The sequence below is a fragment of the Bidens hawaiensis genome, unplaced genomic scaffold (genome assembly GCF_021521415.1).
Source record: "Bidens hawaiensis isolate Kalapana, Puna unplaced genomic scaffold, B.hawaiensis_p1.1 tig00032806_1, whole genome shotgun sequence".
Lineage (NCBI taxonomy): Eukaryota > Viridiplantae > Streptophyta > Magnoliopsida > Asterales > Asteraceae > Bidens > Bidens hawaiensis.
The window spans coordinates 50595-122683 of NW_027495605.1; the positions used below are offsets into that span (position 1 = coordinate 50595).

Here is a 72089-nt window from a genome sequence, read left to right on the forward strand (position 1 = left end):
GCTGTTAGACCTGCTGTTAGGTTAAGTTGTAAACGTTATATCTCATGAACCACGAGGCCAATTGGGTTGATTCCACTTCTGGAAGTTGACTCATTGAGTTAGAAACCAAACCCAAGTGGTCTTGCATTTATTGGATTTTTCGTTTAACGGGAATTGCAAATAACATTCTGTTGCGCATGAATCTGACTGATATGAGTTTGCTGTAATGTTTTGGTCATTATAAGAAAAATATGTGGAATAAAAATAAGATAAAATATGTTCTGGAAACCTAAGATATGTATGCTTCTGTGGTGATTTTTGGTGAATTAATTGAGACGTTATGATCGGTGAACTAGTGCAATCTTTCAAGTAAAAATTCTGTCATAATGAAACTAGCTGCTGAGTTGTGTAAAAATGCATGAAATATGATAGTTTTTATATAATTGTTGTGTTTTGACCAAAATACCCTTGCGGGGAATAGTTGTAAATTGATTGCCATGAATTGACCAAATTGCCCTTATGGGGAATAATGGTTAGTTAATCTTTGTTTGTTGACCAAAATGCCCTTACGGGGATAATTGCTAGTAAAGTATGTTATTAGTACGTGACACGAAAGTAATTGCTCACTCATGTATCGTATCACAATTGTACTTGTTTAAGTCACACACGATTCACAAACGAAACACGAAATCTGTTACGTGCATAGGTATTATGTGCCGAGTCTAGAGACTCGTTAAACGTACCGATACTTAGAAAATCTCTTTGTTATTTAGAACGCTAGAGAGTTTCTACGACGCGCATCACTTGGTGATCTATATCGGGATATTCTTCGCAAACAGTGAGTTTCACTTACCCCGCTCTTTGAACTGTTTTCAAACGTTTTTCACTTGGGGGAGATAACATACTCCGATAAACGTACTTTCTGAGATAAACGCATATTTAAGATTTTGTTATAAATTATATATCACTTGTAAAGGCTAAGCGGCAAACGTAACATTTGAAGTCCCACACATCGGACCGGTTAATATTTGGAATAGCGAGTCACTGTTGAGTAGTACTACTGGGTTTGACAAACCCCACCCGACGCTAAGCTCAACTGGAGGTTGAGTGGGTGTAATTTTGGCTAACACTTACCATGGTCTGGATTGACCTGGTGACGGGCACTTGATAAACAGTCAGCTTCGGTCGCGAACCACTTAGCGATACTTGTTGTATAGATTAGCTACCTATCGATATATAATTTGACATAACACTATCTGGTAATGCAACACTTAAACGTCGTAACGGGGTTACGCAACACTTAAACGTCGTAACGGGGTTACGCAACACTTAAACGTCGTAACGGGGTTACGCAACACTGAAACGCCGTAACGAGGTTACGCAAAACGCTAAACGATTTATCTTATTTAACTTGTGAACTCACCAACCTTGTGTTGACACTTTTAGTATGTTATTCTCAGGTAGCCGAGGCGGGCGCGCGGTTTAGGAGCATGCATTAATTGAAAACATCTTTATTCTGCAAACTTAATTTTAACAGTTACATTTGGTTTTAAGTCGTCCTGCGTGACGCAACTTTTGAATTAAGGTTTTACGCTTCCGCACTTATTTACATTTAAACGTTTTTCTTTGGTTTGATTATAACTAATGATTCCTATCCTGCCAGTTCACACCCTCTGACGGTAAAACTCCGTTAGTGGATTTTGAGGGTGTGACAGATTGGTATCAGAGCCATTGGTTATAGCGAACTAGAAGCTGCATGCATACTAGACTATAACCGCGACGACCCATTAGTTATAATGATACGCACTGCATGGGTTTGTGTAGTCTTGAAATCTTATTTCTTTACCTCTTTCACTCATACGCGCGCATATTCACGGCTTACCTGTAGGAATGTCGACGCCACCCTCATCATCATCCGATTCGATGACGCATGCTCACGGGAAGGAACCTCAGTTACCTACCGCCTCGCCACCCCGCGTAGTCCCGGAACTCGAAGCTCCCGCACCGAAGAGGTACCGCCTATCCGGAGGCCTTTACGAAAACGACGTTAGCTGGGATTGGTACCCTAACATGATCAGACGTATGGTCTATCGCGAACAAGTTCCCCCGTTGCCTCACCCGAACCACCCTGCTTATCCCAACACTCTACCACCCATAACCGAACCTGTGGAGCGAGTTCTCGCAGCTGTCGTTTCTTGTTTGGAGCGTGATGTGGGTTACATGCGCTACACGAGAGAAAATGTTTCCAGACTGTTTAAAGACGGAACCGAGACTCAGGAGGAGATTGCCCGCATGGCAGCGGCAATGAAAGAAATGCAAGAGACTAGTGAGCAACAAACGAAGGTTATGATGAAGATGCAAGCCGAGATGATAGACTTGCAAGAGCAACTCCAAGAAGCAAGGACCCGAACCGAGATAGCACTCGAGCGTTGCGATGACCTACAAATGCAACTTGCTCAGAACGCAGCAGAACCTGAGGCAGAGCCTGAGGCCGAGCCCGAGGCAGAGCCTGAAGTAGAACCTGAAGAAGATCCCGAAGAGGAGCCTGAGGAGGATCCCGAGGAAGATCCCGAGGAGGAACCCGAAGAAGAACCGGAGGAAGAACCGGCTGAGGAGGAGGCACACTCGGAGGTGTCCTCAGATGACGACATCTAGTGATGATGACACTTAGATGGAGGGGTTGTCTCCATCCGAACTATTATTTTCTATGATTTTAAGGATTGATTGGAAATACTTTGTAGCGAATACAATGGTTTTAATCATGAATTTTTATTTAGACTAATATGTGGTTGTGATGTGATGTTGTTTCTTATTTTTCTTTCTTACCTATTATTTTTTTTACATGTATGGTGTGTTGTATATGAAGGAAAAATTCATGTTTAACATTTTATACTGTGATTCTAGGAAATGGCCGGAAGAAACGCTGGACGAGGACGTGGTAACATCAGCATGACTGCAGCTGAACTCCAAACTCTGCTGAATGACCATGTGGCGGCCGCTTTAGCCGCACACGTTCAGAATCAAACTGGAGGTCTGAGTGAAACGTGTACCTTCAAGAACTACCTAGACTGCAAGCCCAGTACGTTTAAGGGCACTGAGGGAGCTATAGGCTTCCTGCGTTGGGCTGAGAAGGCCGAGTCGGCCTTTGAAATGTGTAACTGTCCCCCTGCCAGTAGGGTCAAATTCGCTGCTGGGACACTTGAGGATTCCGCCCTCACTTGGTGGAATTCAAACGTCCAGATCCTTGGGTTGGAACTGGCTAACGCGATGAACTGGGAGGAGTTCAAAAACATGATGCGAGAGGAGTACTGTCCGAGGGAGGAAATTTCGAAGTTAGAGTCGGAGTTTTGGTCGTTGAAGATGGTGGGTTCGGAGATTGAAGCATACACTACTCGTTCGCACGAGTTGGCTGTGATGTGTCCGCGGATGGTGGATCCGCCGAGCAAGAGGATAGAGATGTACATTGATGGGTTAGCACCACAGATTCAGGGTATGGTGACGTCTTCCAGACCAGCCACGATCCAGCAAGCGATCCGTTTGGCTCACAAACTGACGGATCAGGCTGTGACCCAGGGTGCGTTACCACCGAGGGGTTCGACTGTTAAAGCCCGTGACAACCCGAGTAATGACCACGTCAGCAACAGTAACAACAACAGCAACCCGAACAGCGGGAAGAGAAAGTTTGACAACACCAGATCTTCATCCTCAAACCTCCCACCGCAACACCACTACCGTAAGCCCGAATTTACTCGGAGTTTCAACACTCAGAATCACAACAACAACAACAACGGTAGCGGGCAGGTTTCGAGCGGATATGCTGGGAAATATCCAAAGTGCAACAGGTGCAACTTTCATCATGTTGGTCAGTGTGACCGTGTCAAGTGTCAAAGATGCGGAAAGATAGGTCACCAAGCGAAGGAATGTAGAGTTGACCTTGCGGCGAAGGGTGCTCCTAAGCCACCGATGACGACTAAGGGATGTTTTGAATGTGGACAGGAAGGTCATTTCCGGAAGGATTGCCCCAAGCTGAAACAGAATGACAATAATGGGGGTAATGGAAGTGGCAGTAATGGTGGAGGAAATGGCAAAGGAAGAGCGTTTGTGATTGGATCGGGTCAAGCCCGCAATGATCCGCATGTGGTGTCTGGTAAGTTCCCTGTAAACGATTGTTTTGCTTCTGTTTTGTTTGACACTGGAGCTGATAGGAGTTTTGTGTCAAAAACTTTTAGCCAACTTTTAGACCTTACTCCAACCCCGTTAGACGCTAAGTTTCCTGTTGAATTAGCTAACGGTAAAACTGTAGTAACAACTCATATACTTGCGGGATGTAAGTTGAAACTGTCAGGTCATGTCTTTGACATCGACCTTATTCCTTTTACGCTTAGTAGTTTCGATGTCGTTGTCGGCATGGACTGGTTATCCGAGAACCGAGCGGAGATTATATGCTATGATAAGATAGTCCATATTACCACCCTATCCGGCGAGATCATTTCGGTCCGAGGCGAGAGAAGCGGCATGACCACCAGCGTCATTACCCTTTTGAAGGCACAGAAGTATCTACGAAAGGGTCATCCGGCAATTTTGGCGCAGATTGTTGAGAAACCCGCGGAGGAGAAACGAATTGAAGACATACCGGTTGTGCGAGACTTTCCGGAAGTTTTCCCGGAGGATTTGCCCGGACTCCCTCCTATTCGTCAAGTCGAATTCCAAATCGAGTTGACACCCGGTGCAGCACCCATAGCACGAGCCCCGTATCGGCTCGCACCGGCGGAACTTCAGGAGTTGTCCACTCAGTTGCAAGATTTGTTGGATAAGGGTTTTATCCGACCTAGCTCATCGCCATAGGGAGCCCCTGTCTTGTTTGTCCGAAAGAAAGACGGGACTTTCCGAATGTGCATCGACTACCGGGAGTTGAACAAGGTGACGGTCAAGAACCGTTATCCTTTACCCCGAATTGATGATTTGTTTGACCAGCTTCAGGGATCGAGTTACTACTCGAAGATTGATCTACGATCCGGTTACCACCAGCTGAGAGTGCGCGAAGAAGATATCTCAAAGACGGCTTTCAGAACACGGTATGGTCACTACGAGTTTTCGGTTATGCCTTTTGGCCTAACCAACGCGCCAGCCGTATTTATGGATCTCATGAATCGAGTATGCAAGGCGTACCTCGACAAGTTCGTGATTGTTTTCATCGATGATATTCTCGTCTACTCCAAGAACGAGACTGACCACGAAGAGCACCTAAGGGTAATTCTGGAACTATTGAAGAAGGAACAACTGTATGCTAAACTCTCGAAATGTGAATTTTGGCTTCGCGAGGTTCACTTTTTAGGACATGTGATCAACGAGAATGGTATACATGTCGATCCCGGTAAGGTAGAGGCCATCAAAAACTGGGAAGCACCTAAGACTCCGACTGAGGTGCGACAATTCCTAGGACTGGCCGGCTACTACCGGCGTTTCATCGAGGGATTTTCAAAAATTGCTCAACCCCTCACCGCTTTGACCCACAAGGGCACTAAGTACAACTGGGGTGACGCGCAAGAATCCGCTTTTCAACTGTTGAAAACCAAACTTTGTAGCGCCCCTATTTTAGCTCTCCCCGAGGGAACGGAAAATTTTGAGGTACACTGTGATGCATCTATACAAGGTCTCGGTTGTGTGTTGATGCAACTCGAGAAGGTTATAGCCTACGCCTCTCGACAACTACGGGTTCACGAGAAGAACTACGCGACCCACGATTTGGAACTCGGAGCTGTAGTGTTTGCTCTTAAGATATGGAGGCATTACTTGTACGGTACCAAGTTTACCATTTACACCGACCACAAGAGTCTCCAACATATCTACGATCAGAAGGAGCTGAACATGCGACAGCGTCGTTGGGTCGAGCTGCTTAAAGATTATGATTGTGCCATCAAGTACCACCCTGGCAAGGCCAATGTGGTGGCCGACGCCCTCAGCAGAAAAGAAACAGATAAACCCAGACGGGTGAGAGCATTGCAACTCACGATTCATGCCAGCTTACCCGATCAGATTCGCGATGCGCAGCTGGAAGCTTTGAAAGATGATAATCTTCCGTCGGAACTCATGCGGGGCATGAACAAGCAACTTGAAACCAGATCGGACGGGGTCCGATATTTTGAGAACCGGATTTGGGTTCCACGATACGGAGAGTTGAGAACTCTAGTGATGGACGAAGCTCACAAGTCCCGATATTCTATCCACCCTGGCTCAGATAAAATGTATCATGATTTAAAGGCACTTTACTGGTGGCCGAACATGAAAGCCGACATTGCCACCTACGTGAGCAAATGTTTGACTTGTGCCAGAGTCAAGATAGAATACCAGAAACCATCTGGTCTACTGCAACAACCGGAGCTCCCAATGTGGAAATGGGAACACATCTCAATGGATTTTATTACGGGTTTGCCTAAGACACCGACGGGATGCGATACCATCTGGGTGATCGTTGACCGGTTGACTAAATCGGCACACTTCCTAGCAATTAAGGAAACGGACAAAATGGAAAGACTGACTCGCGTATACATGAAAGAAGTGGTGTCTAGACACGGAGTGCCTGTCTCGGTCATTTCCGATCGAGATTCTCGTTTCACCTCGCACTTTTGGAAGTCGCTGCAAAGCGCACTGGGCACCCGTCTCGATATGAGTACAGCATACCATCCTCAGACGGATGGGCAAAGTGAACGGACTATTCAGACCCTGGAGGATATGTTGCGTGCATGCGTTTTAGATTTCGGAAAAAGTTGGGAACCCTACTTACCCTTGGTAGAGTTTTCGTATAATAACAGCTACCACGCAAGTATTAAGGCAGCGCCGTTTGAAGCGCTGTACGGACGGAAGTGTCGATCACCACTCTGCTGGGCAGAGGTGGGTGACAGCCAAATCACTGGTCCGGAACTGGTACTCGAAACCTCGGAAAAGATTGTTCAAATCCGAAATCGCATGGCAGCAGCACGAGATCGCCAAAAGAGTTACGCCGACAAGCGCCGAAAACCTCTCGAATTTCAAGTGAACGATCGGGTGTTACTCAAAGTCTCACCTTGGAAAGGTGTGGTTCGCTTTGGGAAGCGAAACAAACTCAACCCACGGTATGTTGGTCCGTACCGGATAACTAAGCGCATTGGTCCGGTGGCGTACCGACTGGACCTACCAACAGAACTCAGTGGCGTACACGATGTATTCCACGTATCAAATTTGAAGAAATGCCTATCTGATGAAAACCAAGTAGTCCCTTTGGAGGAACTACAAGTTGATGAACAGTTACGGTTCATTGAGGAACCAGTCGAGGTTTTGGATTGGGAAACCAAAACGCTCAAGCACAGCAAAATTTCAATCGTTAAGGTTCGTTGGAACTCGAGACGTGGACCGGAGTTCACGTGGGAACGCGAGGATCACATGATGAAAAAGTATCCTCACCTTTTTGAAGGGCTAACCAAACACCGAAAACCGCGAAACCCGGCAAACCGTCAAACATCACCGGAGGTATGAATTAAATTTCGGGACGAAATTTCTTTCTACTAGGGGATGATATGACAAACTGAAAATTTTTTTTTTTACTCTTTCAGACTCTCATCACGACTTGACTCAAATTTTCGGGACGAAAATTCTTTAACATGGGAATGATGTGACAATCGTCAATTTCAGGTTAACTCCGTTAACTCAACTCCGTCAATTCAAACTTTAAGATCGTTAAATCTATAACGCACACTTCATTACATTTAAACTAGGGTTTAAATGACGCTTAACACTTACTACATGTGTAGTCTTTCGGGATTTGCACCGAAACGCAAACGAGTTGACGCGAACGATTGATAAATAAACGACAAACGTCAAAACACTAATTATGTGATAATTATGTGTTAGGTATATGTGTGTTACTTGATTGTTATGTGGAATGTTAAACAAGAAACAAGAACCAACTAGTTTAGGCTAGAGATGTAACACTTGAAGGATTAGGGACTAGAGTGTAACTTGTTTTATTATAAATATAACCTTAACACTAAACCCTAATCTATTTTCTAAACCAAAAAGCTCCGATCGGCCCTCCTTGCTCCCTCACGGCTGCCGTCCACAAACACCCTCACACAACCCTCAAATCAAGTGATTAATCCAAGAACTAGGTGCTAGGAAGGTATAATTGATCATCCCTTACCTCCTTGTTGTTTAATTTTGATGTTTAATGGGTTAATCAAAAACCCTAGGCAGCCGATTTGTTTGTATATGTATGAGTTAACATGATGGTTGTTGAATTCATGATGATTGATAACTAGTATTGATGTTGATGCATGATTGATTGTTGTTTTTGATTTGAGTTGAAATACAAACCCTAATCTTGTATGCATGGTGTAATTGACATGCATGGATAGTGGTGGTAGTGTCTAGCATGTTATATGATTGATTTATGGTCCATAGATAGTTAAATTGTTGAGTTTTGATGTGAACAGATTCTGGACAGAATGTGTATACGATGTTTAAATGACTGTAACGAAGTGTAAACGTGAAAATTGGTTGAGATTGTGGGTACTGCAGTAAACTAGGTTGAGTCTAGTTTCCATGAAGTATAAGTTTGTAATTTTTGGACAAGTAGAAGTGTACTTTTATTATTTTACAAAAACGTGGTGCAAAGCTGAGCTGTTAGACCTGCTGTTAGGTTAAGTTGTAAACGTTATATCTCATGAACCACGAGGCCAATTGGGTTGGTTCCACTTCTGGAAGTTGACTCATTGAGTTAGGAACCAAACCCAAGTGGTCTTGCATTTATTGGATTTTTCTTTTAACGGGAATTGCAAATAACATTCTGTTGCGCATGAATCTGACTGATATGAGTTTGCTGTAATGTTTTGGTCATTATAAGAAAAATATGTGGAATAAAAATAAGATAAAATATGTTCTGGAAACCTAAGATATGTATGCTTCTGTGGTGATTTTTGGTGAATTAATTGAGACGTTATGATCGGTGAACTAGTGCAATCTTTCAAGTAAAAATTCTGTCATAATGAAACTAGCTGCTGAGTTGTGTAAAAATGCATGAAATATGATAGTTTTTATATAATTGTTGTGTTTTGACCAAAATACCCTTGCGGGGAATAGTTGTAAATTGATTGCCATGAATTGACCAAATTGCCCTTATGGGGAATAATGGTTAGTTAATCTTTGTTTGTTGACCAAAATGCCCTTACGGGGATAATTGCTAGTAAAGTATGTTATTAGTACGTGACACGAAAGTAATTGCTCACTCATGTATCGTATCACAATTGTACTTGTTTAAGTCACACACGATTCACAAACGAAACACGAAATCTGTTACGTGCATAGGTATTATGTGCCGAGTCTAGAGACTCGTTAAACGTACCGATACTTAGAAAATCTCTTTATTATTTAGAACGCTAGAGAGTTTCTACGACGCGCATCACTTGGTGATCTATATCGGGATATTCTTCGCAAACAGTGAGTTTCACTTACCCCGCTCTTTGAACTGTTTTCAAACGTTTTTCACTTGGGGGAGATAACATACTCCGATAAACGTACTTTCTGAGATAAACGCATATTTAAGATTTTGTTATAAATTATATATCACTTGTAAAGGCTAAGCGGCAAACGTAACATTTGAAGTCCCACACATCGGACCGGTTAATATTTGGAATAGCGAGTCACTGTTGAGTAGTACTACTGGGTTTGACAAACCCCACCCGACGCTAAGCTCAACTGGAGGTTGAGTGGGTGTAATTTTGGCTAACACTTACCATGGTCTGGATTGACCTGGTGACGGGCACTTGATAAACAGTCAGCTTCGGTCGCGAACCACTTAGCGATACTTGTTGTATAGATTAGCTACCTATCGATATATAATTTGACATAACACTATCTGGTAATGCAACACTTAAACGTCGTAACGGGGTTACGCAACACTTAAACGTCGTAACGGGGTTACGCAACACTTAAACGTCGTAACGGGGTTACGCAACACTGAAACGCCGTAACGAGGTTACGCAAAACGCTAAACGATTTATCTTATTTAACTTGTGAACTCACCAACCTTGTGTTGACACTTTTAGTATGTTATTCTCAGGTAGCCGAGGCGGGCGTGCGGTTTAGGAGCATGCATTAATTGAAAACATCTTTATTCTGCAAACTTAATTTTAACAGTTACATTTGGTTTTAAGTCGTCCTGCGTGACGCAACTTTTGAATTAAGGTTTTACGCTTCCGCACTTATTTACATTTAAACGTTTTTCTTTGGTTTGATTATAACTAATGATTCCGATCCTGCCAGTTCACACCCTCTGACGGTAAAACTCCGTTAGTGGATTTTGAGGGTGTGACACTTACGTATGACGTGTCCCATGTGGTCCGTTTCTTAATGGTAATGAGATGCGAGCATGGGGACCCCATATGACTAACAGCGTGGATGATCAAGTCAGTAGTGAATTTGTACTTTTAAAGCACTTTTTGTGATCATATTTATTGACTTATGAATTGGCAGATAAACTGCGGGTTTGCTCTTTGAGCTCTTTTAATATACATAAATCCACTTAGGATTTACGCATACCCAGATGATAAACCGCATACTGACCCATGGTCTCCGAACCCTGGAGCATCCCATCAATACAGGATTTAAGGTCATAAAACCATACGCCTATGAAGTGTTAACCACTTAACTAGTAGTATTTTCATTTATGTTTATATCACAAGCCATTTAGCATACTCTAATGTTAAGCCTATCCAACCATTGTACTATAGACTATTCATATTAAAATATATTTTTGGTGATCAAATATAATAAAAAGGCTTGAGTATGGCCTAATCTTTCATTCCAGTCCTTACACAGGCTTAGCTAAACAAACAAAACCCTGAAGGCGTTTCCCACTAAAAATCAAGCATTTAAAGTTCAATTAAGTATACAACCAAACTATCCTTTCATTCTCAAGGCTGAACCTAACGACACATCGCAAATTAAGTGTGTTCCCGTTTTATTATCTCATATATATAATAATTTTGAAAAATAATCACCGATTTCTCTATCATTTTCCATTATTTTGCAACAAATCTTAATTCAAGGAACATGAAAACTTTTAAATTTTTTTCAATTTCTCCCCAATCCCCACACTTGAGGCAAACATTGTCCTCAATGTTTAAAATTATGACACTAAAACAGAGACGTGGTTAAAATTCAATTTGACAATTTTAAAAACTGGGCCTAATGTAATGGTGGTTATTTATTATACATTTATACAATTACACTTTTAACACAAAAACTAATAAAACAAATAAGGTTATGAAAATGAAATCACCTGATAGAAAATAAAACTCTCATGTGCAACTCTCGTGCCCTCGGTGATCTCTTGGTGAACTTACCTCTTCAACTCTCAAAATAAAATCTTCAAACTCTCAAACAAGTAGAAGCACGCTTCTAACAAATGTTAAAAATATAGGTCTTTTAAACTATTTGCAAAACCATTAATTTTAAATTACTAACCGAGCTTAATAAATTCATAACCAAATTTGTTAAACGAGTAAAAATGTTAAAAGACCTAACTCACTTTCGTAGGAATCACGGTTCCATTTAGCGTATGCAACAAACCCTTTAAACCCCCCGGTAGCCCGGGTGGACGAGTATGGTCTCGTGAGGGTTTATAGTGAACTACACCCACAAAGTTCAACTACAACAAAAATATACACGTACCTGAATACAAGGTCGGGTTGCCTCCCGGTTAGCGCTAAGTTTTTATTAAGGTCTTCAGTCGGACCGTTACCTGATTTCTTGGTTAGGGTGGTCTAATGGAGTGCTTACCTTCCTCCACCTCGTTCTTCTTACTCCTCCAACATAGTGGTACACTGTCCATGACACTCCATCTTGGCCCGAAGTATGCCAATCTTCTTTGTTCATTTTCTAACCCTGGTGGCTTCCTCACCTTCTCCTTCTTTGGCGATTTCTCCTTACTTGTCTTACCCGTCTCATCACGAACCACCTTTTTTCTTGCGTGTTTGAAATCATCACCTGACGTTGCCACCTTTGCAACACGTATCTCTACCGCATTTAGCTCCTCTTTTTCTCTCTCCCGTTTCGACCTATCAAACACAAAACTTTCTTCGTTGGTGTCATCCTCACTTATATGAGGAAGACACATGTTAGTAGCACCTGACCTAAAAGATTTATTTTTACAAGAATAATCAAATGAATTTGAAAAGATATGCAAAACTAACTTACAATTACCAATGGCCATGCACACTGTTCCGTCTCGGCAATTGATTTGAGCATTTGATGTTGCCAAAAACGGTCTCCCTAATATCACTCTCGGCTCTTCTTCATTCTCTACCGGTTCATAGTCTAAAACAAGAAAATCTTCAGGATAATAAAACTCACCAACCTTTACTGCAACTCCAACCAACTTCCCTCGGGGCCGTCTTCGAGTGAAATCAGCTAACACCAATGTGGTGTCAACTTCTTGTAAAGGTCCAAACTCAACCCGGTCATAAACACTCCCCGGTAGAACACTTACACTCGCACCATAATCAACTAGCGCCTTGGTGGTCTTAAATTCTCCAATCTGAATGGAATAAGTGGTGCCCCTGTTTCAAATTCTTCAACTGTCTCGTTCACTCCATGATCTTCAATTGTGATTGCACTCACGTGTACGTTTTTACCATTTGATGAACTGCAACTCTAATGGCTCGGATTCTTCACGGTATCACTTGGTAATTTGGATGGATTTCTTTTCAAACTAGCCACTTCTTCTGCAAGCTGGCTCACTTGTTTATCCCTCGCAGCATTGGCTTTCTCTTAGAGCTCTAATATGTGATTCACGCTTTTATTCTGAGCCTCCTGGTCTGTCTTCATCTGCTTCAGAAAATCCATCACGTCCTTAATCGACTCCTCCTTGTTACCCGAAGAACTTCCTTGACCTTGAGCTGCCCCTTGACTTTGCTGACCTTGCTGACAACTCTTGTTGTAACCCCCCGACTCTCTTTGATTATACCCTCTTTGACCGCTACCCCTCTCGTTCCCATATTGACGCTGATTTGACTGATAACCTGCTTTTTGGGAATTACCTTGAAAATTCGGGTTTTGTTGCGTGTTCGGGTTTCCATAACTGAAGTTAGGGTGGCTCCGGAGGCCCGGGTGATAGGTATTTGAATTCATATTATCATTGTTATACCTTTTCTCACCTTGAACAAAGTTCACCTCCTCTTCTTCCTCTTCTTCTTCATCTTCCAACACAACTCCACAAGTAGCCACTACATGGCCTATTCCTCCACAACCCTCACAAACTGGATACGTCTTTCCTGACTTGCCTTTCTCTTTCACTCCCACACCCATCAATTGATCTAACTTTCTCTCGAACCTAGCCATACGATCATCCAACTCACTACTATCCACGACCTTCACAACCGCCTTTTTTACCATGCGATTGGACTGAGCTTGTCTCTTCGAGTTCATTGCATGCCTCTCTAAGTGTTGCCAATCTTCATTCGCATCATTAGTCAAAATCGACCCATTTGTGGTTGACTGAAGATCACGCACATCGTCACTCGATAACCCGTCATGAAACGCTTTGATCAACTCCGACAACGCAATCCCATGATGCGGACAAGTTCTCAACAACCTCTTGAATCTCGTAAACGCTTCATGAAAAGTCTCACCCGACCCTTGCTGAAAATTTCTGATGGAGGTTCGGGCCTTGGATGTTCTTTGTGGGGTGTAGTATTCATCCAAAAACTGCTGAGCCAGATCTTGCCACATGTAGATACTTGCTGACGGTAGAGATAAGAACCACTGCTTCGCTAGATCTTTAAGGCTGAACTGAAACACAACTCGCTTGACTTCATCAGCAGTGAACCCTTAACTCGAGATGGTGGCGCAAATCGCATTAAACTCGCTCAAGTGTAGGTATGGCTCTTCATATGCTTTCCCATGAAAGGTAGGCATCCCGGTCAGGTTGCTTTATCTTATTGAAAATGTTCTTCCTTCTCTAACCGGGATCACAATGGGAAGCGGGTTCGTGGCCACTTGTGGAATGAAGTGGCTTTGAACTCCCCGAACAGGCAGTGGAACGAATGCCCTTGGGACCCCATCGTCGAATTCATACTCTGGAAATTGCGGCTCAGGAATCTCTTGTCTTCTTTGGGCTTGACGGTTTCTCGGTGGTTGAACGGGTTCGGGTGTTCGGTTTCGAGGGGGTTGTTGTTGTCGTCTATAATACCGACCCCCTTAAGCATCCTCCATCTCTTCCTCATCCTCAAAATCATCAAACTCATCGAATGGCCTCCGCCGATTATCTACCCTTTCAAATTCAAAATCTACCCGATTGTTTAGCGGTTCGGACCGTATAGAGCGATCATCTCTCATATTGTACCGTCTCTGAGCTCTTCAGTTTTTGTTCTGGTTAACATGTTGATGTCGTGGTGGGTTTGGTGGGTATAATGGTGGTAAGTCATGGAATGAAGGGTTTTGTGGAATGTTTTGTGGAATGGGTTGTTCTTGGTGTGGTGGTGGGTTAATATTGTCGGGTTGAAACATCGGTGGCATTGGGTATGGGTTTTCTTCCTGATGGTTCATGTCTTCTTCTTTCGGCCTCGAAGTTTCACCCCTTTTCTGTTTTGCTCGGTTTCTTCTCGCGGCTTTCTCAATCTCAGGATCAAACTGCAACACCTCCTTGTCTCGAGCAAATCTCGTATGCATCAACCTAAAAGATTAACTGCACACACCAAACAAGCACACCCCGCGTAAAATCAACAAAGAAAAGGAATTAAACTAAAATTAAACTAAATTATGCTAATTATGCTAATTTAAACTAAACTAGAAACTAGCACTAAGCGCGTTGAGTCCCCGGCAACGGCGCCATTTTGACGTAGGTTGTCGCGGTCTACTCAAAAACAATTAATTAAAGACTTAAATAATCGCAAACACAAACTTTAATTAACCAAATAATTAACTAAGCAAGACAAATTCATATAAAATCAATCAAGCTATATTCATTAAGCATTAGAATCTGATCAATACAGTACTTCACACAAAACCTTAGCCTAGAACGAACACACGCGACTAGCTGGACATCGACATAATCGTTAAAGCACTTATCTGGATGAACATGCGATCAATGATGGAACCGGAAGCTTCGGGATGGCTGAAAGTCGCCATAAAACACCTCTTCTGCCTCTGGAAGTCGTAATAATCCGAATGGGGAGGTTAAGGGGTTTGTATAAGGCAAACCCTAATTTTTGCCGACTTTGAGCATCTTCGCGTATCGCGAAGATGATAGGCATGCTCCTTCACGTATAGCGAAGGACAAAATAGTCGGGGTCTGGATCGTGAAGTTGTTCCCCCTGCATCTTCGCGTATCACAAAGATGCAATTTTTCAGAATTTATTATTTTCTTTTCTTGACTGCCTCGTGATGCGTGCACTTCCAATCTCTTACTTCTAGATCTTCATTCCAAACCCGTAAATATCCTCGATAAGCACCATAGCTTCCAAGTTCCTGAAAACACATAACAGTGCTTGAAGTACCATAGTTCGTTTGATTATTTCACTAAAACTAACTAATTAATATATAAAATAAACTAACTTTTACCCAACCATCATGCGCGCGCGCGTGTGCGTTATATACATTTCATGAATTGTAAACGTCAGTTAATATAACATTATTATTATTATTATTATAATGTATCACATTGTTTCTAAAACATAACTATAAGTTATGTCACATATATTTCTAACTTATACCATGAAACAAAAATACATATTAAATAAAACTTCATCATCTACTGAATTCATATATTGTAAACTATGAAGCGTAAACATGTAGATGTTTTAACATAAGTTGTGTGTCATAAAATTATTTTTATTGAAATTATAAAACATTTAAGTACATAACATATAAAATGCTAAAAATATGAATATGACAATAAGATATAATTATAATTTTTATTAAACTGCGCGTTTAATAAAGCAACAATATAATCAAAACCTTGTGACTTAAACCACCATTTCATTCCAAGCATCCATGCATCCGGTTCAAACGTTTATAAATAATTTCTCAAAATCCAAAAAATAAAAAAATAACAAAGTCTCAAAATTTAAAAACATAATAATGAAACAATTAATTGCATGTATCAATTAATAAATGATGATTATAACAATTAATTTTGAAACTTTCTTCAACTTATGAGTTAATGTATAAAATTAATGCTTAAATTAACATGTGAAAAATATATAAATGAAAAATTGATGAGTTGGAGCCTATGTGGACATGCTAGTTGAATGCCATGTGGAAACCTTGTATTGCTTTAATAGTATAGTTAGATTAGATAGTTAGATTAGATTAGATTAGATTAGATAAGGTATCACATTGTTATTTTAATTAAAAGAACCCAACATTAAATAGACAAATAGAAAAAAATGACAATTTAAAACATAACTATAAGTTATGCCATATATTTCTAAATTCTACCATGAAACAAAAAAATGCATATTAATTAAGACTTCATCATCTACTGAATTCATATATTGTAAACTATGAAGCGTAAACATGTAGATGTTGTAACATAAGTTGTGTGTTAAAAAACTATTTTTATTGAAATTATAAAACATTTAAATACACAACATATAAAATGCTAAAAATATGAATATAACAATAAGATATAATTATAATTTTTATTTAGCTGCGCGTTTAATAAAGCAGCAATATAATCCAAATCTCGTGACAAAAACCACCATTTCATTCCAAACATCAATGCATCCGGTTCAAACGTTCATAAATAATTTCCCAAAATCCAAAAATAAAAAAACAACAAAATCTCAAAATCTAAAAGCATAACAATGAAACAATTAATTGTCTTTATCACTCAATAAATGATGATTATAACAATTAATTTTGAAACTTTCTTCAACTTAACTTAAGAGTTAATGTATAAAATTAATGCTCAAATTAACATGTGAAATATATATAAATGAAAAATTGATGAGTTGGAAGCCTATGTAAACATGCTAGTTGAATGCCATGTGAAAACCTTGTATTGCTTTAAATCCTTTAATAGAATAGTAAGATAGGTAGATAGTTTGGAACTCTCTTTTTGAGCACCTGAACTTTCATTTACGTTGCAATCAGATCCAACCTCATTAACATGGTTAGATTTTTTTGTTAATGAATGGCATTTTGATCTTTTTGCATAAGGTAAAAGATACTAAAGCACCATGTGTAACCAATCGCTTACCATCCCCAAGTCCCCAACTACTCCCCTGCAATACCCTTTTCCAGTGAGCTCTTTCCTATGAACCACCCCTACCTCTCGCTCCTTTACTCCATCTCTCTCAATCTATCTACCTTGGCATCTCTGGAAAGTGGGTTTCTAATTGCTCGGACAGTTTTAAATTTCATAATTTCACATATCACAAATGACCATTGTTTTAGCGATCCCAGCCGTGTGGTTTACAAAATAATTATAGGAGGTGATATAAAAAACTAAGAAGTTTTTTAAAATTTTACTACCGGTGTTTATAGGTCTCATAACTTTTATCATGTGAAATATTTTAAACAATTCTACTCTAGATATTTGTTGATTATTATTATTATAGAGTTATGTGCATAATTTTTTCTTCTTAAGCTTATTTATGATACATCCAAACCATGACCATTCCTCATTATTGTGTATTGGACACTTGACATATGACTGAACCAAATCTTGTAATATGAAACTGTGCATACTGACTTCAAAGTTTGATGTAACAACACAACACATTATTACTTACAACAGCAAACATTCATGAAAGCATTTCCCATTTTTAAGTGGCTCTTGACCTTGACTAGAGACAATACAAGGGTGGGTGTAGTCCTTTTCCCATGTTACTCTTCTGGCATATCGCAACTTGAGAAGTTTGGTTTTCAATTACCACTCACACCTACCAAAAATTGACAAGCATGCTTACATCAAATTTTCATGTACCAACAAGGTGGACCTAGGTAGGTTATATGGTAAAACAAATTACATGTTGTATATGTATCTGGCATTCGAGTTACATGGTGATTCTGATACGGTGTTGGTCCAAAATTTGCCATATTATTACATGGACCAAGAAAACATAAGCAAACAAGGCAAAAGATGAGCTTGTACTAACACTGACTTGGTTGCTGAAAAGTTGACATGATGCTTAGGATACGATTTATGTTTGATTTTTATATATAGTGTCGATTATAATTGGTGTTTTTTTCGATCATCTAACATTGAATTAAACTTTAGGAGTTGCCCATCTGAAATCTATTCTCCGTTTCATTGCTTTCGTTATACGTCACATGTTATACATGTGAAAGATGACACTTAGGGCTATAAACGAACCGAACGTTCAGCGAACAATTCATGAACCGTTCGGTGGGAAGTTGGTTTACATTCGTTCGATTAATAAATGAACGATCACGGACAAGGAATGTTGTTCATTTAGTGAAATGAATGAACATGAAAAGAGGTTGCTATCATTTATTTGTGTTCGTGAACGTTCAGTAATGTGTTCATTTATGTTCGTCTACGCTTGTTTATTTATGCTCGTTAGTTAAAGGTTTGTTTTATATTTTCATAATATTTTATTTATTTTTTATATATGTTCAGTTCGTTCCGTTAATGTTCTGTTTAATAAAGTCTTGCTTTAACTAACAAGTAACAACAAATCTAATTTGTGCTTCACTGGCATTATCATAAGAAAACCGCCTATCGGAGGATGATTATGTTTATGATTATTTCTATCTCAAGTGCTTAACTTTATATAGCTAATAATTCGTTTGCATTCATGAACAAGTTCAGTTCGTTAGCGAACAAACACGAACAAGACTTTTCGTTCGGTTAGCTTTCATGAACCATTCGTGAACAAGTTTAACGCTAAACAAACGAACATGAACAAGGCTTCATTTGGTTTGGTTACAGCCCTAATGACACCTATAAGAAACTAGTCTATCATGATTCAGCACAAGCAATACCTTCCGTCCAATAGTTAGTGACCCATACATGTTACTAGCATGGCGTGCGTTAACGACTTAAAATTCTTGTGCTTTTATCGAATCTGCTCATGGCTAAACCAGTTCACCCGGCCCATTTATTTAGTCTAACAAGTAATATGATGAAGATCAGTATTCTTTTTATAAGTAAACTTTATGAACGAAAAACTTGTAAATATGATTGTGAAAGGTTATATATAATAAATGTATCAAAGCATATGGAATTCGATATAATGAGAAAACACAGATAAATAAGTTGAAAAGCAACTGAAATCCTACATTACACATCAACACTGTCATATATTAGTCATAACTAACAACTCCTTCCAACTGTCAGCTAATGATCAGCTACTATGAATAATCAACTTCTTGGCGACTAAACGGATTCCAACGTTTTGTTGATAATTGTATGGCTCTAAAGAGAAGTATGCGTCCACCAAGTACCCCGGACGAAACAACGAATTAACTTGTACCAGATCAGCATACCGGTTGGAAACAAGTTGTTCGCTGCATAGAACCGATGATGAATTCTTGTAGTAAATCTCAGTAATCCATCTGGTACTATCTTCTGCTGCAGTAGGTAAACTGCACAAATCACATATTAACAAATTAACAAATTAGCATGTTTAAGCAGCAATACTCAAAAGTCGAAAAATTAACTTACTGCAATCTAATGGTAGGCGAGTTAACAAAGCCCGGGTTTCTGGTTACAACGGGTCTCCACTGCGAGTTTCCATCAGAATCCACAAATCTTTTAGAAATATCATCACACACATCGAGTATGCTACAAAGATTTGAAGAACTTGCATCGACTACAAAACTTAGGCGCGGGTTACCAGCATGATCAACAAACTGTGTGCGTAAATCAAACCGAATTTTTAAGCCAGCACAATGTATCTGCATAGGGGTGTCTCCGTGAAGTATTCGTATCTTGTTGGGCCCGTTAATAAACGGAGCAACAGTTACAGCTATTAAAGACAATGAAACCGAGTCAGGGTCTATGAATTCAGTGTGGTTGCTGAAAGCGGTAGATAGAGTGGTGGTAGATGATTCTTGCATCATGGCTTCATTTGACTGAAGGGTTTCAGTCTCCATTTGGTCTGCAGATGGGCCCATGGGAAACGGGCCGGGTTGAGGGTTTGGTAGATTTGGAGGAAGTGTATGGCTTATAGAGGAATTTCTGTTATTACTGTTAATGGTACTAGCATTCAAAGGAGCCAAATTGTTTTCAGTATATTGTTGGCTTGATTCCTGCATGAACAGAGAAAAAAAGTGTTTCGGTCAGCCCGGCCCGTTTTACTGAATGCTAAGATAACAATGCTTAATACTTCAAGAATGAAAAAATGATTCTTTTTATGAAAAATTACCAAGAAAAGAACCGTTGCACAACACTTGACGACTTCAAAATTCATTCGAACGTCATCTAAACTCCTGTAAGTAATTAATTGTTGAAGAAACAGAAGTCAGTCTTAAATCTTTTCAAAAATGGCACAAAATTTTATCTTAAAAAACTAAAAATTACCGGTGGCTTTGCTGTCCAAGCCCGAAATGTGCAGCTGTAGTGGCCATCTGAATATATATAATTCATTAGCATAGGAAAAGAAAAACATAACTAAATCAAGCCACTTGACACAATCACATTTTGTTCCTACTCCATCTCCATGTTTATAATTTCTTTTTACATCATAAGGTTTCTACAAAGCCATTAAATGGTGCACATATCCGAAATGTGTACAAAAATCAAATCTTGATCACAAAGTATAAGAGCATTTCCCATGTGATAATTTCTAGGAATGGCAGTCGTGTGGGACCATGACTCATATATTTATTAGTGTCAAAGATATCAACCATATTTTGGGCACATTTAAATATTATGTACTTCTAACACGACCCGTGTAACCCATTTATCTAAACGAGTCAAACAGGGTTGTAAATGAGTTGTAAACAGGTTTAATGGGTCATAAACGGGCTGTAACAAATGAGTTAGACATGTTTACCTAATAAAACATATACTTTAATTAATATTTTGAATGCAGGTCAACCGAAACATGACACATTTATCAAACGGGCTAGAAATGATAAAGAAAACCTGATTATTTACATGTCGTGTTAGCAACTAATATGATATACTGATATTTGATCCTAAACAAATCTATGAACATAACCTTTCATGCATAAACATCATATATCAAGATTCCCATCATTTATTGTAAAATAAAACTAATACCTTCATGTTACCGGCTCTCCTCCCAAACCTCTGGGTCAATAAAATCAATGTATCAATGGTTCCCTTCGGTACCGGAGGTGGCCTGTTTATCTGCTCATACGCCTCCTTTAACCTCACACAATCAAACCTTAGTATATTATGACCGGCCCATATTCTTCCTGCATGTCAAACACCCCATCAAGTATTTAGAAACCAGATTCATTGTCACCAAAAACTAATCATTAGACAACTACAAAAAAACATCAGACATCTAATCCCAAAGCATTTCAAACAGCTGTTTGGACAGGTTAGTTGCTGTTTTGACAAAAAATTTTCGAAGTTTTGACAGTCTGGCCGTCACGTCAATCAGCTGTTTAGACCAAAAATTATCAAAGTTTAACCCTATGTGTTCCGATATTGTCTTGACGGTTCAGAATATGGTAGTTCTGAACAGTGTTGCAAAAATCCCGACTAGGCGCTAGTCCACTTTCCTGATTAATTTTGGGCTAATCAGCCGACTAATCGGTCAATGGTCAAATCCAGCCAAAATCAAGATTAATCGAACTTAATCGGCCTTTTCTAATGAGATTCTAGTCAAAATCGATGGTTTCCGGCCAAACTAAGCAGTTTCAAGCGAGATTCCGGCCAAAATAAACGGTTTCCGGCGATATTCCAGCCAAACTCAGCGGTTTTCAGCGAGATTCCAACCAATTTCTTGCCAAAATGTGTATGAGCATAAAACTGAAAATTAGATAAAAAATGTGTGCGTACATATATAAAATTGAAAATATACATTAAAGTGATTAATCGCTGGTCCCACCCCACCGCCCAACTAGTGGTTTTTACAACACTAGTTCTAAACATAAATTTTCAAAGTTGACATTTTTTTCGAACAAAAATTTTCAAAGTTTGGCCATCTTATTGTAAGAATCGCCATCCGGATAAATGTCAGACAACGGTTTTGATAAAAAAATAAAAAATTCAAAGTTTAAGTTTGAACTTGTATGTTCGAATATTGTCCTGACGGTCCAGAATGGTCGTTCTGGCCATAAATTTTAAAAGTTTACTGATAGCAAAATCACCGGTAATGGGTGTAAAATTGAAATGATAAATAAAATGGATAGTTCAACGATCGATTTCGGTTACAGATACACCACCGAAAACAAACCGCCAGGCTACGATCTTTAACCGAAGATACAGACACAACACTTCGGATAAGAAACCGTGTCTAAGAACACCACTCAAGATGCCAAAATCGAGCTAGCATAGACAAATCAACTTTACTCAAAATAAATTGAGAAAAATAACCAAAAGTTTTTTTTAACATAAATCTTCAGCCATGTTTCATTGCATCCTAAACATTTACATAGAGATTAAAATAACTACCACTAAAAAAAAGTAAACTACCTTTGACCACTACTACATGACTTGAAAGAAAATATGGAATTAAATAAAAGAGATAATAGCAAATGACAAATAAACGTGATTACATGCAGGCTAGAAAATCAAGGCTCATGGATCGGATCATGGTGGCTCTTCAGGTTCGGGTAGGGTTAAGTACGTGACCCAATCGAACAATGTGATGAACCGAACCTCTTTTGTCAAAACACCAATGACCCAAAAACACAAAAAAGAAGATAGCCTCACCATGCAAGATGTCGTAAACCTTATCAGCAAGCAGGAAACGACGTCGTTAGCAGTGATACCATTGGCGTTAACCGACGAGGGTGTAATGAGGGAGAGATCAAGCGGTCTAACAAGCGTACCATAGCTGTCAAGTTCGGTTAGCTTCTTAGGACAAACTAATATGGACCCGAATTCCAAAATGGCATACGGCTGCCCGGCTCGGGTCGGGATGGTGGTTTCTAAGTCGAAGAAAACAATCTGGGATCGGTCTACAAGGGAACCCATATGTGTAACAAGTTAAGAGATAGTTGTAATGAATTTGGTAACTAATTAAGGTGTGTTTTTGTAGTTGAATTATATATAAAGATTTTGTAGTTTATAACGTGAAGGAAAGTATAACGTGCAAAAGAAAAACATCATGCACAGATGAGATTCTTTGCCCCATGTAACTTGGTTACTTTCGTTGTAAGTAAGTTAATGGGAATAATATGAGATGTTAGAGAGACTAGTTAATCACGAAGATGAAGACGAAGACGAATGGATATATTTATAGTCTTGCAAGACATAAAGAAACTGACCCACTGTATATGCCCACGAATGATGATTCAAAGAAACAACCCACTATCACCATAATCAACCTAGTTTATAATGGTTTTACAAATCTAAATATGTTCAAAATTTTTAAACATGCTAATGATATTCAAAACTTAGAAGAAAACAATGATTGATTGATTGATTTCAATATTGAATACCATATTCATTGATATAACTTACCAAATTTAATAACATTTTTCACATTTAATTGTCTTAAAAAATTTGATATGGAATTTCAAAAGTTGAAATTTCCAAATCTCATTGTTATGTATTCAATTCAAATTAGAATATCAGCATACATAACTTTAGAATCGACGACAATGGACAGGATAGAAAACATGTTTTGCGTAGAAATAGTAAGAAAAAATCTTAGTCATCTATCTTTTAATCTAGTGGTTTAAGCCTTTAAGGTGTGTTAACTAATCATTTGTCAGTTATTTGGCTATGTTATTTCTAAAAAGGATAAAATTGTCCAATAAAATTTAGAGACCTTTTAATATTTCGCCCACATTCCTTGTGTTTCTCATCAATTGTCATTTTTCTTCTTTTATAATTCTCTACACTACAACCAAACAAAATGAGCAAGCATATCTAGTCACAAAATTGTGCTCTTTATAAACCTATCTTCATCTTAATTTATGATTTCTTGAGTTTTTTTTTTAAAGATGGGTGTGTGCTGGTGCAAAAATTTGCGGCCATTAGTGATAATGTATTTATATATACTACATCAAATGACTTCGGCTATCTATATTGTTTTAAACTTCTAATCCTTTTCTTTTGTGCTATTTTCTAATATCAATCACTTTTGTGCTGCTATATCAATCATTGTGTGCTGTTATATAATATCAATTTGTGCTATTTTGTATCATTTATCTGTTATTATATTCCTTTCATTTCCTACAACTTATATGTGTTGTTATGAAACATTTTGCTTATGATTTACATATTTATTAATGAAGTTTTGTCATTTATGAAACAATTTTCTTACAAATTAGGTGGTGTTATACAGAATTTGAAGAATTATGAAATGATAATAATAAAAGATGTCGATTATACTGAGTGTTAATTGGTGCATAAAGATAGGAACTAAGATAAAGATAAATTTAACTAAATAGAAACTGATCAACAAATAATTAGGATAATGGATAACAATTATCATAATACCCTTTTTAATTAATTTCTGAATTCTGATTAGTTCCTATTATTTTCACACAAAATATGTTTTTTTATTTGATCCTACCTTCACAACTTAAAACTTCTCAACTAAAACAAAAAAATGTTGTCAAAGATTATTGGCTTAGTTGGCAAATATTAATTGGGTTAAGTGTAGGCAAAGGATGCATTAGGATTCAAAGCACACATGTGACAAGAATTTTGTGAGGATCTCTTGGAGGTCCTGGCTCGATTCCAACAAATGTATGAATCGAGAGTGAGAGCGTGAAATGTGGAGAGAGTGTATAAGGTGTCAGAAGTTAGGGACGACACCCACGACCCACCACCCACCACCCTTAGAATCTTATCTTCAAATTTTAAAAAATTTCTTTTATTTTTCTTCTCGGGTTTTTTTTTCCTGTAATGTATGTCCATATACTTACTATTCTCATATCCAAATTTTAAAGATTATATATCAAGCATTTTCAATTTTTACCTCCAACATTGAAGAAAAAGAATAGAAAATGAAAATCTAATACGGAGATAAAGATAAGCATAGGCTGAGAAAAAGTTAAAGAAAGTCTAAAGAAATGTGATATTTTAGGAATGCTCTAAGCATTATGAAGAACAAAGAAGACAAACCGCCACTCAAATCGGCCAGTCTTTTTAAAATTGGTTTTCCTCAGTCCAAAACGGAGGACATTAGGTTTTGAACCAAATCCAACCAGAGACTGAATAACAAAGTTTATTAAAACCAAACGCATTCCATTTAAACTATATCCAGACTCCAATTAGTCGAGTTTTACTGGTTAGCCGGGTTTGAACTGTCAAATTCAAGCAACTGTCACACTACACGGGCTTGTTTAAATCATAATTGTGCCTTTCATGTTGTTCTTTCTTGAAGCCTCTTGTTTTGGGCTAAATCTAAACCTTAAAACTAAATACCCAAATTTAAAAACCCAAAAAAACATCAAACGTTGTTAGTCACCAATCACTTACAACGTGCCACATTGCCACCGACACCAATAATTAACATTTAACAGTCACCGTCAACCACAAAATTACAACCCACCACAAAACAAACAACAATAAAAAATTAGCCGCAATTAATTCAATTCAATTCAACATTCAATCCACTGATTCTTCAAGAATCACACACTCACACCTTTTACACACATTTCACCAATTCGTAACTGTTTCTATACAAAAAGTCAACACCTTTGACCTGGGGTTGGTTTCTTATGGTAGACATGAGAAGATTGAACAAGAACTCCAATGATCTACCCAAGTTTTCGGATCTTGGTGACCCAGATATAACCCGGGATCAACCCACAAGATTTGGGTTAAACCCATTGACGTTAATGGGGGGTTTTGTTGTTTGCTTGATGGGTTTTTCGGTTTTGTTCTCAATTTCTGTTATTTTTAAAGATTTGAGTGAAAATAATATTTGGACTGTTGCTGATGCTAGGGTTCTTGATGTGGCACATCCCAGAGGTATAATGCTTATTATTGTTTTGCATTACATTATGGTATATGTTATCTTTTAATAGTTAAAACTGAAATGGTCAAATCTAGTGTGGCATGCTGCTTGTAAGTATAGCATATAGAAGATAGATTCAACCATTCCAGATCTGGAATAAAGTTTTAAGTTTTGAGGATTTGAAGTTATGATGTATGCATGTTGCCAGATTAAATAATCACTCACAAAACTGTCATCTTTCTTCATACAATAATCTGAAATACATCATCAGCAGCGATAAATGTACAGGTGTGCATGGTTCGGTTCGGTTATGATTTAGCCTAAACCGAAACTGAAGCCGAGAAAATTGATTAATCTATATTTTTAACCAGCCGGTGTCCGGTTAATCAGTTTGGTTGATTCGGTTAGTTTGTCAGTTTTTGGTTCGGTTCTTAATGACCAAAACCAAACTTGGGCTAAAATGGGTAATGTTCTTAAATACATGAAGTGGAGGTATATATACATTGAATGAAGGTATAAAAGCTAATAGTATATGAAAATATGAATGTTTTGGTTCGGTTAACCAAGGGAACAAAATAAACCTGTAACCGATTTTCAGTTAAGTTCGATTCGGTTTTGTTGGTTTCCGGTTAACGGTTCGGTTATTGCTCACCCCTCATGTATATTAGAAACTCAGTTAGTTGATTGTTTACTTCACTTTTTTGTGTAGTAGATTTAGTACAAGAAGATGAACCGTTGGCGGAATTTGTAAATCACAAGAAGCTACATTCTTCAAATTTTGAGCACGGAGACAAGCTGCTTAACGGTCTTCTTTCTGGTGAATTTGATGAAGATTCTTGCCTCAGTAGACACCAAGTAGCATCATACCGTAAAGAATCACCATACAAACCGTCTTCTTATCTTATTTCCAAGTTAAGAAAATACGAAGCTCTTCACAAACGTTGCGGACCCCACACAGAATCCTACAAGCAACATGTAATAAATTTAAGGAACGGTGAAAAGAACCAAGAAACCTCAGATTGTAACTATTTGGTTTGGGTGTCGTATAGCGGGCTCGGGAACAGAATCTTGACTTTAGGGTCGGCTTTTCTTTACGCCCTGTTAACAGACCGTGTGTTACTTGTTGATCGTGGAGTTGACCTTGATGATCTGTTCTGCGAACCCTTTCCCGAAGCCTCGTGGTTACTTCCTCTCGATTTCCCGATTACTGATCAATTCAAGAGCTTGAATCAGAAATCTCCCGAGTGTTTCGGTAACATGTTAAAGACTTCAAACACTTCATCATCATCATACGTGTATCTTCATCTGGTTCATGATTATAATGATCATGATAAGTTATTCTTTTGTGATCAAGACCAAAGCTTTCTTCAAAACGCGACATGGGTAATCATGAAATCTGATAATTACTTCGTCCCGTCACTTTTCTTGATGCCGTCTTTTGAACAAGAACTTCATAGTCTTTTCCCGGAAAAAGAAACGGTTTTTCACTTCATTGGCAGATATTTATTCTTCCCCACGAATCCCGTTTGGGGACTTATAACACGGTACTATTATTCTTATTTAGCAAACGCAGACGAAAGAATTGGGATCCAAGTCAGGGTGTTTGACACACGCCCCGGCCCGTTTCAGTATGTTCTAGATCAAATACTAGCGTGTTCGTTGGACAACAATGTTCTTCCAAATATCAACCAAAGCGAGTCTTTTATCACCTCACCCGGAAACCAAAAGTCAAAGGCTGTCCTGTTGACTTCTTTAAGCTCCGGGTATTTTGAGAAAATAAGAGATGTATACTGGGAATACCCGACAGAAACAGGTGAAGTTATCGAAGTTTTTCAACCGAGTCACGAAGGCTATCAACAAACCGAGAAGAAGATGCATCACCGAAAAGCATGGGCGGAAATGTACTTGCTAAGTTTGACCGATAAGTTAATCACAAGCTCATGGTCAACTTTTGGGTATGTGGCTCAAAGTCTTGGAGGGTTGAACCCGTGGATATTGTACAAGCCCGAGAATGAAACGACCCCGAATCCTGCTTGTACTCGGGCCATGTCGATCGAGCCGTGTTTCCATGCTCCGCCGTTTTTTGATTGTAAAAAGAGAACCGGGACGGATACTGGTTTGGTAGTTCCGCATGTTCGGCATTGTGAAGATATGAGTTGGGGTTTGAAGCTGGTTAGTCCAGCAGTTGTGACAGAATAGATTAGTGCCACTTTATAAATTTTGTTGAGTTAATCTTTGTTTGATGTATGCTGTAGTGGTTGTGCAAATACATTTGTGGTTTGCTACCTTATTGATATGCAATGTTTTTTGGAATCATTGGTAGAACTGTAAGCGTCTTTTGACTTTTGTAGGGGTGTTTTAGGCACAATATGCAATGAAATTGTACTGTACTTTTGTGAGTTCAGTGGGTTCGTAAGTGAATGAGAATAAAATATACCGTTTGGAAACAAATAGCTTTCATAGCTCAGTTGGTTAGAGCACCCGTTTAGTAAGCGGGAGGTTTTGAGTTCGATTCTCAATGAAAGCATTCATTTAGGTTTTTATATCGGCTTATTATTTTAAATTGAATGCAGGCTCAAGCTTAAATGCATTTTGTAATACTGATGATGTGGAGTCTTGACAAACTCAATTAAAATATTGCTGGCTAATTTTTCTTTTTTTTTTTTGGCACATATTATTTGGGTATCTATTGTATTTTGGTGCATCTTTTTAAAGTTTGGTTTTTCACTTCATGAACTGTTATTTGAATCTCAAGGTAAATAGTTAGATAACATCATGTGACAAACATACAAGTGTGATGTGCTTAACATGTACACTAGCATTATGAATGTTTAGATTTATATCTAGAATCTAGATATAAATGTGAACTTGGTTTGTGCCGATGTTATTGAAATGTGTTGCTTCAATCAAGTGATGCCATCTGGTAAGTATTTTTTTAGGTATTTAGTCTATAAGAAGAATTGTATGGGTTTTACTGCCTAGCCATAAGTGTAGGCTAATTTACATTGCATCAAACACATAATAGCTTTGCATTGGATTATTGTAGAGTTACGGTCCTTGGAATGATTGTTTACTATTCTATAGTGGCTACTAGCCAGACGCCACCTTTTGCTAATTCAGGTAACAATACGATGATTCACACTTCACCGTAAGCCTATAATGATTCAAAGGGGTAATTTAAAGAAAAATCCAGTATCGCATCTTAAAGAAAATCCAGTATCGATAGATTGGTTGAATTGGTGTAATTTTGCTTTCATGTAGTTCTTTTTTGGTTTTTGTTGGTGGCTGCTCCCTAGATTGGGGAGACAGTTTATGGATGACTCCGTTTTTTGTGTTTTTTTGAACCGTGAATTTTATGCACAAACAAAAACCAACAGCTAGACCACCCTAAACAGAGGAGGCCGACCACAAACAAAACCTTACAAAAGATCAAACTTACACAAATTCGATCATTCTATGTACTTGAACTTTAACCTATTTTTAAACTAAAGAAACCCCAATGCCTTAATATCTCCAATGACCTCCCATGCTTTCATCTCTCTCCCTTCGAACACCTTTTCATTTTTCATTTTGAGCCTTCCATAGTCTCCAACAAGTTAAAAACATAACACCATGAAAAATTTCCTTTTTTCATGTCCCCAAACCCACATTAAAGTGCAGCTCCACCAGATCCCTAATCGTATAGGCATAAATCACGCTAAAATGTTGCCACACTACCGTGGCCAAGGTTGCAAAATGCGCTAGGCGTCCCAGGGCGGTTGACTAGGGAGTTGCGAGTACTCGGTCTAGGCGAGGTGTACTCGGGGAGTACTCGGACATAGTGTTTTATAAAGAAATTAAGTTGTCGAGATTATATATATGCCAAATATCAAAAGTTTACTAGATATTCTACAAAATATAAATGAAAAATATAAAAACAATTATTAATGCTTACATATTGGTTCAGAAAATGTCTCAATTGATGAAAGACGTACCTCAATCAAACTTAAGTAAGAGGTTTGCAAGTTTAGAACTTCAAATCGAATGATAACAATGAAGGTTGCGAGTTTAAAACTGAAATCATGTTGTGCCTTAGCATGAAAAGGAAAAAAAACAGTGGTGGGTTCTTAGAAAAATTGTTTTTTTAAATAAAAGTCAAAATTTTGTTAAGACCGAGTTGGACCGCCTAGGCCCGAGTTGGACCGCCTAGAACCGAGTTGGACCGCCTAGGGCCGATTCCAAGTTTTTTGACCTTGGAGAAGAAAAGCGGTGCAGTGAAGTGCCGAGGAGCACCTACGCGCCGAGTACTCGGCCGCCTAGACCGAGTTTTACAACACTAACTGTGGCAATAACACACCCGGTAAAGATATAAAAGTTCCTGGTTGAAAAAAAATGATATTCTTTTATTCTTTCTATTTATTAAAAAACAGCTGACTTTATAAAAGAATTGAAATGATTTTGTTTTTTAACTTTCTCCCGTTTAGTTCAACTGTATAACTTAATTTGGGGGTTAATTTGAGTTATGAACCCTAAATTCCCAAACTAACCTGATGAGTGAATTCCTTCGATCTACATCTACCCAATGTTTTCAGACGACGTTTAAATTTAATCTGGAGATGAATAAAATAAACAAACAGTGTATGTGCTGATGCAGTGCTTCTTTATTTGCCCCTTCCAAAGGTATACGTATATCTATATATTTATACATTGTAACATGAGATTTTTTTGATTGTTAGGTTAGATAATCAATCACACATACATATTACATAAGCTATTGTCATCATGAGTCTTGACAAACAAACATCTGCAACCTCTAGATCATACAACTATTACTTATTTCAGCATAATCACATTTAAGCTGATTTAGATGCCATGTGTCACAATAGTTATTATATAAGTTTATGGATTAGAATATTGTAATAAGACTTATGGATACTTGATTTTCAAGAAGTTGACCAAGTCATGATGCAATCGAAGAATGTTCATCTTTCATCTGTTTATGATTATCATGATAATGAAAAGCTTCTCTTTTGTGATAAAGATCAAAGCTTTCTTCAGTTAATCATGAAATGTGATAATTAATCTGTCCTAGTCGCTTTTCTTGAAGCCGCCGTTCCAATAAGATCAAAATACCATATTTCCTGTAAGAGAAACAGGCTTTCACTTTTTAGGCAGGTTGAGGGCTGTAAAGAACCGGACCGGACGAGACCTTGTCCGTGTTCGTCCGTTAAGCTTTTGTCAGACAAATGGACGGTTCACGAACACTTTACTGAATGAAAATTCGTGCCCGTGTCCGTCCATTAAGGAATTGAGTTTGTCTGTGTCCGTTTGTGTTCGTTCGTTAATATTGTAAACGGACACTAATGGACATACGAAAACACGGACACTAATTGACACTAATGAACAAACAAACACTAACGGACCCTAATGAACATTAATGGACAAACAAACATAAACGATTACATACTAATTCAAAAAGAATAATCATAAATCCACAAAGTTCACCCACAAATCCGGAATTACACCACATGATATCCAAAAAAACTTAACACTTAATATAGTAATCAAAACATAGTGATATCAAATTCGTGTCTTGGAGTATAAAATCCACAAATCTTATAGTGTTTCACGAGAAACAAAACATAGTCATATCAAATAATTTCTTGGAGTTTAAAATCCACAATCTAGTGTTTCACGAGAAACAAACTTCAAATTCTTCATTCTTCAAGGAATTTCAATATGCACAATATCATTTTCCTACAATTATCAAAGAAAATAATTGTTACATAGTAATAAGAAAATGAAAATTAGTTGAAAACAAATAGCATTACCTTGTTTTTCTTTTTCTTTTATTTTTGAAGCCCGTAGTAGCGATACCAACAGCATTACTGAACGGATGCTAATAGACGTTAGAGGACGAATATTACCAGACGTTCACGAACACTATTGAACGAGCGCGGCCTCTGTCTGTGTTCGTCCGTTAAACTTACTAGACGAAACTTTTTTATTCATGTACGGTTCGCTTATTAAACGGACGAACATAAACGAACTTCCCGCAGAACGCACGGCTGGACGTCCGGTTCGCTTACAGCCCTAGGCAGGCATCTGTTCCCCCACAAGCCCATTTTCCCCCCGACTTGTAACAAATCCAAGAATGAGGCAATGCTAAATTTGGCTTGCACTTTTGCCTTCTCAATTGAACTTTGTTTCCTTGCTCCACATGTTTTTTATTGCTACGCCATTGCCTTTGTTGATGAATGTTCTAATACTTAGGATATACCTACATTCACTGTTTGCTCCATTTAATATTTGTAATCTACTTGTAATCTTGTTATGATAGGGTGCATGCAGTGCACCATTGCAACCTGATCCATTTGTTGTGGTGTGAATGGATAGTTAGATAAAATGAAAGTGTATATATTATAGGGTATGTATGTCAACTTGCTTTCATAGCTCAGATGGTTAGAGCACCCGTTTAGTAAGCGGGAGGTCTTGAGTTTAAATCTCAATGAAAGCAACCCTTGTTATCTTCTTTTTTTAATTTAAGGAACTGAATCTGTTAATATCTTGAACATCTCATATAGATAAGTCTTTTGTTTTAATGGAAAGTAGTGTCAAGTTAACGCTTTATAAACCTTTAGTTCAAGTAAGTATATTTTCTTATTGACATATGATGTTATGGCTAGACCTATATGACCATCCACTATGGGCAACATGGGGGCGATTAGGTGGCAATTTGGGGAGTGAACACCATAGAGGGGCGATTTGGGGGGGGGGGGGGGGGGGGGGAAGGGCAATGTGGGGATGGATGTGGGGCGTTTTGAGAGGGGCAACAAACCTATGTGGCGGTGACGTGGCACTGTGGAAGGGCAGCGTTGCCCCCTTCCACAGCGAACCGCCTAAGGCTATAATCATCTTGTAGTGGTGTTTTAGATACCATATGCAACCACATTGTCTGTATTCTGTTGTGCACCCTTATCCATTTTCTGTGGTGAAAAAGGATAATTTGATAAAATATGTATGGTATGTGTAGATGCATATCACATGGCTTTCATAGCTCAGTTGGTTAGACCACCCGTTTAGTAAGCGGGAGGTCTTGAGTTCGACTCTCAATGAAAGCACTTTTTGGTGTTTTCTTTCTTTATTTTTATTTTTTTATTTTAATCTCAGGCACTAAAACTGTTTAGGTAGCTTTTCGGATCTTGGTTTAGTTCTGTCATTTTCAAGATTCTACACCAAGTAGCCTATGTGCTGTTGCTGATACTACGTACTAGTTAGTAGTTACACTGTTAAACATCACTAGTCACTTGCTTTTACATTGCATTCTGCATTATTATATTTTGTTTAAGCTGAAATGACCAATCTGATGTATTATACAACTTGCAAAGAATGAAGTATGAGTGAACATAATATATCAGAGCTAACTTGGTTTGCATACTGCAAACAGGGTTTTTGATGACTTTAATGTCATTGTTAAGTTCAATGATCACACACTAAAAACTATCGTCCTGACCTGGATGATATATTAATAAATCCGTTTTTAGTAGTTTCTTTGTTACTTTTGCTCGGTTCCCATATTATTGATCAGTTCAACATTTTGAGTCAAAAATCTCTCAAGCTATTCCTTCATGACCAAGATGACAAGTTCAAAACTTTCTTCAAAGCGTTTTTATGGGTACTCATGAAACGTCACAGTTGCTTCATCCTGTCACCTTTTTTCCCACCGTTTGAACAAGGACTAAAAACCGTCTTTTTTGCAAAAGAAATCGTGTTTCACTTTTTTGGCAGGAATCTATTCTACCCCATGAATCTGATTTAGGGACATCAAACAAGACCCTATTTATATACCAAACCTATATTAATCCTATCCCAACTCAAACTCAATTAATATGATAAATAAACTCAACTGATAACACTAACAAACAAACTAAACAACTTAAACTCAAACTTTAACCTTATCTCAGTTTTGACCCGTTTCACATGTGAATTCAGGATTAACACCTTCACCGGGAACATCTAACAGTAACCACTGAATTGGTTGAAGTTTATCAGCAACCTAAAAGAAGATGCATAGCAGAAAAGTTTGTGCACTGGGGTTGACAGTTAAATAAATTACTAGTTCATGGTCAACCTCTTGGTACGTAGCTCAAAGTTTTGGATGGTTAAACCCGTGGATCCTGTACAAACCTAAGAATGAAACAACTCCACCATTTTAGTAGTTAAGATATGTAATGTTGGAATGATGGATAGAGTTGTAATCTTCTTATGATAGGGAACATGCAGTGCACCACTGCAACCTGATCCACATGCTGTGGTGGGAAATGATGATAGTTTGATAAAATGAAAGTGCATATCTTATAGGCTATGTAGTACATTAACTTGCTTTCATAGCTCAGATGGTTAGAGCACCCGTTTAGTAAGCGGGAGGTCTTGAGTTCAAATCTCAATGAAAGCAACTCTTTTTATGCTTTTTTTTTTAACCTGCGGGAAATGTTATGGCTAGATATATAATCATCTTGCAGGGCTATATCCATTTCTTGTGGACGGGAACCATTATTTGGTAAAATGGAAAGGGAATTCACATCAGATTGCTTTCATAGCTCTCGTCTAGCAAGCGAGTATTGATTTGTTATGTGATGTCCAGAACTTGTGGAGCTATTTACATGCCATATGCAATGGCATTGTTTGTAGTGCCCCCTTATCCTTGCTTGTGGTGGCTGGTGTGGAACGATGGCTTGATAACATTAAGTGTAGACGTTCGGAAACTGGTCAAATAGCTTTCATGGCTCAGTTGGTTAGAGCACCCGTTTAGTAAGAGGGAGGTCTTGAGTTCGACTGTCAATGAAAGCATATTTATTTTGTTACTAGTTGTTTATGACTTGATGCAGCTTTTGGTATTTGGGAATGGAGTTTTATCATGTAGAATGTAGAAATGGAATTGACTGCTTCTTGACAACATAATGAAATGAAAATACACAAGCCCTTTGAGAAAAAATAGTTGATATTGAATAAATAGAACAAGGAATAGTTAAATTCTCAAATAATCATAGCTCTTAAGAGCACCCTCAATAGAAGATTTTTAAAAAATCTTACATCCTACATGGAGATTCTTACACCATACCATTGGAGTAGGGATAACAATGGGTCGGGTTTAGGTATTCCCAAACCCATACCAGGTTATAAAAGTCCATCTCAAACCCATTGGGTTTTAATCGGGTAATTACCCGTTGGGTTTCGGGTTTTCTCATCGGGTTTCGGGTTTCCTATCGGGTTTTGACAAAATACTAGTCGGGTATACTCAGATCAAAACCCGTCGGGTTTCTACCGGGGGTTTGACAAAATATAACTAATCGATTACAAAGATGGTTACCATAAAGGTAACATATCTCAAATACTTGACATAAATAAGTTTCAACAAATAATATACTCGGAATATAGTATATGTATAATATAATAAGCTATATCGGGTTCATCGAGTATATAATCGGGTAAATGGTTCTCTGTTATCGGGTATATTAGAAGTCCCAAACCCGTCCCAAACTAGCGAAAAATTTTAAAACTATTCCCAAACCCTAACTGGTCGGGTATAACCCGTCTCATTTATATCGGGTTTCGAGTTTTCCCATCAGATTCGGATTTTATTGCCATCCCTGCATTGGAGTGGCAAGGCTTTTGAAAGTTTGTGGATGACATATTCTTTCACAAGAGCATGCTTATATAGAAAAAGGGAATATGGGGTGGGTCTTATATTAAAAAAAACGTATTTTTTTTTTGAAAATATATATACATCATAAATTATGTATTTATATATATGTAAACTTTAGTAATAATACTATAAAATATAAAATACTTTATAAATTATAAACAGTAAATACTATAAGCTAAATAATTAATTATTTTAGATTTTAAAGTAAATAGTTAATTATTTTAGTAAAATTTATTACTTTTTTTGTACCATCAAGCAGACACTTTCTACTCTAAAATCTAGTAAACTTCTGCAAATAATTTATTACTTTTAGTAATTCTCAATATATTAAGTTTATCATAAACGTAAAAAATAAAAAAAGTAAAAAAAATAAAAACTATTCACAACAAGACTTTTTTTTATGTTTTAAGAAGTTATTTTTGGGGCTTAATTTGAAGAATAAAACCTAAAGTACAAGTCAGCAGCGACAGTCTGTGACTCTGATCATGATGAGCTGCTGCCGATGCAATTAGTGATCCACCCAGACAGACCTTTCGGATCTGGGTTTAATCAGACGATACCATATTTGGGTTGTTACTATGTGCCCATCCAAAGGTAAACACGCATAATTTACTATGCTAAATTACCTAAATTTAACTATTCTATAACATTTCATTTAAGGATCTGGATCTGTAGTTTTTGGGTGAATTTGAATTCAACTGTAGTGTAGTGTTGACACCATAGGCTAGGCTAGTACACTATTCTTTCAACCTGATGCATGCAGAATCCAATGGCTCAACAACAGATGATCAACTAACTAAACATTTAATTCCAGCCCTCTGTTTATACTAAATAATCCAAGAGATGAAACAGGTAGCTAAATATCCACCAAATCATAAAAAGATCAACTTGATCTTCAATTCAAATAAATTGTTCCCAGGGTGTAAACAAATCGGCTCTTGAGTTGTTTTTTCAAGCTCGGGCTCGGCTCATTTATTATTTGTTTATTAAGTTATATAGGTTTTTATACTTTAAAATAAAACAAGCCTAAGCTTGGCTCGAGCTCGTGTAGTACCTTAAGCAAGCCAAAGCTCGGCTTGAGCTTGGTTGTGTAGGGTAAAATAAATACATAGAAGTCTAAAAGAATAAAAAACTTAAAACTACATAAGGCCCGACCGATGACTCTAAACGAGCTTTCCACGCAAAGCTCGAGCTCAGGCTCGATAGCTATACGAGCTTTATTTGAGGCTCGGGCTGGGCTTGACTCGTTTTGAGCTTTTTATCGATCCGAGCTCGAGTAGCTCGACTCATTTGCATCCCTAGTTGTGCCCACTCCCATTTTTCCTCCTCATAGGCCATCTACAGGGTCGGGTCAAATTATGGGCCGAATGCTCCTGCATCATAACCTTTGTAGATGAATGTTTGTTTTAGTTATTATGCACATACATTCAAGTTGCTTACGTTGATATGTCATATTTGATAATGGCTAGACTTGTAGTCGTCTTATTTGTGGGGAATGCGCAATGCACCATTGCAACCTGATCCACTTTTTGTGGTGGAAATGATAATTTGATAAAATGAAAAGGGAATGTGGGGATGTATATCAGCTTGCTTTCATAGCTCAGTTGGTTAGAGCACCCGTTTAGTAAGCGGGAGGTTTTGAGTTCAAATCTCAATGAAAGCAACCCTTTTTATCTTCTTTTTCTTCAATATTTGGAGCATCTCATGTAGGATAAATCTTATATTAAAGCTAAAAGTGATGTCAAAATACATTTTATAAACCTTTAGGCCGAGTACTTGCAACCCCCAGTCAACCGACTTGGCACCGCCTAGCAACTTCTGCAACCATGGTTATGGCTAGAACCTAGAAGTACTATAATCATTGCGTATGGCTATTTAGATGCCATATGCAGTGCACCCTTTATAAGACTTAATTTATTAAACAGTATCATACTTATTAAGTTAGTTAAGAAGGGTAAAATAATGCCCTGCTTGGTTACATCCGCCCAACTCCCTATAAATGATCAATTCAACAATTCCTAATCATCATCGCTTATGTTTATCTTTATTTGGATCACGATTATGATGATGCTGTAAAGCTATTATTTTGTGACAAGATCAGAGCTTTATTCAAAGTGCTTTGAGGACAATAATGAAATGTGATAATATTTTATTTATATTCCACTTCCATCCTGTCATACAGTTTGAACAAGAACCAAATACCCTCTTTCCCAGAAAAGGAACGCGTTTTGACTTTGTAGGCAGGTATCTATTCTTCCTCACAAATCCTATCTGGGGTCTGGTAAGAAGGTACCGTTATTCTTATATAGCATGAGCTGTCGTAAGAAAGCCATCCTTTGCTCCCACTGATAATTGATGTTTGAAAATTGGAATTATGGCTAGAATTGTAATATGTCTTTATGGTGTAGTGCACCATTGTAACCTGATCCATTTGTTGTGGTGTGAAAGGATAGTTAGATAAAATGAAGGTGTGTATATTATAGGGTATGTATCTCAACTTGCTTTCATAGCTCAGTTGGTTAGAGCAAGCGGGAGGTCTTGAGTTCAAATCTCAATGAAAGCATCCTTTTGTATTTTCTGTACTTCTGTTTTTAGTTGCCGAGACCGACACTATTTATATTCAGGGCATCTCCTAAGGATAAGCATTTTATTTAATGAATTGTATAGTCAATTTATACATTTTATAAGCCTTCAGTTAATGTGGCTTCCTACAATAATCTTGTAGGGGTGTTTTAGATATGATATGCAATGGCATAACAATGCAGTGTACCTTTATCCGTATTTTTATATTTGTGGTGGGAATGATAGCTATCTTATTATGTTATATTTATGCATGCTTCGATTTATGGACTATATGGTGATGCCTTTACTTGCCATATTTCTATTTTACACCTTTGTTTTGTATTTGTGTTATCTAGTACGGACGTACGGTTAACAAGTCTCTCTCATTGGCTAGATAAGAACTGATGGAGCCTCGCTACAATATGAAAGAGATTTAGATAACAGTAGAGTTAATAAGCAACGTCTCCAAGATGAAGGCAAACAAATACACGTCGCTCATGTTGTATTAGCCAAACAAGAAAAGGAATGAATGTAGCCTATTGTGTGGCAAATTAGCTGTCTTCTTTATCCACTTCAGTGTAGCATTCACCATTGCAATCTGATCCAGTTGCTGTGGTGGGAAATGATAGTTTGATAAAGTTAAAAATGAATATAGGGTATGTTAGTTAAGTTGCTTTCATAGCTCAGTTGGTTAGAGCACCCGTTTAGTAAGCGGGAGGTCTTGAGTTCGACTCTCAATGAAAGCACTTTTATTTTTTTACTTTAGTTTTTTAAAATGTTTTGTTTCAGGGGCTGAAAATGTATAGGTAGCTTTTGCATGTAGAATGAACTTTTACCATATGACAGTTGTAACAATTAACTGGTTGACCTTCGCATGCTTTGATAAAAAATCTGGTTGAAGATAGAAGGAAGAAGAGAGTGTGTATGAACACAAGTAGGGTGTATTTTTTTTAAATCTATTTGTGTATTAATAAGGTGCAACTCGTGAAACCAATTTAGTTGTTTAGACTTTTTGTATTTTAGTTGAATATTTTAGGCACATCTTGTCATCTTGCATTTTGGGTGTTCTTTGAAGATGGTCTTTTAAATATATTCACTTTCACATGCATATTTGATTTGCTTTTATGTTTTAACCCACCTCCTATACTATTGTTGTAAACTTATTTCTTACCGTTTTTATTTTAAAAATATTTATGATATAGCGGTTTGTAATTTGTATGGGTTTGTTGATGTAGACGTAGATGCTTTAAGAATCACCTTCCCTTCAATATCATAATTGTCCTATAAATATAAAAATCCAAATGAGTTATTAGACCTATATGAAATGCAGCAATTATATATTCATCTATGTTAACATATAAAAAAGAAGAAAAATTGGAAATAATCCCACCTTTTCACCTTTTATGTATTGGCTGATAATAATCTCACATTTAAAAATCACTAGCAATGGTCCCACCTTTTAACTATTTTTGTCTTACTGGTCCTCCGTTAAAAAATACTTAACGTCGTTATGTTTTTTCTCTATTTTCTAACCGATGCTTTAGGGCTTTTGATTGGAAAAACGGTATGAGTCGACTGATGTAAAACTTATTTCGAAACGGTGATTTAAATGGCTTGATTTTTGTTAATTGGAAATTCAAGCACCCGAATTGAAACATTGTTTTGTCGTTTGGATTACCATTTCGAGATAAGTTTTACATCGATCGACTTGTATCATTCTTCCGATCAAAAGCCCTAAAACATCCGTTTGAAACTAGGGAAAAAACATAACGACGTTAAGTATTTTTTAATGGAGGACCAGTGAGACAAAAATAGTTAAAAGGTGGGACCATTGCTAGTGATTTTTAAAGGTGAGATTATTATCGGCCAATACACAAAAGATGGGATTATTTATTTCCTATTTTTTAAAAAATAAAAAAAAAAGAAACTGATATCTAACTTTAAAACAAATTTTGTATTTCATCCTCATTCAGGAAATTTGTTGAAGTATTAAAGTAATGGGTTAGGTTCAAATAAGAAGTTTGATTTTTCTAAGAAGGTTAGAAAGGAGGGTATTTTAGTCTAATACTTTAATATCAAAACCCACTTAAATTAATTTCAAAAACCACTTACATAAAACCTAATTACATCTTCACTCATCTCTTACAACCGTCACCCACTGCCACCACCTCGCTGGAAAAGTCCGAAAAAACACAATGAAAAACATTATGAAAAACACAATGAAAAAAACACAATGGAAAAATACATTATGAAAAAAAAACACAATGATAAAAACACAATTGTATTACACAATGTAAATAACACAGTGGAAAAAACACAATGAAAAAAAAACACAATGAAAAATATTATTGTATAACACAATTTTGTAAAACACAATTCGGTAAAACACAATTTGTAAAAAATCCACTAATTTTTTTTTAATTTTTATATTACAATATGGTACTCATATAAAAGATAAAAAGACACTCGTTATTATGGTGAATTTGTTTTTCAATAAAAACGTCGTAAAAAAAGTTATGGACGTTTTAAAATGATGGGGGAATTTGGCATGTGCCTTGCATGTGGAGAGAGAAAGTCAACAAATGTGTTATTCCTTTTTTGCCCTTTACCTTACGGTTCACACTTGATTTCCTCCTAAACTAATCTCAACCCTTCATATTCAAAATCAATTGACAAGATTACTTCTTATCCTTTCTACAAAAAATATATTTCCTATTATAACCTATCCCGTAAAGTAATAGTTTGGTTTCTTAATATTATCTAGTACTTAAAACATTCTTTTTGTCATTTTCACTAGGGGTGTTCAAAACCGGATATCCGAACTTCGGATATCCGGACCTTTCAGATAGTGGATTTCACTATCCGAATCCAAAATTTCGGATATCCGAAGTTCGGATATCCGAAATTTCGGATATTCGAACGGATAGTGATTCGGATATTTGAAAATGGTGAACAAAAACAACCTGTTTCAATAAAATTAAACCTACAGGTCATAAAAATCCAATCTAACAATCTAAACACAATAGGCTATCAAATCTAACAACCTAAAGCAAATTGTTCAAAATCCAAGGTGTAGCCGTGGTGGATTTATGCAGACAAAAGAGTGAGCATGACGGACTGGTGACAGATAGTGCAGGAGGTGGTGACTAGAGTCGTGGAGGTGGTGCAGCAGCGGACGGAAGTGGTGCGGTGGAGACCTCAGACCAGAAGGAAAAGGTTAGGGAATGGCTGAAAGATAAAGAAGAGTGAAATTGAAAGTGGCAGTATGTATGTGTGTTTAGAAATTAGGGTTAGCTAAGATATATATTGAAATTAAAAATATATTAATTTAATATTTCGGATAGTTCGGATATCCGAACTATTTGAAAAATCCTAAAAATGCTATCCGAATCTGAATCCGAATTTTCGGATATCCGGGATTCGGATATCCGAAATTTCAGATAATTCGGATATTGATTCAGATACTTTTAAACGCCCCTAATTTTCACCATTGATTGAAAACATTGACAAAACGAGGGCCTTTACCAAATTATAGATGATTCCAGAAAACAAATAATACGCAGGTAATTTAGAACCACAAAAGTTACGATTAATTTAATAAACCATAATATATGGTCTACTTTGATTTGGTGGATTGCTAAAATTGCACCAAGCATATTGTTGAGGGTATTAATCCTTTTGTATATATTTTCCATTAATTTATGCACAAAAACATATATAATAATAAACTAATCTTGCATATGTCCAACCTTAATTTCAACATTCCTATATTTTTCTAAAAATATTTAATTTAACTATAACACGTAAGTTTTAATACTAAAATAAACTTTTATAGAGCAAATCATACCAACTTGATTTATATATTTATGATTTGATAAACTAGGTGGCATAATTGTTTTAATACGTAATTTCAAGTTGTAGTTTTTTAAAGCAATACTAAAAAGAAGTAGAAAAAAAGCATCAAATTGACCGAATCAATTATAGACATATACATTGTATAGTTTGTACACAGCTTTGGTTTATTTGACCATGTACAATCTTTAACAATAACATAAACTTACGTTTATAAAAATAATACAACTTTATCATATTATACGTTAGTTACTTGTAAAATTTAAGTAAAGATAAAACTAATTTTAACTTGTTACACAACCGGCATTTTAAATGTGTGTTTTAAGTTTTAACAAATGGATATTGATGATAAAAAATCTCAAAACTCAATTTTGATGTCAATATGTAGTTTATTACGTAGAGGATTCTTTGTTTCTATTTATGAAAACTCCATGTGACAATTTCAGAAGGCTCATTCGTCACAACACTTAAAGTAGTGTCCTATCATTGAATGTGTATCATTACTCAAAATTATTTTTATTTTATTTCTGATTAACAATATTCACATATTTAACAAAAAGTTAAACCATATTAGAATGAGTTGGTATATGTTTAATAATTTCATATTACTTTACAAGTATTTGATATACTAGTCCTTTATAAAACTTTACAAACATAAAGGAATTATTAACAACCATTTCTCATTATCTATGTTGATTTATCAATTGAAACATGTTACCTGGGAACTAATACTATGAAACAACATCATAATTATAACAACACTCCTTACCAACCAATTGGATATATCATGTCTCAAGATGCATGAATAATATCATACGATGTTGATGATTATTATAATATGACTACTTACCTCATAATCAATACAAAATTAAGTACTAATCATAATCTTATCTACAATCTCTTAATTTTTTTCCTTTTGTCATATCATATAAGTTTGCCTCAACTCAACCATCATTCATCATTCCCTTTCAAGCTTTCAACATCTTCCAGAACAACTTCTTGTTTCCAATTATTAACTTCAATAACTCCAAAGACAATCCAAATCAATTGGTCCACCTGAAGTTGATGGAGCTTCTTGATCTTCAATTCCACTTGTACCCTTTTCAATATTCACCCCGGTGTCCTCTGACCCTGACCCAGTTAACACCTCTGTCTCCGTCTTCAACCCGTGACCATACCCCTCAATTAACCCCCTCAACATCGCCTGATCGCACATTGGGAACCGTGGACCCGAAGGAAATTGATGCATAAGTGGATCCGATTGGACGCCAAACATTAAATTGGTATTGGATTCAATAGCATTGGAGAAGCAGGGCACGTGAACCGACTCGGGTATGCTTTGATTATTAATCTTGACGCCTAAAGTCGTCGGAGACTCCAATGGCGGTAGAGAAGTAGTAACGCCACCTGAATCCGTCTTAATCAGCTCCGAAATGTTCACTTTCTTTCCCCCTGAAGTCTTGTAAAACACGCGTGAGATCACCCATTCATTCTGCAGTTCAAATCACACATAATTAGAATCATTTACATCTAAAAAAACAGAGTAAAAACAGAGCAAAAACAGAGGAAAACAGAGCAAAAACAGGGGAATCAAGAACAAATTACCTTAGTTGATGTTGGCAAGTTTGACATGGATGATTTACCAGCTAATCTATATTCATGAATCACCCAATTTGTCTTTTCTCCTTTTGGAGCTCTTCCCATGTAGAACACCAATGTTTTCTTCATTCCGATGAGCAACCGCTTTCGAAAGATCTCCTTATCTTTCCCGGTAGCTTTCCAATAACCAGCCGTGGTTGCTCGGTTTGTCCTTAATCCAGTAGGGTACTTTTTGTCCCTAAGACAAAAGAAATACCACTCTTTCCCTCCCAATTTTGCCATCCCTTTTCAAACAAAAGTTTAAATAAATTTATTGTTAAGTTGTACAAACAAATTAAATACAAAGTTACACACAAACTATAAAAGTTACAAAAAGGTTAGAGAACTCACAAGGAAATTCCCATGGCTCAGTTTTGTTCATATCCACCTCACCAATTGCCTTAGCAACAAAGTTGTGATCAACAACTTTTTTCGACAAATAATGAGTGATTAGCTCTTCATCAGTCGGGTGAAACCGGAACCCGGGTGGCATATCCATTTGATCATGACCAGATAGCTTATCCATCATCTAAAGGCTAAATAAATTCTTGAATCTTTAAATCTTGAAACTGAAAAAGATGCAAACTTTAAGCAGAAAATGAGTTTTTAGGCCAAGATTTTATATGGGTTGAGTGAGACATATATAAGGGTGGATTGATCTTGAAAGCTATGTGGAATCATTGAAAAAATGAGCCATGGTGATATAAAGGTGAAGCCAATAGATGTGTATGCTGGAAGATTGAAAGACTTATTAAGGAAAGAAAGAAACAGAATGAACAACTTAAGGGCATGGGACATGGGAGGGTAGAGGTGGCATTTTGATATACTCTTTTTCTTTTTAAGTTTTATTTCAATTAATTTATTTAATTAGGTGAATGTATATATACTAATACCATGACTAATCTTTATTCTTTATGTATTATGTTATGACTTATGGTGAATGAACCTAAAAATTTGTATGTTATGTTATTAGTGTAAAAGATTATATTAAAATATCTGTAATTCTGTTATTTCAATATTATTTTTCATGTGAAAAAGGAAAATGAGAATGAAACCGAAACATTTATATTGCTCATGAGAAAAACAACAAGATTTAGAGGGAAATTTATTCTTCACTTCCCACATGTATGATGTATGATGTATCATGTCCCACATGTATTATATTCAATTATTCATAAGCATTGCTCTAGGTATAAAATAATGTGCATTTTTAACGATAAAAGGAATTTGATTTTCTTTTGAGTTACCTAAATATATACAATAATAATATGCATATAGATATAGATAGGAAATATAATATTATTCTTTGGTAACAGAATTTGGCGTGACACAACAGTGACTTTCATGAATAAGTCCATGCATTATTAAAAGGGATGAAAAGAATGTTGGAAAATTAAATTATAGAAATGTCGTTTTCGTAATAAATATGAAATTGGGTTTATGTTTAATTTTTATGTACTAGATTAAACCTTTTGAGTTAAAATTAGAGATAACTCTTGCATATATATAAGGTACTAGTTTGGGACCCGTGTATTACATGGAAACTTAATGAAAATTACAATATTTAAACTTTAAACAAAATACAATCAATAACACAATTATTATATATTGTTAATACAATTACAACTTTCATTAAAATTACCGGAATTACAAAACAAACCAATATGCATACTATCACTTGACAAAAATGATGAGATAAATTTGCTAGTTGTTTGTTTGCACGCCTAATTCCCAATAGAAGCTGAGTCTCCTGCAAAAAGCCTCTTCCCGCTAACAAACAGACTCCAACCGGTTGTGAGCAGGTGACACTTTGGTTGACCTGAAAGTTGAAGAATGATTTGTTTGTTTTAATAGAAAAAATATTTTTTTTATGTTTTTTACTACCTACTGCGATAAATATGGCGAAATGTCCATGCATTGTCATGTAAATCTCGGGCCACAAGCTCTTGTGCAGGCGGTTGCATGGAAAAATCCTATTAAAAAAATGTTTGTTATCACATAAAACACAATTTCCAACTTTATGATTAGGTTGATTCAGGTTGAGGTTTTTCTCTAACGGGTCAAACTGGTAGAATTAAAAAAATTAGAAGGAAATGGGCCAAAATTCAAAAATCAACCAACGTCTACTGAAAATAAGGTGAACTCACAAGAGGCGAAAAGATTTTTTTGGCTGCTCGACAAGGAACAGAAAAGCCTCCATGAGTGCTAGTATCACTTGCTATCAAAGTTTTGCAAAAAAACTTGGTGTGTGGCTTGTGTGCTTTCATTGAAAAATCTGACCTCAATAGTGCTTTTCTATCAAATTGCTAATGATAAACAAATATGAATTATAGTCAATAACCTAAATTTAAGTCCGGTGAATTACAAAAGTCCATACCATAGGAACAGATTGGAGTGTCATCTTAGCATACATTTCATCTGTTTCTGTATTAGCCTGAAAAAAAAACATTTTTTGTAACAAATTTCTAAAAGTAACTCGTATTTAAAACCAGTGTTGTAAAAATCAGAATTGATCTGTGATTAATCGCTAATCGGTAGGCTATTGATTAATTTTCAGCTAATCGGTGCAACTAATAGAGTAATCGCTAGTTGTCTCAAATGGGACTTTTTTAAAGACAATTGGATCTTGGTTTTAACCCGTTAAGCCAAGTTATCAGTTTTCTCATTGATTTGTTATATTTCCGTTTAATTGTTTATGTGAACACTGAAGTATTTATGTGAACTTTTATGTTAAGTTATCAAAATTATATATATAATTTTGAAAAGTTACATATAAGAATTCCAATCTGATTAATAAGCGAGTTCTACAACACTGTTTAAAACAACAAAAACGATTAATAAGTGGCGCGGCGTTCATGCAACGTGACATTATGAAGGATGCACAACAATTTTGACTGAAGATTTGGATAGCTTGGACCTTGAGCATCCATATCCTTTTTCATAGATGCAACAACCTGAAAACATGCATTAATGTATTATAATCATGTATTATAATAAAAAACAGTACGTTAAATTCAAAACTTGAACATTCTAGAGTAAATTCAAAATAATAATAATAAATAAGGAACAATGTAAAATTGTTCAACCATCATAATAATGTTACTACTCTAATCAAACCTGCAAATTGACGGCGGTGGCGATGACGGTCTCGTAGTTGGAGAAAATACATGGATTTAACAACTGAAAGTAGGAGATGGAGGTGGCGATGGCGGTATCGTAGGTGGCGATGGCGATGTCGATATCGTAGGTGGTGATGACGGAGGTGGCAATGGAAGAGAGGAATGGAGGTTGGGATGAACGGGAAATAGGGTTTGTTATCTCTTTTAGTGTTGAATGAAAAGAAAGAAACAATAATAAAAAAGTATCCGGTTAGTATTATTGGGGCGGGTTGACCCGAAATAGATACCATTTTTTGAAAATGAGTTAAAAATTGTGAGAGTTAATAAGAGGTTGACAAATGGCACATAGGAGTAGTTATTTATTATAATAGTAAGATATAAACATACGAACTGTAATTCTTATAAATATGACTAAGAATATATACGAGAAAATACCAGATAGTTATAATGAAATGAGATGAAATCTTTCTTTCAGAAGTTTCCTTGAACTACAGCGACGATAAGTGGATTTGGGATTTCGATCATGATGATACCTTTTCGATTAAAGGTGTTAGATTGTTCCTGGATTAGCGGGAATTGTTGAAAACTTCTTTTTCTATGAGATGGAACATATATATGCCTAGGAAGGCTAATATTTTTAGTTGGTGGCTGCTTTTGGATTTCTTCCGACTAAACTTCAGTTATAATGGTATAGATATTCCTTCTATTATATGTCCGATTTGTTCGATCTCGGTGGAAGTTCTAGATCATATGTTTGGAGTGTGTTATTTGGGTTCTAACATTTGGAACTCGATAGGTCATTGTTAGGATGTGGAGCTCCGAGTTAATAAGGGGCCTAAATATTTTATTAACTAGTTGAACTCGACTAGATGGGTGAAGAAGAAAAAGAAGGTTGTTGAGACGATAATTCTTACTACATGGTGGATTATCTGGAGAGTTTGGAATGATGTAATTTTTTGGTCACAAATCAACTCCAAAGATACTTTGTTTGATTCGACTGTGTTGGTTTTTTGTTGTGGTCATCGTCTCCTAAGGGCGCGTTCGTTTCACAGAATGTAATGGAATTGGAATTTGTATAGGATTTGAAATTGAAAAGAATTGGATTTGAAATTTGAACATTCCAATAGGAATTGGAATCGGAAGTAATTGTTATCCAATTTCAATCTTGGTGTGTTCGTTTGACAAATGAATTGGAATCGATTTTTTTAACAAGGATAACGGTGAAAACATTTTAGTTTTTTTTTAGATATTTTGTTTTTTATTTATATTTTTGCGTTATGATTTTTTTATTATCTTTTTTGAATCTTTTTAGGTGTTTTCTATTAAGATCAAAAACCCGATAAAAATATTCAAAAATAAAAATAAAAAAATTCATAACTCAAAATATAAATCTAAACAAAAAAAGTAAAAAAACAAAAAAACTAAACTGTTTTATTTATTGTTCTCGTTCAAAAAAAAAATAAAAAAATAAAGAGAAAAGATTCCAATTGAATTACTTGAGTTTCTCCACATTTTGAGAGAATTTGGAATTCCTTTATTTAAAGGAATTTGATGGACTTGAATTCCAATTCCAATTCTTTGACAAACGAGCATACCAAAATTAAATTAAGATTTCGATTCCAACGAAATGAACACGTCATGTCCTGGAATTTTAATTCGAATTCCTTTGAATTCTCACAAATTATGTGAAACGAACGCACCTGCTACTTATCATGTATTTTGCTTTTATTCCCGGTTAATATGTTTCATCCGGGTATGTTTTTTTAATTAAGCTTGCCTTTATTAAATTAGCAATCATATAAGTATATGCTTATAATTTTCTGCTAATAGTTATGCAAAGACCAATTTTAATAGGACAAAAATCGTTCTAAAAGAAAGTTACGTACACTATAACATCTCTTTAGCTTTTAACCCCCACTAATTCACCAAAAGAGATATAATTATTTGATTGCACAACTTTTACTTTAGGTTGTTAGGCACGGTCAAAACACACTCGTGTCAACACTATATTATCTTATCATGCTTTTGATTTTAATTAGATATTTTGATAACCAACTTTCATAGGCATTATCAAAATAGTTGTTTTAGCTTGATTTGTAGCATGTTAAATCGTTATTTTTTGTTTTAACCAAATATTATAGTTTGGTTTCGGTTATACCTTGTTTCAAAACCGAAATGGAATTTGGCAACCGAACTACATAAAAATCTTTTGAATTTTCATAGGATTTATGCTTCAAACTCAAGTATTTTCTCTTAAAAATTTTCAAATCCATTATTTTTGACAAGGTTTTCTTAAACCCAAACATTTCAAATCCAAAATAAAATTGAAAACCGGTACCCATACGTAAAACCTAAATCAAAAACAGGTCGGTTTCCTAAAATAAGAAAAAACAAAATCATGGTTTTAATTTTGTTCCAAGTCCAAAACTCAATCAAACCTAGCCATAGAAACCATATTCAATTCGTTACTGTTGATGTACAGAAACTGAACATGGTTTAAGAATTTAATGACATATATTATGTGCGTGTCATCATTAACAATACTATCAACATATTTAATACGATTTTTTTTTATCGAAAACTATAAGTTGATTTATTACAAAATTATATATCTTTGTAATATTTACGTCTTATCGAGTTGGTGAGATTTATTTTAAAAGATATCATTATTCTATGTATCATCAATATAATAATGGTTGAGTCTAAGAATAAAACCCGTTGAATATATAGTCATGAACTAATGTCGTGTTTGATATGTTTTTACAAACATGGAACAGTGTTTTACACCTAACAAACATTAGTGAAGTCGAACCAAAGTCAAACTTGTCACTTTTAAGTTGAATCTTAATTCATTATCCACTAATGGATAGGCAGGATCGAAACATATATAATGCCTAACTAGTTTTTAGTATATTATTTTTTTAATTTGCACTTGTTTTTCGACTTTTTAGTATTATTCGAACACCAAACATTGAAATAGCTGCAAGGATTTTAGATTTGATCTTATCAATTTTGAATCACTAGAATATATGATTCTATTACACGTTTTAATTACATAAATATATTAAGATTTCATTCGATTATAAGAGAGAAAGGTAAGAAATGCTCGAAACTAAAATTTTGATTTATGTTTTGAATTAAGTTATTTTCTACGACTAATACACACTCACTAATTCTAATGCTGAATCTATAATTTTATTCATTATGAGACTTGAACCTTTTACTAAATGAAGATAGATATCTTTTCTACGTACACTAACATCGTTCAGTCACATGCTCTTTGGTATTTTGAATTAGGTCGAGGTGGGGTCCTAACAATATGTGTAAATTTTAATGTCATTATGGAAAAGACAAATTTTAATAGTATGTAAATATATGTCTCTCTTTGTGAGCAACATATTTTTTTATGTTTTTCTGTAAAAATAATCTTATAGATAACTAAAGTGAAAAAAAAAGTTGATTAATTGGTAATGGTTTTCTTGTATCTTTGTTGTTTCCCCGGGAAGCTTTCTCGTGTTTATATAACGTACGAATAACATTTATCGTATAAACAATACCATGTGAAAAGAAAAATTGTGTGGTAACATTTTCGTGAATACGCTACAATAAAAATACAAGCAAAATAACAATAAGTATGCCATACTTTACAAATAGCATAATTACAACTACTATACTTAAGTATGTTGTAGAGTAATTACTATTATGCACGCTACACCTTTACGTACAAGTAAAACAAGCCCAATCCAAGGGGCGAGGGGGCAGGGTGGGGTAGGGTGGGCTGCGGCTCCGGTCCCGTCCTTCTAAAGGCCCAAATCATTTTTTTTTAAATTATACATGTTTAATATAATATGTTTAGATTACACATCCAGTTAGCAACATCAGAACTTCCTTAGTTCAGTCAAAGGTCATAAGTTCAAGTCTTAAAAACAACACAATATTTTTTTATGCCTTATTCTTCTTTTCTCTCTTTAAAAGATTGTCACACAAAAGCCAATAATTGTTTAACTATTAAATAAAATCTTAAAAAAACACAAGAATCTATTATCTATATCATTTATCCCGCATTTTTATTTCTTGTCCCGTGCCCAAAACGTTTTGAGGATTCTTGGAGCCGGCCCTGAAGTAAAGTAATTATTATTATTGCTCTACATGTATTTTGTTGTAGCGTAGAAAAGCCATCACGTCCTTTGTTTTCTTCAATTCAATTCGTATTGTTAGGATGGAAAACAATTTTTGTTATGTATAAAGATGCATGTTGGTTTTAAAATATCGCATGGATTATATATTGTAAGTTTAAACATTCTTTATTTGAATTTTGTGAAACTTAATTAGCTTTATTATTATAAAACCTTTAATTACTATATTTTGTTGGTTTCGTTATCGAATTTAATAATTTAGGCATTGAAGAAACACTAATCAGCCCCGGGCAGATTACGGATAATCTGGGGGTTAAATAGATGTTTCCCACGAGGGGTTGGATCCGGCAAAGATGGTTCTTCTGATAACCTCCAAAACAGACACCGTGAGCTCGTCACTGAGAAGGGGGGGGGTTCCTCCTTGTGACCATCCTCCGGCGTGAGAATCAGACTAGATTTCTCTTGAATATAAGTATATATTAAGAGATTGCTAGAGCAGATATCAGGTATAATATGTAAGATACGAGATAGTATATGATAAGATGAGATGATCATACCATTTGGGGTATTTATAGCCGAAGGTAGGTTTCCAAGAAGGTGTAGCCGGCTGAATAGTATTCCTGTTCTACCAACTGTGGCCTACGCACGTGCCCTGCTGGTAGTTGGTGGGTAGGCAGCGGCTGACAGTGACCAGGCCTGCTGTGTACTATTCCTTTTCCACCAACTGCCGGCTATGCACGTGGTATGACAGGAGTTGGTGAGTAGGTAGCGGCTAATAGTGACATACAGTACAAGAGCATGCTGCTCGCCATACTGTTGTCAATGGGCTGTCGTATCTTTGGTCAGATCTTTTGCCCATACTCGTCAGGTACAGTACAAAAGATCTTCCAGTATCGTACGGACTGGCTCATTTGGGCGGGAGTATTCCCCCTCCCGCCTTTGTGCGGGATTGTTCCCGGCTTTGCTCATTCCTTCTTCAGGTGACTACTGAATTATTATGAGAGTTAAGCCTTGTGCGTGTAGCCTTGCTGCGCGGGTAGCCTTCCCTGATGGCTGGTATCCGTAACTGCGGGAACAGGCGGAGTACTTGGAAACCATTGGGAGGCGTTTCCTGCGGGAACAGCTAGCGTACTGCGCGTAAGGACGTCACGTCTCTGAGCATGGTGGGTCCTGCCGATCCAGTTGGTTTCTGCGCAGACGTCTCTCTTTGAGGTGAGTCTTGCGAGTTTGGTCTTTGCGCAGACGTCCCTCTTTGAGGTGAGTCTTGCGGGTCCAACTGCGCAGACGTCTCTCTTTGAGGTGAGTCTTACGGGTCCAACTGGGCTCTGCTGGGACCTACCTCTTCAAGTCCCCCCAGTCCAATGTTCTTCTCATGAATGTTTAATAAAGTGAGGTGAACTTTTGGACTTAAGCAAAGGGTTTTTGAAAAGGTTTTAGTTTCAAGCTTTTCCATGGGGATTTTTCCCGCGGAAGTCCTAATGTCACTTGCAGAAATTCCCGACTTTCCTGCTTGATCTTTGGGTATGATGCGGGTAGGTCTGTAACCTCCTCGCAAGTCAGGAGCGTTGAGTCCTAGTTGTGTGGATTCTCCATGAGGTTTTGGTAGTTTTGAACATAGTGATCAATTATGTTAAAACCACCAATTCCATCTTGAAGCTTCAAACAATCTAGTTTTCGACGTTCCTGCTATGCGGGGACGTTATTCCCGTTTTCGCAAGCATGGCCCGGAAGATCCTTCTTGGTTTCATTTCCCTGCGGAGTGCTAGGTATGTGAAGGGTTTTGCCTTGACACTGTACCCGCACTCGTCTTATAGTTACTTTACTTCCAAGGTATTCCTGGCGTCAATTCCCTGCAGGTGCTAGGTATGTGAAGGGTTTTGCCTTGACACTGTACCCGCACCCGTCTTATAGTTACTTGGTTGCCGAGGTATTTTTGGCTTCAATTCCCTGCAGGTGCTAAGTATGTGAAGGGTTTTGCCTTAACACTGTACTCGCACCCGTCTTATAGTTACTTGGTTGCCAAGGTAAGGGGTATTTTCCCGCTTACTTTTGAATCTTTGTGACTTGCGTTATAAACGTTACATGACTTGCGCATGCATATTTTAGTTTATTTTAGCAAGTTTCCCAGTGTTTTGGATAAGTTAACCGTTCGACGCGCGTTTGTCAATAGGTTCGGTTTCCTCTCATGATTTGTGCGGTTAGGACCGGCACTTTCATTTAGTGGGATGGCCAAAGTTTACCTATGACTGACCTGCGTGAAGGTTTGCCGTTTTTTGGGTTTATGCGGTTTTTACCGCCTTCCCCACGCAACGGCTTTCTTTCACACTTATGTATGCGGTGAAGACCGGCATATCCGTGTGGAAAGTTAAAAGTATAAATGTAAAATCATCAGCGTCGATGTTCTAAGGAGAATCATTTCCATTAGAAGTGGCTCTGGGCCTTTTCTTTACAAATTTGGAATTGATCTACATGTAACATTTGCGTAATTGAGCTCCGTTCCATGTTCGTGGGACGGGAGTGCCATCGAGCCTTTCGAGCCGGTATGCGCCCTTTCCCAGTACTTGTTTGATAACGTACGGACCTTCCCAGACAGGGGTCAGCTTTCCTGGGCGCTCTTGGTTCGAAGCCTCGTTGTTACGCAATATGTAGTCTCCTACATTGAAGTTGCAGAGTTTTACCCGCGTGTTGTAGTACTTTTGCATTTGTCGTTTGTAGTTCTCTTCACGCATTGCGGCTAAGTCTCTGCGTTCCTCGGTTAGCATAAGGTCTAACCGTCTTTCCGCATCATTGTCCTCTGGTTGAATCATGACCCTTGGTGAGGGTAGACCAATTTCGACCGGGACCATGGCTTCAGTGCCATAAGTGAGGCTGAACGGGGTTTCTCCCGTACTTGCCTTTTTCATCGTTCTGTGTGCCCAAAGTACGTGTGGAACTTCATCCACCCAGCCGGATCTGTGTTCCAATAGTCTTCTCTTTATGCCGTCGACGATGCTCCTATTTGCTCTTTCCACCTCACCATTACCCTGCGGGTGCGCCACCGAGGTAAAGGTGTGGGTGATTTGAAGTTCTTTAAGCCACTGTTGTAGCTTCTTGTCAGCAAAGTTGGTGCCGTTATCGCTCACCAAATTCTGTGGAAGCCCGAAACGACAAATAATAAATTCCCAAATGAATTTTTTGATATGTTTTGCGGTCGTTTGGGCTAAGGGTTTTGCCTCTATCCACTTGGTGAAGTAGTCGATGGCGACCACTAGAAACTGGACGTTCCCTGCTGCTGTGGGAAATGGGCCTGTCACGTCGATGGCCCACTTCTGAAATGGCCATGCAGAGGTGACTGGAACAAGTTCATTCTTCGGGTGATGCGTGTTGGGTGCGTAGAGCTGACAAGACCTGCACTTTCTGATGTACGCCAGCGCATCCGTATGCATCCCCGGCCAAAAGTATCCCGCGTTGTTTAGCTTAGCTACAACTGCGCGTGGACCTGCATGTATCCCACAGATGCCTTCGTGTACTTCCCTTAAGAGGTAGTTGGCATCTTGGTCGTCAACGCATCTGAGGAGGGGGCCAAGAAAGTTACGTCTGTAAAGGATGTCATCGATGAGTTGATAGTTCAGTGCTTTACAGCGTAGTTTTCTTGCCTGTGTTTTTGACTCTGGTAGTATACCCGCCGCAAGATAATTTATTATTGGTGTCATCCACGTTTCTGTGCCGGTTTGGATGACATAGACTTCCTTGTGTGGGACTAATGGTGCTCCAAGGAGTTCAATGCGGATGTCCTTTCCCAAGTGGGTGAAAGCTAATGACGCAAGTTTGCTTAACGCATCCGCAGATTTGTTTTCGCTACGCTTGACGTGTATGACTTTACAATCATTAAAATCGCGCATGAGGGTTTTTGCTTGAGCGAGGTACAGGGCCATTGTGTCGTTCACGGCCGTGTACGTCCCGTTTATCTGATTGGCAACTAACATGGAATCCACATGGGCTTCCAAGTTCTTTACTCCCATTTTACGCGCAATCCTCAACCCGGCCAAGAATGCTTCATACTCAGCTTCGTTATTCGTACTTGGAAAGTCTAGTCGAATAGCGTAAGTGTATTCTTGGCCTGCTGGGTTGATAAGTTTTAACCCTGCGCCTGAGCCCTCGCTGCTGGCCGCTCCATCAGTGTAAAGTCGCCAGACATCATCGATGTCTTGTGCTGGAGAGGGTTGAGCCTCGTCCTGGCACTCTTTCTCCCGCGATGCGGGGACTTCGGCAATAAAGTCGGCCAAGACCTGGCCTTTTATAGCTGGCCTTGGCTTGTACTTTATCGCGTATTCTCCCAATTCTATTGCCCATTTGGCTAGGCGTCCCGAAAGTTCGGGTTTGCCTAAAACGTTTGCAAGTTTGAAGTTGGTGAGAATAGTGATTGGGTGACCTTGGAAATATCGTCTTAGCCTGCGTGAAGCCTGTACAAGTGCTAAGACTAATTTTTCCAGGGTAGAGTACCGAGTTTCGACGTCCGTTAGAAGACGGCTAACATAGTAGATTGGCATCTGGATGCCTTTTCGCTCGACTAACAGGACGGCCCCGGTTGCTCTATCTGTTGCGGAGAGGTATAGGATTAATTCCTCTCCCGCTTCTGGTGCTGTGAGCGTTGGGAGTTCGATCAAGCGTGACCGAATTTCCTGAAAAGCTGCTTCCGCTTCTGGTGTTCAGCGGAAGTGCGTTTTCTTTAGACAGTTTCTCAGCGTCGACACGAATGGGAACGACCTATCCGCATGATTTGCCAAGAAGCGGTTAAGTGCAACTAGGCGTCCGTTCAGTGTCCGAGCTTGCTTGATGGTAGTAGGTGATTCCATTTTGATAATGGCTTCGACCTTTTCAGGGTTCGCTCTGAAGCCATCTTTTGTAACAATGACTCCTAAGAACTTCCCTTCTTCCATCCCAAAGGAACACTTGCTCGGGTTGAGCTTCATGTTTATCCTTCTGAGTGTGTTGAATGTTTCTTCGATGTCTTTCAACATCGCTTCTGGGTCAAGGCTTTTGATGACCAGGTCATCCATGTATACTTCCAAGTTCTTCCCAATTTGGGCATGAAATTCTTTTTCCATCAGGCGTTGATATGTGGACCCGGCATTCTTAAGTCCGAATGGCATCATTTGATAACAGAATGTGCCATCGGGCGTCCGAAATGCGGTTTTGTCCTGATCGTCAACGGCCATGTGGATTTGATGGTACCCTTTATAAGCATCAAGGAAGCATTTAAGGCGAAACGGTGCTAACGAATCTACCTTAAGATCAATTTCGGGTAACGGGTAACAATCTTTGGGGCATGCTTTGTTCAAGTCTTTGAAATCTATGCACATGCGCCATTGCTTGTTAGACTTCGGTACCATAACGGGATTTGCAACCCAAGTTTGATATCTGCTAACGCGTACGATGCCCGCGTCAAGGAGTTTCTTGACTTGGGTTCTACACGCGTTAGCTTGTTCCGCCCCCATTACTCTACGCTTTTGTATGACCGGCGTAAAAGCCTGGTCACACTTGAGCTTATGCTCTGCTTTACTTCGAGGTACACCAGTCATGTCTGCTGGTTTCCATGCGAAAATGTCAGCGTTTTTCTGCAGTAAGCGTTTGAGTAATGTGCGCGTAGGATCAGTGATTGTTGGGCCAATGGTAACAGCCTGGTCAGGGTATTTGCCATTGAGGGCCCATTTTTCTGGTTCGGTGATGGTTGGTTTAGCCATCTTTGGTTTGGGTTTAGATGAGACAGATGCGATGCATACCTGGGGGATACCGGTGATCATCGCTACACCCTCAGCAGTTGGCCATCCCATCATGCCGTGGACTGAAGATACCACGGCGTTGAATCTTGCCATCCCGTCTCTCCCGAAGAGAATATCGTATGTGTGGTGTGGCTTCCTCATTACGACGAAGTCCACGTCTTCTGTGCGGGAGTGTTTCCCGTCCGTAAGAATGACGGGGAAAGATAGGATACCCAAGGGGTGTTTGTGCTGCCGTCGAACCCTTCCATTGAGGCGTAGACCGTTTCCAGGCGTTCCTTGTCTTCGTCGTCTAGCTTGTCGAAGAATTGCCTGTACATAACCGTCGACGAGGCGCCGTTGTCAACAAGAGTGCGAGAAGTGATGTAGTGCCCCAGCTGGCTTTTGATGACGATAGGGCCTTCTTTGCTGGGTCCTCCTGGCACTCGCGGGAAGCGAACCTCAGCTTCTTTCCATGCGCATGGTTCTGTCGTCCGTCTTTTTCTTCCTCTGATGTTACCACGAACCATGTGAATGCTGATGTCAACGGGCTTTCGTCCGTTGCTTTTGTATCGGTTGTCATTCTTCCCTCCATTCCTGATTGATGCCACCAGGTGTGTAAGTTTGCCCTCCTTGACGAATGTTTCAATAATATCCCTCAAGGATGAACACTTCTCAGTGGTGTGACCCTTTGTGCTGTGGAAGTCACAGTATTTGCTCTGATCCGCGTCAGGTCGTTGCCGGACCGTTGGAGCTTTTGGCCATGGGAGTTTCTCAGTGGCAAATATCTCCGTGACGCTTTTGGTGAGCGGCGTCCACCTGGGGTGTCGGCTTGATGGGTGTGTATTACCCCTTCCTCCTACTAGGGAGCGAGAGCTGGATGAGGTGTCAAAGTTTACCCTTGACTACCACATGCTTAGCTTCCTCCTTTTGTTTTGCCGGGCGGTCTGGACGTTGTTTCTCTAGTCCTCTGCGTGTAGAAGTTTGTAGTCTGGGGCAGATTCCCACCTAGTTGCTTCTCTGTTTCGGCAAAGCGCTTGGCTGCCGTCATGATGGCATCCCATGTGGATGGCATGCCATCTTTACCCGTCAACGTGCGGATAAGCTCTGGGTATTCGGCGCCCTGGATGAAAGCGGCGCGAACAAGGTCTTCGCTTATAACGCCCAGACTCAGCTTTTTCGAGTTAAAGCGAGTGATGAAGTCTAGTAAAGGTTCATCCTTATCTCTAACGCAGTTGAGGATCGTCCACTGTTCTTCAATATATTTCCTCTGTTGACTGAAGTGTTGGCTGAACTTGTGTTGGAAGTCCGCCCAATCATAGATGTGGTGGACCGGTAAACGGTCAAACCACGCTCTAGCCGCTCCAACCAGTGTCATCTGGAACATATAACACCACGTGGGTTCCGTCCAGTTGCTGACGGTTGCCCCCGCTATGAATCTGTTCAGGTGATCATCTGGGTCGGATATACCATCATAAGTGCCGATGTTGGGCATCTGCTTGGCACTTTTCGGGGCGATTGCTTCCGCAATGTCCCTTGCAAACTTGGATGTTCCCGCGTTTGCAGCAGTTGGTCTGAAGGTTTTGGAGAAGTCACGTGGGTTTCCCCCCGCGTTCCTTTGTTTGAAGGTTTCTCCGAAATTCCTTCTCGTTTGGAAGTCCGTTTCCTTACGCTTCCCTTTCGCCCTAAGGCGAGGGTTTGTGTCGGTGTCGGATTCCTCCCGATCATCGTCCGAGGACTCGCACTCACTGCTCATGTTGAGCTGTTGTCGAGTGCTTCCAAATTCGTCAGCCTGTTGGACGGAACGCAAGCGTTCGTCCAACTCAGCTTGGAATTCCTTCTGACGTGCCTCCGCCCACGCTTTAACTTGTTCAAGTGTTTGGCGGGGGAGTCTCGTCTGTTGTCCTTCCGCCTGGGTATTACTGAATCCCAGGGGATGGTTGTTTACTGCACTTGCCCTGGCTTGGGTAACCGGGGTAGTGTTCGTAAAATTTACTGCACTTGCCTCGGCTTGGGTAACTGGGGTAGTGTTCGTAAAATTTGTGTGCTCGCCGGTGTTCCCCCCAGTAGCTGGGGTTGTGGTTACCGAGTCTTCCTGGTAACTCGTTGGCCTTGGGACCGGAGTAACGTTAACCATCTTTCCAGAAGTTTGAAAAAACTGAAAAGAAATGAAGTTCTAGCTTTTATGCACGGATGGCGCCAATGAAGAAACACTAATCAGCCCCGGGCATATTACGGATAATCTGGGGGTTAAATAGATGTTTCCCACGAGGGGTTGGATCCGGCAAAGATGGTTCTTCTGATAACCTGCAAAACAGACACCGTGAGCTCGTCACTGAGAAGGGGGGGGGGGGGTTCCTCCTTGTGACCACCCTCCGGCGTGAGAATCAGACTAGATTTCTCTTGAATATAAGTATATATTAAGAGATTGCTAGAGCAGATATCAGGTATAATATGTAAGATACGAGATAGTATATTATAAGATGAGATGATCATACCATTTGGGGTATTTATAGCCGAAGGTAGGTTTCCAAGAAGGTGTAGCCGGCTGAATAGTATTCCTGTTCTACCAACTGTGGCCTACGCACGTGCCCTGCTGGTAGTTGGTGGGTAGGCAGCGGCTGACAGTGACCAGGCCTGCTGTGTACTATTCCTTTTCCACCAACTGCCGGCTATGCACGTGGTATGACAGGAGTTGGTGAGTAGGTAGCGGCTAATAGTGACATACAGTACAAGAGCATGCTGCTCGCCATACTGTTGTCAATGGGCTGTCGTATCTTTGGTCAGATCTTTTGCCCATACTCGTCAGGTACAGTACAAAAGATCTTCCAGTATCGTACGGACTGGCTCATTTGGGCGGGAGTATTCCCCCTCCCGCCTTTGTGCGGGATTGTTCCCGGCTTTGCTCATTCCTTCTTCAGGTGACTACTGAATTATTATGAGAGTTAAGCCTTGTGCGTGTAGCCTTGCTGCGCGGGTAGCCTTCCCTGATGGCTGGTATCCGTAACTGCGGGAACAGGCGGAGTACTTGGAAACCATTGGGAGGCGTTTCCTGCGGGAACAGCTAGCGTACTGCGCGTAAGGACGTCACGTCTCTGAGCATGGTGGGTCCTGCCGATCCAGTTGGTTTATGCGCAGACGTCTCTCTTTGAGGTGAGTCTTGCGAGTTTGGTCTTTGCGCAGACGTCCCTCTTTGAGGTGAGTCTTGCGGGTCCAACTGCGCAGACGTCTCTCTTTGAGGTGAGTCTTACGGGTCCAACTGGGCTCTGCTGGGACCTACCTCTTCAGGCATAGTTAAGCAACCTCATATTTGACTATTTCAACATCTTTACTCGTGGTTCCTTGTCACCAGACATGTAGCTTGAAAGGTGACATTTTGTATGTGTCAACCCTTGTTAGCCTAACCTGAGAAACCAAAAGAACAAATATAGTCGAATAGAGTTGATATTTATGTTTTGACAAAAATGAAAGTTATTATTATCAAGTTGTAGAGCTCTTAGCCTTCGACCTTTGCATGCCGAGAATACTCAACTAGAGACAATCTAGAAGGTCAATTGGTCGAGTTACAAGAAAGTTCACCATTGCATATAATGGTGAACTTGATATCTGACTACTTAAAGAGTCATTAGACCCGAAACTTCCCATCAGTGAGTGGGGGTCAATTTTGTTTTTCATATAAACAATGGGTCAGGTATAAAAAAAATATACTGTTCAAAAATCAATAGTTATACGTTCTACACAACCAACAATATGAAAAATGTTTACATAATTCTAAAATATCTCATTCTAACTTATTTATCTCATTCTAATTAGACACAAAATTTATAGAAGATGTTCAGTTTTTTCAATTGATTGTCGGTATCGTAACAAACTTAACCCATAATACACAGTCGTAACGCGACGAGTACAACCATAGTTTGAACTTTGAACCTAAACTAGCTTGGAGTTAACTCTACTTTTTTACACCTCAACACGCAAGGTAGCTTCAGGGGTTGGTCACTTCACATGGCTTTCGATGTCGTGTCATCCCACCCACCTGGAATCACTTGCACCACGAGTACTAATCCACGTGCTCTAAATCCAATAGGATTGATGTATTATTATGTATACATAATAAGATGATACTTTTGTTGTTAAGATAAGATGGAAGGATTGCAAATGACCACGTCAAGTTTATGAGCTCATTAAGATTGACACAAATGTTAGAAAAGTCTTGCAAATTAACAATGGTTTTATTGTCATCCCTCTAATTATTGATTACTATTTAATACAGGTTGTCATTGATCATGTTGCTTAGGGTTCAGGTGCAACCGTAAAACATGGTCAAAATCTAGGGCTTTATATTCCCAAAGCAACTTCAATCCCGCTATTTAATCTTGTGGGTAAGTTTTGTAGGAAGTCGCTTCCCGATATACATTGTAGCATAAAGTCCTTTATCAGCATGATAATAGATTGACTAAACTACTGATATACTGAAGATTTAAATGACTAAAAAATATTGTTTTTATTTTGCAATCTTGCTATACTAATAAATAAAAATAATGATTCTTAGTTGTCTTAACCACATTCAATTCTAGCATAAAATTCTATCACAATCTTCTAATCTCTCTTCTCTATAATCCATGCCATCTATGGGTCGTGGATGAAAATAATTTGACCAATGAGTTACAACATTTTCAATATATTTCAAAATATTATTCACACATTAATGACTATTTACAACAATTTAATATCTAAAATATAATTATACTTAATGTATACCCTACTTTTTATTAAATAAATCAATATTTTTAAAAATAAGCACTTGTGAATTCAGTTTAAATTATGCAAGGCTTCTCATTTTTATATTTAAAGTTATAATTATGCTATTTAATTTAAATTTCCAATTAACGTGATATTTAATTTTGAATATTTAGTTTAATTTTTTAAACATAATCATTCTAAAAAACTATTAAACATTAAAATCATGATTAATTATACCAAATATTTTGGAGTCCTACAATTCATGTTTTTTGATGAAAAATTATAAGTCCGAGTTTTTTGTTTTTTTGGGAACCGTCAATTGCGGTTTTCTTTTATTTCATAAGCATTTATCATATAATCAATTTAATCAAAAGAAATAGGATCGTATAAAAAAACTTTTCCTTGCAGTATTGAACTCATATACATGTATCAAATCATTCTATGTGCTTATATTTTTGATTTATTATTGTTATGAATCTGTTTGAATCAGTTTTTACCGCTTATTTGAACTCATTGCAATATTGAACTCATAGCAATATTTAATTTGTTTATAGGTTTTCCATATAATGTAAATTTGAGATTATAGACTTCTAATTATATGCACTATATATTTAATTTCTTTTTTATCTTTAATCTGTGTCTTTATTTCAAGTAATGGACTTTATTATTATTATTTTTTTCATTTGGCAAATCCCGTGTAATGCCAGGCTCAAAAGCTAGTTTGATATATAAAAGAGAAAAAGTTTTTTAACTGACTCGTTTTCTTGTAACATTGCAACCAAACACATACCAAAGCATGACTTATGCTAATAGGTCAATCAACAACCAAGTGAAGTGTCGTTGAATTCTAATTAAGCAAACAAACCAATCTATGATGTCGATAAATGCGGGTTGTACCAATAGATGGGCTATGATTTGATAAGAGTTAAACATCGATGACTTACTTTTGTCACGAAAGTTTTTGTGTGATAGTGAGAATGCGAGGAGTTTTTCTAGTATTGCAAAATGAAGTATAGCTGCTATATATAAGCATCTTCATAGCCTATCAAAGAGACATAAGGAACTCTAGCTGTCATATATAGGGATCTTCAAGACCTTTTAAACAGACATCCTTTCGAATAGTCATTATGGTTCATTGGTAATCATCAACCGAAATGTCACAACCTTTTTAAACAGCGCATGGCAACGTGGACCGCCTAACGTCATGACCTGTGAGTCGAAAATGGTCAAATGGATCTAGTAGTCATAACTCGTTTGAAGTGATTCAAATTTACCACATTAATGAGTTGGGATGGCAATAGGTCGGGTTTGGGTCGGGTTTAGCCATTCCCAAACCCATACCCGATTATGAAAGCTTGTCCCAAACCCGTCTCAAACCCGTCAGATTTTAATCGGGTAATTACCCGTCGGGTTTCGGGTTTTCCCATCGGGTTTCGGGTTCCAATCGGGTTTTGTCAAAATACCCATTGGGTATACCCGGCCCAAAACCCATCGGGTTTCTATCGAATTTTGACAAAATATAACTAATCAATTACAAATAATGATTACTATAAAATAATTGCTATAACCAGTTTCAACAAATAATATATTTAAAATATTTAAAGTATACTATATATAAATATAGAAAAAGTTATGTCGGGTACATCGGGTATATAATTGGGTAAATGGGTTAATGTTATCGGGTAATCGGGTATATTACAAATCCCAAACCCGTCCAAAACCCGCAAAAAATTTCAAAACTAATCCCAAACCCGTCCCAAACCCTAATGGGTCGGGCATTACCCGTCCCATTTATGTCGGGTTTCATTGCCATCCCTGTTAATGAGATTATATAACTTTTGTAACCAAATATTCCAATTATTATTCCGGGGTATTTTCGAATTAGCCCAATAGGTTGAACTTTGAAGCCCAGTTTTATGTCATTTTTGAATTAGCCCGATAAGTTGAAGCCCAGTTAATATTTTCAAACTTAACAATTGTACATGGGTGTTTTCCTTGGTATGCACATTTCAGTTTAGATATTAGTCTCAATCAAATTAATCAATTGGTTTTTAGTTAGTCGGTTTGATTTATTCGGTTATTTTGTTAGTTTTAGGTTCAGTTTGGGTGATAATCAAAAGCAAACTTGGTCTAAATTTTTTTACTAGAAATACATGAAACTGACGCATGAAATTAAAAACATAAATAAATTAAATTAAGGTATAAAAGTTAAAAATATATAAAAATATGAGAAAAATATCATTGGTTCGGGATTTGGTTAAGGTTAAATTTGGTTAACCGAGAGTAAAAAAAATCAATAACCCACTTCCGATTAATTTTGTCAGTTTTATCGGTTTTCGGTTTGGTTTCGGTATGCAGTGCTGCTAGACTGTTATTGCCCACCCACCACTGACCACTTGAAATTGACGGACGGCTACTAACAAACCCTAAATCAATCTTCATTCTTCAATAATCTGCGGTAAGTCTTAAACTTGTATGATTCATTCTGGGTTTTGGATTCTGATTTGTGAATCTTACTCACAAATCCCAATTCTTTGATAACATCAGTTAAAGTTTTGATTTTATTAATATTATTCACTCAGGCATTTCATCAAGCAGTTGGCAGGCACTGAACTAATGTGAGATACAGACCAAATGAGTTAATGAACACCTGTTTCCTGCAAATTTGCAATGCTATATGGAAAACAAATAACATCACTTAACAAAACCCTTTTCAGATTACTATACATTCGGCACAAAACCACGATTACTCAACCCGATACACCAACGACAAAATTGGGTAGTTTTCTTGTAGTTGCTTCCATTGTGAAATCCTTATCCGAGCCCGGAGGCACCCGTAACCTTAACGATGAAGAAACGAGTCTGTTTCGACTATCCGATTCGCTGGTTCTTGAAATCCTTTCAAGAAACTCTCTTGATGTATCGTAAAAGATTGATTTTTTTAAGTGGTGTTCGCTCCGGCGTGATTACAAACCATCATCCGCCGCTTATTCACAAATGCTCAAAACTTTATGTATCAGCCCTGTGATTTATAAAGATTTAATCTTTGAGTTTCTTTCCACCATGAATCTTGAAGGCGTGGTTCTTGATTCATCAACGTTTAAATGCCTCCTTGATTCGTTCATAAAGTCCGGTAATTTCGACTCTGCGCTTGAAGTATTGGATCACGTGGAGAATATTTTGGACAAGTTGAATCTGGATGTTTATAATTCGGTTCTTATCGCCCTTGTTCGTAGTAATCACTTAAATATGGCTGTGTTTACTTTCTTTAAGCTCTTGGATTCAGTTACTGATCATGACGTTAGCTTTATCGATCTTGCTGCGTGTAACGAGTTGCTTGTTGCGTTAAGAAAATCCGGCATGAAATCAGAGTTCGCAAATGTTTTCAACAAGTGTAGAGAAAAGATTAAAAGTTTCCCGACTGATGTGTGGGGATATAATGTATGTATTCATGCATTCGGTAATTGGGGCGAATTGGAAACTTCGTTGAATCTTTTTAAAGAAATGAAGGAAAAGAGTGAGGCTTTGGATCCCGATTTGTGCACTTATAACAGTTTGATTCAATCTCTATTTTTCAACGGGAAGGTGAACAATGCTCTTATTGTTTGGGAGGAGTTGAAAAGTTAGGGTCATGAGCCGGATGATTTTACATATCGTATAATCATACAGGGTTGTTGTAAATGCTATAGAATAAACGATGCCACACGAATCTTTAGTGAAATGCAGCATAACGGGTTTCGCCCGGATACGATTGTGTATAATTCCGTGCTTGACGGATTTTTGAAATCAGGAAAAGTTATGGAAGCATGCCAACTGTTTGAGAAAATGGTTGATGATGGCGTGCGGGCTTCTTGCTGCACATACAATATATTAATCGACGGGTTGTTTGAAAACCGAAGAGGTCAAGCTGCATACGTGCTGTTTGGAGAGTTAAAGAAGAAAGGTCGGTTTGTGGACGGGATCACTTATTCCATTGTTGTGTTTCATTTATGTAAAGATGGAATGATTGAAGAAGCTTTGGAATTGGTCGAAGAAATGGAATCTAGAGGATTTGTTGTTGATTTAGTTACAATAACTCATCTTTTAAAAGCTGTTAACGTCGAAAGTCGAACGGATTTGACAGAGAGAATCGTGAAACATATAAAAAACAGTAATCTGGTTCCATCTGTTCTTGAATGGAAAGCTAATATGGAAATGTTAATGAAAGATCCGAAAAACAGAAAGAAAGATTTCACGCCTATGTTTAGAAAAGGTGATTTTAAAGATATAATGTCTTTAGTTACTTCACATGAATCGGGTTCTTCAAGTAAAGAAGTTGAAGACCGTGGTCATCATCACCATACATGGATCAGTTAGCCGATGAAGCAAAATCGCAGAGTCGGTTATTGGTTTCATCAAGGGGAAAGCGCGTTAATGAAAAAGGTGTAGATTCATTTGATATTAATATGGTGAACACCTACTTATCTATATATCTAACAAAAGGAAAGCTAAGTTTAGCCTGCAAATTGTTCGATATATTTACTGATTTGGGTGTTGGTCCTGTGAATTACTCTTATAATTCACTAATGAGTTCGTTAGTGAAGAAGGGCTATTTAAACGAGGCGTATGGAGTTCTTTCCGAAATGGGAGAAAAGGTCGGTTCTGCTGACGTGGCGACGTACAATGTAATATTTCAAGCGTTAGGCCAGATGGGTCGGGCCGATCTGGCTGGTGCGGTTTTGAGGAAACTAACCGAGGGAGGGTTTCTTGATGTGGTTATGTATAATACTTTGATTATGTATTGGGAAAAGGTGGACGGTTTGATGAGGCGAATAGGGTTTTTGAGCAGATGAAGAAAAGTGGAATAAACCCTGATGTTGTTACGTATAATACACTGATTGAGGTTAATAGTAAAGCGGGTCGATTGAAGGAGGCTAGACGGTTTTTGAAGACGATGGTGGATGCGGGTTGTGCTCCAAATCATGTCACGGATACAATTCTCGAGTTCTTGGAGAAAGAAATTAAAAAAGAGAAACAAAAACCAAAGTGAGTACAATTTTTTAGTTTTTGGTTATTTGCATTATCCAAACATGTTTATTTAGAAGGCCTTTAGTTGTAATTAGATGTTCTAACAACCTTATTTTGACAAGAATGATAGATCAGCAGTCACCTAGAAACAATCAAAGTCTAATGGTGTATTGGTTTTTATTAATCCAACTATCATCTTTTTGGTCGCCGCCGGTCCCAACTAACGAACTGACTGATAACGATCCCACCTTTTATCATAGTTGTTCCCAACGGTTCGCGACTAACAGAATTCTAATGCTGTTAGTTGTAGGTCGCCGGAAACACTTTTTTGCCCGGAAAACTCGCATTTTTACCGGAAAACTCAACATTTTCGTCCCAAACATAAGACCTTTAGGAACGTTTTTCTAGAAAGCCCCAATTATTGAGGTTGCCGAAGCCCTAGAACCATCGTCGAAATCGGTTGGTGGTGGCTGGTTGGTAGTGAGTCAGTTGGTGATTGGGGGGGGGGGGGGGCTGGTCGCAGGTTCAGGTGGTTAAGATTGAGTTTTCCGGCAAAAAATGTGATTTTTCTGGCCAAAACTGTTTTTCTGGCGGCCTATAAGTAACGGCGATTGGATTCCGTTAGTAGCGGACCGTTGGGAATGAGTACATTAAAAGATAGGACCGTTATCAGTCAATTCGTTACTTGGGACCGGCAGCGACCAAAAGATGATTGATAGTTGAGATTAATAAAAACCAATATACCAAGTCTAATAATATTTAAATTTTAATAACAAATAAAATAAAAGAGCAATTCAGTTTGACTTTAAAGATGAAGAAGCATTTATGTTGTTGCACTATAAAGATAATAGAAAGAAAGAACATTAAGTGAATGTGTATGACTGTATGTATGTTGGACAATAAATGGTCCCATGATCATGGTCACATGTTGTCTTCGTTTTTTTTGTTGTGTTTCTCATGAGGTGGTGTTCTACAGTACAGTCTGCACCTCCATCAAATCTGATCTGAACCTCATGATCAAATTTAATTTGTCATAATGCATGAATCATGACTTGAAACTTATGTACATACATTCATGTATGTATGAGTGTGACATATAAATCGTAATGAAAGCAACAAGTGTATACACATATGACAGTATTTTACCTTTGGCTAAAGAATAGATACAAAAGGTAGAATTTATAGTGGACCGCTTGGTTTGCTTGTAATTGTTCATTGTGGGTTGTCCTCTAGTTTCTTGCCTGAGCCTCCATTGTTTTTAGTAGATCTCCACCTTTTTTTAGAACGGGCATTTACATATATCCCCCTTCTAAGACCATTAATTACATATATCCCAACCTAAAAAAGTCAATTACATATTTTCCCAAATTAACAAATCAATTACATATGTCCTCCTCCTAAAACACATATATTACATATTTATCCATTTCATTAAATATAACTTATTAAATTAACTATTTTACCCTTATTCTTAACAATTTTCTTTACATATTTTCCTCCTAAAACATATATACATATTTATTAACTTATTGAATTAATATTTTACACTTAAATTTACTAAAATATTTTTACCAGTGTCGGACGTGTTATCCCTCGTTAGACGCGTTAACCGGCTCCGAACGCATTAACCAACTTCAGACGCGTAACGCGTCCAACGCTGGTTAACATGTCTGACCTCGGTAAAAATATTTAGTAAAAAAAGTTATTCGATAAGTTAATTTTAAAGAAATAAATAAATAGGCGCATATGTCTTAGGAAGAGTAAATATATAAAATCTTTTATTAAGAATAAGGGTAAAATAGTCATTTAATAAGTTATATTTAATGAAATGGATAATAAATATGTAATATATGTGTTTTTAGAAGGGGATATATGTAATTTGTTGATTTGGGGAAATATGTAATTAATGGTTTTAAGGTGAGGAAATATGTAATTGATTTTCTTAGGTTGGGTATATATGTAATTAATGATCTTAGGAAGGGGATATATGTAAAAATCCCCTTTTAGAATGACGACTTTCTTGCGTTGTGTGTTAGGTCACCGCACTCTCTAATTTGGAGAGCCCGTTGCCTCATTTTGGCCAAATTTTGTTATCTTAATCGAGCCCACGCTGGCTTCAGAGTTTGGGTTGGTGTTCCCTTAGAAGATCTCCACCGTTAAAATAAAATTAGTTATTTAAGTACTCTAATTATTATTATCTAAAAATACAGTTTTTTTTATAAAATGTAACTCCTTGTTTATTTATAACTTGTCTTAAAAAGGTTCACAAAAAGTATTAACCGAAAACTCTGCTCAGCCGTATCAATGTCACATCACATTCCCTGATTTTTTCTTTCCCCTTTTGTAAAGGGATGGTGTCGTCTTTAATTTCTGTAAACCATTTTTTATTAAGTAAGAGCAGTAATTTTCTATAATAATAAAGTAAATTTCTTTAAGAATACAAAATTTCAATTTAACAAAAAAAAAACATCTTACTAATAATAAAAAATACAAAAATAAAAGGAAACTGTATGATAAATGAAAAACATAACCCAAAAAAAAGTGAAACTCTCACCTTCAATCTTGTGATCTCCACCTTTAGTATAGTGCATCTTTATCAGTACAATTGTTCATGTTCATATCCCTCAAAATATCATTGCAATTCTTATTCACTTGATGGACGGTGAAATCTCTTGATCCACTTTTTTGCAAAAAATAACTGAGCATTCGTTTTCAAAAACCATCCGATTTTTGTTGATTTTCGGTCACATGATCTTCAAAAACATGGATCCAAGCTATTACCAATGCAGTCTCTTCTTTATAGTTCCATGCTCTTGCGCTCTTCATACTACTCGACTCGACTCGATTGTGTAGTTTTGTGTTCTAGGTTGATGCTATGTTTGTAGGAATAAACGTGTATAAAAATAGTTTAAAAGATTTGTATTTACGGAAGGTTTAAACTTTCTTTTCAATAAATAAAACAGGGTCGTGTTGCTCGCATAGGCAACCGGTGCTCCCCCTCCTCTTCTCGAAGCCACGATCAAGGGGCGGTGTTCCCCGCTTGACTTCCTCGCCAATTCATCATCCCCGCCCCGCTTTCCCATGCCAAAAACCTACACCTTAAGATGCCTAAACATGATATCTTGCAATCTTTTAACAAGTTATCTTTTAGCAGAAGTAAAATAGGTTTATGTAAAACATGTTTATAAACTCCATTTTAAATAAAAAAAAACCATGTAATACATTTATATAGTGCTTGACACGTATAACGAACGAGAATTAGAAGTTAAGCAGGACATAAAACGCTTTATGCATCACATTAAAATTAAAACGTACTGTGCCCTAATTTTCTAATTTAAAACTGATTTTATAGTGAGTGTATAAACTAATCTTATATTATCTTATCTTACTAATAAAAGAAAATGATAAATCTTAGTTATATTATCTTATCTTACTAATAAAAGAAAATGATAAATCTTAGGTGTCAAACCTACATTATTTCTAATTTCTAATCTCTCATCTTATTCATTCTAGCTATCCATAGGTCATGGTCAAAACAATTTTGTCAAATGAGTTATAACATAGTGTGGATTTTGTTCATTATTGAGTTAAGTATCATTTTTATACATGAGGTTTGACCAACTAAACAACTTTAGTACCTATTTTAAATATCTTGCAAATCAACACCTGTCGTTTCAAAAATCATTCTATTTTAATACTTTTCATTAACATCGTTTGTTTTTTCCATTAATCAAGGATAAAATAGTAAATTATATATTTCTCATTTACTTAACCTCGTGGTCAAAAATAAATAAGCCGAACTACTTTTTAACAAAAGTAAACGGACAGAACTACTTTAAAAATTAAACGATCTGAATCGGTTTTTTTAACAAAAATAAACGAACCGAACTACTTTTAAAAAAAATAAATGAATGGACCGCATTTTTTAACAAAAATAAATGAACCGAACTACTTTGAAAAAATAAAAAAAACAAGCAAACCGAACCACTTTTTTTAACAAAAACAAATGATCCGAGCCACTTTTTTCTAGCAAAAATGAACGAACCAGACCACATTTTTTAACAAAAAATAAATGAGCCGAAATACTTTTTAAAAAAAGTGTTTTTGTTCGTTTATTTTTGTTAAAAACAGTGGAAAATAGCATAATTTTGAAAATGCCAGGTGTTGATTTGCAAGAATAAAAAAGTTACTAAAGTTGCATAGTTGGTCAAAACTCATGTATGAAAATGACACTTAACCTTTCAAAAAAAGTTGATGTTAAATATAATCAATTATTGGGTCGGTGGCTGTTTTTCAGCATTATAGAAAATATATATTTAGGTCTATATTTATATTGTTTAATGACATTATGCTTTATATTATTGTCTGTATATGCATTAATCGTCATCTTTTAAATATTGTTACACGAGAAATTACATTAAGTTCATATTTTTCATCATGTGTAGACACGGGGTGAAACATTAAAAAGATACATTTCATAAGTCGTGAACTGAAAAACAATATAACTCATAATTTTACTTTTCATGTTAAATTAATTCATATGTATTTTAAGAATTACAATTGAAATAATGGACCTTATTTGTATTTATCATTTGATAAATCTCATGTAATACACGGGTTCAAAAGCTAGTACAGAATACACTATTAATATTAACCGCTAGAGTGGTTAATATTAATAACGCATTCTATATAGAGAAAGGAGATTCCTTAAATTCATAGCATATCCCATAACATGAGAAAAAAACATTAGTTTATGTTGTAATATTTTATACTAACTTTGATTCTGTGTAAGCTATAATATATTATCGAGTGGAGGATTCGAATATTCGATAAATATGGTATTCTGCAGACGGTTTCTTCGGTTTATCTTCCACATCACAAGCCCATAACATGGCGTTGAAAATTGAAATTAGATTAAAGTGAGTGAGACTGATGATCAGTTAGTAGTAGTCATGTGCCACAACCAACGAATTAAGTGTATAGGAATAACCGCTGTTATATTTTATTCTTCATTTCTATTTCTTGTTTAGGTTTTGACAGAGCATCTATAACTACAAGGTCCTTGGTTCGCTAGAGGTGTACAAAAAAACACGTAACAATGAGGAACCAGTTTGGCAATAACGGAACCAGTTTAGAATCCCAACTGGGTTGGGAAAAAGTCGGTTTTGACTTTTGTTGACCCAAACAGGAACATGACTTGTATGATGGTTTCTGTGACTGGGGGATTAGACAGGAAAAAACGCGGCCGTGTCGTCCGTGGAGATAGGTGTGTGCATGACCGAACCAAAAACAAAATCTTCGGTTTTTAGATTTTGGAAAATGTGTAGATTGGGTCTTTCAGTTTTTGGATTGGGTTCGGTGATGTTTGTTGGTATAAGAGTAAGATAATCAACAAAGATGATGACCAGAAGAGCAAACAACAATTTTTAAAAGAGAATAGAAGCTTGTATTCATATGAATGTAACTATGAATTTTTTTGAGTGCATGCATTACATACTGAGGGTGGACTTATTTAAATACTAGAAAAAAGTACGATAAATAATGAAGATCCAAAAGGCTAGGTAAAG

General features: G+C 37.4%; 2 protein-coding genes, 7 non-coding genes and 2 pseudogenes across 11 annotated transcripts; 9 read left to right on the top strand and 2 right to left on the bottom strand.

Moving 5' to 3' along the window:
• Positions 1–19234: 19234 nt before the first annotated feature.
• LOC143584087 (protein NEN1-like) lies at positions 19235–23101 on the bottom strand (annotated as a pseudogene). Its single transcript, XR_013144291.1, has 6 exons — positions 22838–23101; positions 21212–21369; positions 20507–20553; positions 20352–20415; positions 19649–20235; positions 19235–19569 (listed from the first exon to the last, which is right to left on the bottom strand). The product of XR_013144291.1 is annotated as a protein NEN1-like (transcript).
• A 2640-nt stretch (positions 23102–25741) lies between these two features.
• Positions 25742–28377, top strand: LOC143584085 (galactoside 2-alpha-L-fucosyltransferase-like). 2 transcript variants are annotated; one of them, XM_077066223.1, is made up of 2 exons: positions 25742–26056; positions 26752–28377. In XM_077066223.1, exons 1-2 carry the CDS (start codon positions 25804–25806, stop codon positions 28239–28241), a joined length of 1743 nt encoding a protein of 580 aa, XP_076922338.1. In that variant the 5' UTR covers positions 25742–25803; the 3' UTR covers positions 28242–28377. The 2 variants fall into 2 exon arrangements, with proteins under 2 accessions (XP_076922338.1, XP_076922339.1); XM_077066224.1 differs by having other exon boundaries at positions 26755–28377.
• A 118-nt stretch (positions 28378–28495) lies between these two features.
• On the top strand, positions 28496–28569 carry TRNAT-AGU (transfer RNA threonine (anticodon AGU)). The gene has a single exon. It is a non-coding gene; the product is annotated as a tRNA-Thr (tRNA).
• Positions 28570–32464: 3895 nt separating this feature from the next.
• Positions 32465–32538, top strand: TRNAT-AGU (transfer RNA threonine (anticodon AGU)). The gene has a single exon. It is a non-coding gene; the product is annotated as a tRNA-Thr (tRNA).
• A 530-nt stretch (positions 32539–33068) lies between these two features.
• Positions 33069–33142, top strand: TRNAT-AGU (transfer RNA threonine (anticodon AGU)). The gene has a single exon. It is a non-coding gene; the product is annotated as a tRNA-Thr (tRNA).
• Positions 33143–34402: 1260 nt separating this feature from the next.
• Positions 34403–34476, top strand: TRNAT-AGU (transfer RNA threonine (anticodon AGU)). The gene has a single exon. It is a non-coding gene; the product is annotated as a tRNA-Thr (tRNA).
• Positions 34477–34797: 321 nt separating this feature from the next.
• TRNAT-AGU (transfer RNA threonine (anticodon AGU)) lies at positions 34798–34871 on the top strand. The gene has a single exon. It is a non-coding gene; the product is annotated as a tRNA-Thr (tRNA).
• A 2445-nt stretch (positions 34872–37316) lies between these two features.
• TRNAT-AGU (transfer RNA threonine (anticodon AGU)) lies at positions 37317–37390 on the top strand. The gene has a single exon. It is a non-coding gene; the product is annotated as a tRNA-Thr (tRNA).
• A 1571-nt stretch (positions 37391–38961) lies between these two features.
• On the top strand, positions 38962–39035 carry TRNAT-AGU (transfer RNA threonine (anticodon AGU)). Its single transcript has one exon. It is a non-coding gene; the product is annotated as a tRNA-Thr (tRNA).
• Positions 39036–43127: 4092 nt separating this feature from the next.
• LOC143584089 (NAC domain-containing protein 79-like) lies at positions 43128–44471 on the bottom strand. Its single transcript, XM_077066226.1, has 3 exons — positions 44131–44471; positions 43747–44024; positions 43128–43633 (listed from the first exon to the last, which is right to left on the bottom strand). The coding sequence occupies exons 1-3, from the start codon at positions 44306–44308 to the stop codon at positions 43160–43162; spliced, it is 930 nt and encodes a 309-aa protein (XP_076922341.1). The 5' UTR covers positions 44309–44471; the 3' UTR covers positions 43128–43159.
• Positions 44472–64185: 19714 nt separating this feature from the next.
• LOC143584090 (pentatricopeptide repeat-containing protein At4g01570 pseudogene) lies at positions 64186–66560 on the top strand (annotated as a pseudogene).
• The last annotated feature ends 5529 nt before the right edge of the window (positions 66561–72089 follow it).

Coding starts and splice junctions, on each gene's coding strand:
- LOC143584085 (XM_077066223.1), top strand. CDS start 25,804: ATGGTAGACATGAGAAGATTGAACAAGAACTCCAATGATCTACCCAAG. Junction 26,057..26,751: donor TGATGTGGCACATCCCAGAG/GTATAATGCTTA, acceptor TTTTTTGTGTAG/TAGATTTAGTACAAGAAGAT.
- LOC143584089 (XM_077066226.1), bottom strand. CDS start 44,308: ATGATGGATAAGCTATCTGGTCATGATCAAATGGATATGCCACCCGGG. Junction 44,025..44,130: donor TGAGCCATGGGAATTTCCTT/GTGAGTTCTCTA, acceptor TTGTTTGAAAAG/GGATGGCAAAATTGGGAGGG. Junction 43,634..43,746: donor ACTTGCCAACATCAACTAAG/GTAATTTGTTCT, acceptor TTTGAACTGCAG/AATGAATGGGTGATCTCACG.